The following is a 70,315-nucleotide window of genomic DNA, read 5'->3' on the forward strand; positions in this document are numbered from 1 at the left end:
GTTAGTCTAGAGTATCGGTAAGTCGCGCCCTAAACTCTATTTAGACGCGGGTATCGACGAAATTTGGTGATAGAATCAAAGTTTAGTTAGGTGTGGAATTGTATAATTTTAGGTGGAAATGTTTGGCGGGCCTTAGGAATTAAATTGGGAATTTTGGTGACGTTTTGAGGTTGAAAGCGGGCTGTGGACGGCTGATTTAAGTGCTGTGATGTGCGGTTGGATGTGTGGATAGCGCCATTAGGTCCGGCTCGGAATTTCGTGAAAATGCCGTGAAGGACCGGAATTGATTCACCGCAGTTTGGTTGGGGAAAAATGTCAATTTGTGTATTTAATGAGTGTTTGATCTATGGCTAAATTATGGTGATAAAATTGAGTGCATGATTGTGCCATTGATTGATTGGAATATGCTTGTTGTGTGCACGCTCGGGCCAGATTGAATCGATCGTTAAATTGGCCATGTAGAATGCTTGGTGAGCATGATAAATGTGTGTGAATTGTTGCGTGCACGGACCACGTGTGATTGGCCAACCGATTGGCAAGCGAGTGTTGATCATGTAAATGAGAAAAAGATTGTGTATGACGTGGCATGTGTGATTGTAGAAATCCCCGAGGCGTATCACTACGCTGGGATGTTTCCGTCTGAAGCTCGCGGTACTACTACACGGGACGATACCCGGTATTACTGGGAGAACGGCCAACCCGAGACGGTACCATTACGCGGGTTGTGTCGTAGGTGGTAGGTGTTGAGCCCGAGGCGGTACCACTATGCGGGCGAGATAGACGGCCCGAGGAAGTGTATCATTACGCGGCCTTGGAGTGTTGTGATGAGTTGGTCGCAATGAACCCGAGACGGTACATTACGCGGTCACCAAGGCGAGTGATGTGGGAAAGAATGTGACGAGGCAAGCGGGAATGCGTGAAATGTGATTTGAATATGCATGTGATTGCATATGGTGTGATTATGACTAACGTGCAAAGTTGCACGCAGATAGGCCGTAAGAATGAATGATGTGCTTGCTATGTGATGACCGGGCCGTGTGTGATTGTGCTTTGTGATTAACTGGAGGTACGTGATAGCCTAGGTGGGGTTTAGGGGTGCACTTAAGTGAGATATAATCTCACGGTTGTTTCAACCAAACATTTCAAAACCCCGGCAGAGCAATGAATCCCCGCCACCGCCACCCGAGCGCTTTGGAGTCCCAATGCACACCGAGCATGATGTCGTAGAGTTTCCTATGGATGACCATATGACCTGGATTAGGCACACTACCACGCTTTTGTAGAGGTAGGATTACCCTTGTGAGAGCCCTATACATACACTGCTTGGTTCTTCAGGGATGGGGTAGATGAGTTCGATCCCGTCCGAGGATTTGACGTCCCTTTTAACGGAGTCGGGGATTGGGACCCGTCTGCTATTCCTCCCCCGGATGGCGAATTGACTAGTGTAGAGACCAATTTAGCGCAATCAGTGGCAACACCCCGCGTCCGCAGCACTGTGATCTTGTGGGCCGAGCACGAGCCGAGCTAAGAGTCTCGGCAGTGAGACGACCCTATGGACGTAGATCTTGAACCGATACCAGAGGAAGAACCAGAGGAGGAGGAACCCGAGGCGGAACCCGAGGATGTGCCTGCGGAACCGGAGGACGAGCTCGCAGAAGAACACGAGTATATACTCCCGTTTGAGCAAAGGGATGGACCCCAATTTTATACCCGAGGACGATTTCTTTGAGGAGCCGGGCCGAGGAGGAACAGATCGAGGTTCCAGCAGAGTTTAGGGATATAGACCACCCGATCGAGATAGAGGCAGAGTCGGAGTCCTCGAAAGAACAAGCTGATCAGGGAGGCTCAGATTCGAATGATGAGGAGTCTGATTCAGAATGGACGCCGAGTAAGGGGCATAGGGGCTAGCATAGGGGTTTGGAGATAGGTCTTTGGAGGAATACCATTTTTGAGGATAGGACATCCAGGTCATTGGTCCTTTTTGATATCGATGGTTGTAGTACGGTGTGCTTAAATATATGTAGTGGTTATGTAAATTATGAATATTGTATAAGTTTGGTAATCAGAAATAAAGATGTATATTCTCCCTGATTTTCCCCAGTTTCAATTTGTCCGGGTATTTTGAGGTTTCCGCTGATTATTCAAATCTCTGATAAATATAAGTGAGGTCGGCGATACACTGGGATGTCGCATTAATCGACCAGAGAAGGGAGTCGCGTGCTCGATGGAGTTTGGGGCGTGACATTCGAGGTCCATGGTATTACATAAAAATCATGTAGAGTTTGAAATCAATTAATAATTTAATACCGTGCACCTCAAATCTTGAAGAAAATATAAAAAGCACGGTTTCAAGAGACTATAAATACCTTGATACTATTTGGAATTTAAAATGATTTTTATGAAGCAATTCAAAAATGACCTTTTGGGTTTGGTTTACTCTAGCCATTTAAGGTCATTCCTTTTAGAGGTGCATTTGCTATCAATCCTGAAAGAAATAGATTCGAGATCGAACCCTAGGTAGAAGAAGGTTACACAAGCTGCATACCCACTGTTTATCTTTTCTATTTTAGCCAAATTAATTTTTTTAATTTCTAGTAATAAAATTCAGTTATCTTGTTAGCACTTATATTTATTAGTGCCATTTAATTTCTTTTTTCAACCATTCCTCTCTTTTTTTCTTGATCTTGAAAAAGATTAAACTTTGCAATTTCAAAAAATTTCCTTTTGGGCCATCTAATAATGAAGCCAGCCTTAACCAGTCAAGCCCACCTCAGGCAAAGTGTGTTCAGAAGAACCAAATCCATTTCAATCTCACCTGCAAATTCTACCCCCCATTGACTGACATCTTGAGTCAATTCATGCACAAACCAGTGCAGTACTTCAAAAAAAAAAAAATCCAAACTTTGCCAAAATCCCAGTCTTAATCCACAAAAAAAGAAGAGGAAAAATCCAAACTTTGCCAAAATTCCGCCATAAAATTGCAGTAATTCGCAGTTTCTGGAATCGAATTCCCTGCCCCAGTTCTTGATTCTTGTCACTGCTTTAGGGTTTTGGGTTTCGCTCCCCACGCTCCCAGTTCTTGCCGGTTCTTGAAATCGCGCTGCGCACGGAAGGGAAGGCGGAAGAGGGCGAATTCCTCTGCTGGGTAGGTGTTCGCGAGCTCATTCAACTTCGGGGTCGACATGGGTCGCTCTCGTGGCAACTTCCACTCGAATGATGAGGACCCAACTCAGAGGTTTGAGCTCGTTTGCTTAAATTTTGTTGCTTGAGCTCTTTTCTTGCTTGCGATGGTTCTTGAGGATCAATCTTAGCTACATTGAAGATTTTGGGGAGTGTTTCGTGGCTGGAATTGCTGTTGCTTGTGCTTTTCGGGAGCATTTTATCTGCGCTTGGTCCGGTGAATGGCCTGAAAAATTCTTGCTTAAGACCAGAAAGTTGTCACACTTAGTAATTCTCTCGACATGCCGCGAGATAGTAACTTAGCGCTACTAATGCTTTTGTTTAGTTAGGAACTTACTAGAGGATCAAGGAATGGTCACGGGACAATGGAGCATTGTAGAAAATGTGCACTTGCTTACTGTGCAACTTTTTGAGTTTTTCTTAGCTTTCTTTTGATAGTAAGAGATTAGCCAGAATTGAGGTGTTAAAACGTGGTGGAACTCATGGGAGTTTTTTTATTTCTTGTCTCTACTTTCGATGAATTTGAACTGAAAATAAAAACTAGCTACCCCTCTGCATTTTCATGAGTTTGTTGAGTGTAGTTAGTTCGGTAGTCTTGCTTCTGTAACTGGTTCGACTAAAAATTGATTTTTCATGTTAGATGCGATTCATGAAGGAGGATACTTGTGATCAGCTTTTAGTTTCAACTTTCTTTAAGCTATTGAGTTGTCTAAGTGCATACTTTCTTTGAACTTTCTCAAATAGTTGATTCCATACCATTCGATGTCCTCATTTCTGGTGACGATCAAATAGTTCGGTAGTCTTGCTTCTCTAACTGGTTCGACTAAAAATTGATTTTTCATATTAGATGCGATTCGTGAAGGATACTTGTGATCAGCTTGTAGCTTCAACTTTCTTTAAGCTATTGAGTTGTCTAAGTGCATCCTTTCTTTAAACTTTCTCAAATAGTTGATTCCGTACCATTCAATGTCCTCATTTCTTGTGACGATCAATATTTATGCAAAAACGGCACGTTTTTTTTATGAGCTACTTATGTCTCACCAAAAACGGGTCTTTCATAATTGCCTGTTTTTGGCCTTGCAGATCGAGGAGAAAGAAGAATGCTTCAAGTGGAGAGAACCTGGATTCTTCTTCTGCAGGTACTATAAGTAATAATTTAATTCAGTCTTTTTAAGGTGCTAACTGTTTAAAGTTTTTCGTTGTAACTCATATTTTGTCATTTCACCCGTATTTCATTGCCTTCTGGCCAAATTTTGCCTGCATTAACTTGTCAACTGATAATTCAGGTCAAGGATCAAGTGATGGGAAAAAGGCTTTATATCACTGTAATTATTGCAACAAAGACATTACGGGGAGAATTCGTATCAAGTGTGCTATGTGCCCTGATTTTGACCTGTGTATCGAATGCTTCTCGGTTGGGGCTGAGATGGCGCCTCATAAAAGCAGCCACCCATACAGAGTCATGGTTAGTAATAGCATCGTTAAATTTGATCTTCTTTGGTCCATCTGCTAACATTAAACTTTACATTTTTTAGTATCTATCGACATTAGCCGGAAGAGAGACAGGATGATCTCTAATTCTCATGAGTGTTCATGTGTCAATTTTTGTTTCCAAACATAGGCATGTTTTTCTAGCATCAATGTCAAAAAATCTACTGCAATGTAATTTCTCGTCTGTCACATTTCTTGACATCTGGACATAGTGTGAAACTGATCAAGTCACTATCTAGAAACTAGGATCATCCTTCTTTGAACTACAGTACTTTTTAATGATGCTTCCAGAATGTCTGAAAACCGCTGTTATGTAATGGTGAGTTTGATTTTTTATTCATGTGAGGTAATTTTGTTATGGTCTCTTCTCATGTCAACAGGACAACTTGTCATTTCCTCTGATCTGCCCCGACTGGAATGCAGATGATGAGATATTGCTTCTTGAGGTTGTCTCTGCCTATTTCGATTCCTTGATTTTTTTTTTCTTTTTCCTTGTTTTGGTATGGGAAGTGGGTATTTATTTTGGAATGCTTTTCAGGGAATTGAAATGTATGGGTTAGGGAACTGGGCTGAAGTTGCTGAGCACGTTGGAACAAAGAGCAAAGAACAGTGCATTGATCACTACAATGAAGTGTATATGAACTCTCCAGTCTTTCCTCTTCCTGTAAGAGATCCTAATTGAAATGAATTCCGTTTCCTCGTTTCCTTTTTTGGCACTGACGTGGTTTGAGATCTTAACATTATTTCTTTGATAGGATATGTCTCATGTCGTTGGGAAAAATCGCAAGGAACTTCTTGCAATGGCTAAAGGACATGGCGAGGACAAGAAAGGTGCTTAATGATGTTTTGTTCTTTCCTTGTGAAATTTTGTAAAAGCTTGTGTGACAAAATTTAAAACAGCAATCTATCATGAACCCTGACTAATGACCTCGAAGATTGAAAAATGTTACTACTGAGGGATATGCCTGTACTAGTTACTATTGTATATACCGAAAAAAGAAAACCAAAGTTATTAGTGAGGAGCTCATGCTTTAATGATTTTGTTTGGATAGAACTCTTTATTGTTCTGTTTTATGTATTGGCATTCTTATCATTTGAGTTGAGCAAAAGTTATAAGTGACAAATACTCTTTTGTGATTCTGTTTGAATGGATCACTTTCTTCTCGTTCATTTCAAGTATTGTTCTTCATATTCAGTTGATATGCAACTGTTTGATCATGGTCATCAAATTTGAACTTCTTGGTTTGTGTTGATTGGGTGGGTTTTTTTACAAAGAAGGTATGCTTGTGATTACCGCAGGACCTTCTGTTGGTGATCTATCATTGAAGGAAGAATCTCCTTTTTCTCCTCCAAGAGCTAAGTATGCGCCCGTCTCGTTTATGCCTTCATTCTTAACTGTTATACCTTATACCTTCTTGGTTGGTGATGTGCAATTTTTACTCTCAGAGTCGAAGATCCACACAAAGGTGGTTCTTCTGGCCGTTTGCTCTCTGGTACAAATGCTGGTGAGTTAGTCAGATACTTAATTTTTTGTGAATCATTATGCATATAGTTCCTAACCCTTTGGGGGGGTTGTTATGTTCCCTCAATCTTGTCAATTCAGATATGGATACCGGGTCTTGCTCTAGTAGCAACAATGCAGCATCAGGAGCTGGTATCAAGGCATCCAACAAAACCCAGGCTAAGAACGGAGTTAGCAACATCAAAGTAGAAGGTATGATAAACATTCTTTTGTGGATAGCATAGTACAAATGCATCTGGTGTAAATTTTGTTGTTAACATCCCTTATATGTTCCTGCAGATGCCCAGTTTAATAGCAATTTTAATGGGATGACTCCAAGTACTTTGGGGGATGACGGTCCCTCTCTAATTGAGTCGAGTGGTTATAACCCCAAAAGACAGGAGTTTGATACAGAATATGATAACGATGCTGAGCAGCTACTGGCTGAGATGGAATTCAAGGACACAGACACGGAAGAAGAGCACGAGCTGAAGAAGCGGGTGCTTCGTATCTATTCAAAAAGGTGATGGTCATATCTATTTGCTGTTCTTAGGAGTCGCTAGATAACATTTCTGAAAACTGTGGATTAAGCTTCTCTATTAAGTCCAGGTTATTCCAGTCCCAATGAGTTATGGCGCATAATCCCTCGTATAATTTTTGCTGGCAGGCTGGACGAGAGAAAACGGCGAAAGGAGTTCATACTAGAGAGGAATTTACTGTACCAAAGTCCTTTTGAGAAGAGCTTGACGCCCGAAGAGAGGGCGCTATGTCGGCGTTACGATGTCTTCATGCGGTTTCATTCGAAGGAGGAGCATGAAGACTTGCTCCAGACCATTGTTGCAGAGCATAGAACTTTGAAAAGGATAAAAGAATTGCAGGTATTTTGTGGCATTATTCATTTGAAGATGTCTAAGTTTTGCAACATTAACAATGTCTCTCTCACATGTTTGAGGACATAACTTTGCAGGAGGCCCGTGCGGCTGGTTGCTGTACATCAGCTGAGGCAGATAGATACTTTGAAAACAAGAGGAGAAGAGAAGCTGAAGAGAGCTCTCGCCGAGGTAAAGATAGTTCTCAGCTTGGTGCTGGTGGCCAGGGACCCTCCTCCATGCATGCTTCCTCAGGATTGCCCAACGATCTCGACGTGATGGGATTTAACGGCTCGGAGTTACTTTCCGATAATGTAAGTCCTCCACCTGACTTTGTATCTTATTTCAGCGTACTATATGAGACTTCTTACTATTATAGTTAGCTGTTTTGCAATGGGCAAGATCTTTTTAAATTTTTCCACGTACTATTGCTTGCAGGAGAAACGGCTTTGCTCCGAGCTGAGGTTACCTGCACCAGTTTATCTCAAAATGCAGCAGGTCATGTCGATGGAAATCTTCAGTGGCAATGTCACCAAGAAGTCTGATGCCCATCACTTGTTCCAGATGGAACCGAGCAAAGTCGATAGAGTCTATGACATGCTCGTGAGGAAGGGACTCGCCCCCCCTTGATTCCGTCTCTCTTCTCGAATTTCCAGTTTTGGTATTACCCGTTGCTAACCTGGTTGTACACAATTCAATCTGGAGAAATAGATCAGTGTTGTATAGTCCTATTTATCTCTGGAATGAAATATCCTCTTTTTGTTGTCATAAGCCAAATCCAACACCCCAGAAACTCACATGAGAGACCAAACTCTCTTCCTCCTTGTGTTATGGCCCCAGCAAATATTGTGAGGCTCTTGAACTCATGGGGCAAAGTCATTTCAGATATTATCTTCAAGGACCATTGATTTGCGAGAATTAAGGAATGCGAGCATTCGGTTTCTGCGCATGTATTTGCTCATCTATGATAGTGGGAATCCACTCATTGACTTAATATTTGATGTACATACAGGGGAAGAACAGGTCAAAATCAACAAAAGATGGTGCACCTGAATAATAGGTCGAAAAAGTTTTTACTGAAGAGAATTGTAGAACAGAATTAGTACAACAGAGATGCCGATTATGACGGGAAATGCCGTAACTAAGTAGAGCGCTCCGTAGCCCTGCAAGAGAGAGCATTCTTGGTCACTGCTCAACCCTAAGAATGAGCTAGAGCAGACAAAGAAACTTAGATAATTTTGACAATCGTACTGAACTAAGTAATATCTTATTGCCAACACAATCATAGTAAGGTTCGGAATACTACCATTTCAGAGTGAATCCATTCACTCAGAAGTTGAACAATAATAAGAAACCTCTTAACGAGTATGTGATTAATGAAGTTTATATTGCTACCGCCGTGGTAAATCAATTCTCATGCTCCAGAGGCAGTAACAAAACTTCCCATTAAAACACTAGTTTCACAGCATATAACCACCAAAGACCATCAACACCATCTACTCCAGCCAAAAGAATGTAGAGGTGTTCTTGGGTCGTCTTAGTTCAGTTTAAAGAATCCACTTGCTCTGCTTTGTAGTTGGGCTTTCTCTTTGCCTATTTTGACAAATAGCAATCCGATATTAAGATGTGATTACCATATATTATAGGTACAATGTCATCTCTTTACAGAGGCTACACCTGGAGATGAGGTTAGGATGACATACCTAAAACAGAAGGTATTCAAAAAATTTGCAAGAACAAAGAATCTCAAACAAACCACCATTTAAAGGTATCAAGAATGCCAACTTGTGTCAGCATTTACTTTCTTTGTTTTTAAGTTCTGTTTTGAATAGGAAAACATTGATGTGATTATATATTAAGAGAGCAATAATTTCTCAGCTCAAGAATGACAGTGAATATAATGTACGATCTTCGAGAAAGACGCTCTAAATCACAAGTATCATTAGACACTGATTCAGTTCACAATCATACCAAAACATCACACCTATCTTCTTCGGAAAGTCGCTATATCATCATAATAATGGAGATGGAGCACTAAAAGATACTGTAAGATTGGAGCCACCATGATTATCTGTTTTGTCCTCCAAATTGTTCTAACTGCATTACCGCATAAGTCATTCTTCTCTTTACCTCTTCGTTACTTGTTTTACTAAACCATGAAATTTGAGAGTTCATTTGTATCTAAGGGAAGAACAAGTCACTGAAGGAATTTTATGCGACTTATTTTTTTTATCCTTCCCTCATTAATGTGATGATCAAGAGACAGCTTGGAGAGAGAGATCTGGAGACGTACCACAGCTGGAGGCACTTCTGTCTCATCACTGTCATCAGCCTCTTCAATTTCAGCGGCTGAATCCCAGTCAACATTCAGTCTCTTAGCAGCCACTTCAGGACTGATACCAGTGTCCGTGGCTTTTGCATATAGTGATTTGCCTGGCTTCTTTTTGGGGGCCGCCTCCTATTACACGAGGCACAACATGCATGGATAAAATTTGCGTGGAAAAGGACTTGTCACGTATTAGAGCAAGCTAAGACTCATTGAAGGAAATGAATCATTATTGACATAACTCAGTAGACAGAATGCGCCATCTTAAAGTTAAGCTCTGTCAGCTAGCTCAGATATACTTCACCATTAGCAAAATGGAAAAGGAAAGCTACCTTCACTTAGACAGATGAACAAGCAGAAATACACAGATAACCATCTCAAGAGACAGCTCATGACGAGGGTCCACATTGATTAACCATCTCATGATAAAACCAAAGATGATTGTGGCCTTGTGAGATCAGGTGAATCGGGGTTTCAGGATAACGAAAGTAAATAAATTCAAACTGTACCTCCAAGTTAGGCCACTGCAGCATCTCCTCCGCAAGCATTTTAAGAGCAAGACGATCTTCAGGGATCTTTCCTTCATTGACCTACAATTGGAACTGCACTATAAATAATCCCAGTAATAATAGTATTACACATAACATCAAGGAATTTTTACCCCAATGTGGCAGCATAGGACGCTAAGCCGTCATAAAGAAAATTACGAATTCAGAGATCAGAGAAGAGCAGCTTATTCGTATAGAGACATTTGATGTACTAGCAGAACGGATTCAAGAGTATTAGACAATCACACTAAATGGGGTGTAGCAATACGATTTTCTAATTCCCCTGGTTAGTCTGTCTTTAAGTTCTTTTGGTGTTCTATTCAGGCAAGCAGTGTTCGTGTTCTTGGGTGTTGATTTGGAATTCTTACAAACAGGCCTGCACCCCCTTGGTACTTCTTTGGGTAATACTTCACTCGCGAGAAAAAAAAGAACTATGATTTATCAAGCTGTACTCCTACCTTGAACATGCTCAGGTTCTGGGCAATGAACAAAATAATGGAAAAGAGAGATCCAGAAAAACAGAAGAAGTTTCTCATGTTTAGGAATTTGGTATTAGCTTTTCTTCTTTGTACTCAGTAATATTTTTCTTATTATGGTTGGATCTTCCATGTGAAAATCATAATTATCCCAATCAATTTGCGAGAGAGCGAATGCAATTCTTCAGGTCAAGATTGAAACCTCCCATTATCTTTCTGCAGAAGATTCATGATGCATTCAAAAACAATAACTAAACTCAAGAGTCTATGAAGGCAAACTACTTGAGAAAGAGCTCCAAGCAATATGCAAGATTTGGCTTGCGAGAGGGAAAATTATTTTCCCACCATCATCAATGATTGAAAATTAGAAAGCTAATTGTACCAATTGCTGCACCATGGCCATCTTCAGATTTCAGTCACTGTCGTTTCGGAAAGCTACTAACCAAAGTTAAAAAGAGCAAGGTGTAGGCTGTCTTCATATGTCCACACATCAATCCTAGATATCGTTAACCATTAAGTGAGTAGACAACAGGGTACCTATAGTCCTCATACATTACATCCTTATATTAATCCTAGATAGCTTTGACCATTAAGTGGGGCACAACAGTTTAACTACGGTCTCCTGGAACTTAGCACAACTTTGTAGACGCGTTCTCTGCAAAGTGTCAGCTGCAAGGGCAATTGACAGTGTTAGAAAGTCCAACCCAAAAGCTTAAGCTATTAGGTGGAGAGAGACCACATGAATATAAAGAGCATTTAGAACCCGTTGTCAATCGATGTGGGATAATTCTTCAACACCCCCACTCACGTGCAAGTCGGATTACGAGGAGCACGTGAAATTTTGACATCGCACATTCACATGGAATTTTTACCACGCACATTCGCGAAAGGGATAGCATTGGCTCTGATACCATGTTAGAAAGTCCAACCCAAAAGCTTAAGCTATTAGGTGGAGAGAGACCACATGAATATAAAGAGTATTTAGAACCCGTTGTCAATCGATGTGGGATAATTCTTCAACAGACAGATTGTCCCCACTTTTAAGATACCTATAAAAGCCTACTGCTTCCCGTATGTAATAAACTAAGCTTCATGAACTCCACAGTAGATGCTAAACTAGAACATCCCCTCTTTTATCTCATTCCGCTCTATGAAATTACAAGTGCTTTGGACATTGAATTTTCTATTGGGTTCTCATAATGTCTGGCCAAATTATCACAAGTACTCTGAAAATCAGTGAGTTGAAATCACAAATTTCGAATCTGTGGTAATTTTTAGCTGGTGGTGGTAATATTTCAAATGTGTTAGTACATTCCGTTATTTCCAGGACAACTTTCTAAACACTTCACTCACAAATTTGCAGAATCGCCCCACAGAAACACCATTACTGCCTAAAAGCATTCCTCTAGATAATATAACTCACAGTTAATGTCTCCCATTGAACAGGATTACTCATAAACCACCAGAAAACCCAGTAAAACACCAAATTCAACGAAAGGCCTGAGAGCTACCCACGCAGCATATTCTTAAAATTCTAGGAGCTGACCTCAAACATATGAGCCCAGAAAACAAAATTCAAGGACAGGAAGACATACTTGCACTAGAGCTTCAACCAAATCGTCTCTAGTCGGGGCATCGGGATCTTCGATCCCAAGGAGTCTCCTTCGCTCGACTTCCCTCGGATCCTCGATCATAATCGTCAGCTTGACCTACAAAGAACCATAAAATTGCACAAGTTAGAACAAAATTCTACTCCATTAGGGACCAAAGTGAAGCAGGCCACAAGAAAAGAGCACCAAACCAAGCAAAAACCAGCAGGAAGAAAGGCAATCACCTCACTGAAGATCATGTCTCTATTCTTCTTCAGAAGCTCCAACACCTGCAAGCAGAGACCAGACAAGGCAATTCGATCAGCAGCGCGGGACAAAGGAAAACCGCAGCGATAACCAAAAGCGCAGAGAAACCACGAGAGCGAAGAGCTTACTCTCCGAATCTGCCGCACATACTCGAGATCCTGAGGATCGACATCCTCGTACTCACCCCGCTTCTCCTCCTCCTCCTCTTCCACGACAGAGGAAGTCCGCAGCTCGGCCTCCTCCTTCCCTACGCTCCTCACCCTCGCCGCCTTCCTCCGCAACCCGCGGCTCCCGCACCGGCGGTTCGGCGCCGAACTGCACCCGACCCGCCGGCTCGGACCCGGCCAAGAGAGAGACCGCGCATCACCGGAGCCGGAGAAAGCGATAGGGAGAGAGAAACGGCACCGAGGCGGCTGCAGGCTCAGCATCTGGGACGCTCTCGTTTCCCCCCGCCCCCCCTGCTCGTTGCTGGACCCAGCTAGCTGGAGCTAACGGCGGCAGCTGGTGCGCATAGCTCGGTGATGCTTCTCCGATGATGGGGCTGGCGAAGAAGGTGGGGACGGCGGCGGCGGAGGAGGAGGTGGTGGTGGAAGGAGACGGCGGAGCTGCGGAGGATGGCGGGAAGCAAGTGGCGGTGCTGCTTTATCTTCTGCTGCGACAGAGGGACAAGAAGAAGATGATGAAGATGATTACTTTGGCTTTGCGGTTTACTGGTAACCGTTGAGTTTCCATCGGTTACGGTCACCTGTCTAATTTCTAGATTTGTTAATTTTCTTCTTCTTTTTTTTGGCCTTTTGCGAATTTGTGGTTTTTTTTTTTGTCGGAAACGAATTTGTGGTTACGTATTTTCATTTCAGGTCAGTACCGTTAAAAATTTCAAACTGGCATCCACGACGTGATTATCCCAAATTAATTTTCGTCTCGAGAAAAGAAATTTCTAAAACGGTACTCCTAATCTGAATCTACTTTCAACTAGGGGTGTGCATGGTCCGGGTGGGCGGTTCCCACCCCAGAACCGTGGACCGCCCGCTACAGGACCGGTTCCAAAAATTGGAACTGAGAACCGCCCGTCGGTTCTATAGACCCGCCCAAGAACCGGACCGTCGGTCCGGTCCGGTTCTTGGGCGGGTCCATGGAACCGGTCTCAACAAGTTTTCCTAGACAAATAAAAAAAAAAATCTGTGGACCAACATCTAATCAACAGAACAAAAGGAAAAGAACATAACTTTTCATACAATTCCTACACTATAATCGATTATATTAACCACATCATCCATAAATCAAGTGGATACCCATTAATTATTGGGAAAAATGACCAAGGTATTCCAACTACACAAGAGCTTCAGACATGATAACAAATTTTCTTCTTTTTTTTTTAAATTTTTTTTGGTCAGATTTTTTAATTAAAAATTAAAAAAATAAAATATATTATTATTATATTATCGGTCCGGTCCGGGTGAGCGGGTGGGCGGTTCCACACCGGGAACTGGGAACCGGCCCAAACAATACCGGTTCCAAAAAATTGGAATCGGGCACCGGATCGGTTCCCTTGGGAACCACCGGTTCCGGTCCGATTCCGGGAGGTTCCGAGCGGTCCGGGCAGGTCCCGGTTCTTTTACACACCCCTACTTTCAACTTGTCAAATTCCAGTTTCAATTATTTGTAGATAAATTTGGGTCACGGGTATCATTTCGTGATTTTTTGTGAAAAGAAAATTAATTTTGAGTAAGTATGTTATAACGATGTCGGGTCGGGATTTTTTGTGAGATGAAAACATATTTCGAATTAAATATGTAGTGGCTACCGGTTTAAAATTTTTTAATGGTATTAGCATTTTAAAATTTTTTCTCCCACTCTTTCAACAAAAAAGATGGGGAAAGAAGATAAATAGCAAGAAGATTTTTTCACAGTTACTTTTCGTTTCCATTTTAGAAATTACATTTCCCTAATTTCCAATTTCCTTTAAAAAAATTTAAATGGAAAAAATTATTTTAAATTTTAAGAGAATAATATATGATGATATATAATTAACATTTCGAAGGTTTTGGGAGTGTGCACTGAATAACAGTAAAAAAAAAAGCCAAAATGATAGTCTAATATGTTTTTATATTGACTTTGTGGGGTGGAGGTGATTGGAGCCTTGGAAGAGGTCTAGGCCTTCGAAAGGTGGAGACGGTCATTCAACTGGACACTACACGGTAGGGGTGAGTGGTTCCAGGTTCCGGATAGGTTCCGCCTGGAACCTGAAACCTACCATCGGGTACAGGTTCCTTATTTTTTGGAACCTGGAACCTACCCGTCAAAACGTGGAACCTGGAACCTACCCTGTCACAGGTTCTAAGGTTGGTTCCAAGTTCTAACAGGTTCTTTTTACCTGACCATAACAAGGATAGAGCAGAAAATTAAATTTTAGCCTTCCACTGGACCATAGCAAGTGATTATTTACGCAAGCATAAGAAGCGAAAAAGATCAAATCAGCTAATAAAAATTTGTCATATGAATCTCAATCATTCAAAGTACCACATAATCGGAGAACCAACTACAGAGACCCAGTAAAACCACAAAAGACATAGAAACTGTTTCCACAACTTCAGTCTCATTTGCCTTCCAATGCTTAGCGATATTCTCAGATAGCGGATCATTGGGGTTTGGAGCGCTCAAAAAAGCTTGAATGCTGCAGAACAGTACATCAGAAAACACTTCCATCAGCTATTGTACAAAAAATCCAACATAAACATGCCGAACCTCAATTCCAAATACTGTAAACTTACCATTTTGCATGACAAACTCAAACAAATGCTATTGCATTAGCCTCCATAATAGATAAAGGGAGAGGGATGCCGTGAGCCAGCAAAACTAAGATCTACATCTATAACAATTTAGTAGAACTTTTGTGCTCCTTAGCTATTTAGATTGTTAGAGTGCCAATGCAGCCTATTCAGTCCCTTTCCAGAAGTCTCAAATATGCAAAGGGAAATCACTAATATACCTAAGAAGTACAGTGCAGGACTCCACTTGTCTTTCAAGATGTCGAGGCATATCCTACCAAGCTGATTAAAAGAAAAATCACATTAAGAATCAGATGGATATTCCAGCCAAAAAAAGAAAAAAAAGTTGTAATAGTACCTTTTCAATATTGGGATGGTATATTTTTGTGAGAAACCTAACCTGTGGCACAAGTAATGATTAGAAGCTAAACCCCATGAGTCACCACTATTTTTGGATAAAGCAGTTGAAAACCTTAGGACAAATAAAAACTTCAAAAGTACTTAAGTGAAGACCCAGGAGTCAGCAACGCTAGTAATGTCCAGCTTCATCTGAGAGTTATCTAAGCAACCATATGCATATGTTCGCACAACCAATCAAATCAATCAAAATAGCTAACAGATGAACCGTAAAAAGAGTTACTCGGACAAGCAACATGCAGACTGGAGGGAGCCACTCAGCAGTCAAAATGAAGCGAAATCCAATATGACCTACAGCAGTAAGCCAATCAATTTTTTTGCCTCTTTCTGACAGAAATGCAAAGGCTCTAGAAACAAGAGGAAAGCCATTACCCCACCATGAACCCGAGAAAAAAAGAAAAAGAGAGTTTGAAACAATTACAAAGGGAAAGATGAATCAATGTCCTATTCATCTATTTTTTTTAGGTAAGCAAGTTACTGTCTTTAAACTAGCATGTAACTTTTATTGTCAACACCAAGGCATAAATTGATTATGTATCTTTCACAACCCATTTACAGAGCACTTGCAATCTAGCACCTCTACTTGATTGAGATTCTGTGCTGGAAAGAACCAAGCAGCAGATACCTTGACGATAGAAGTTACTATATATATAAAGAAAAGACCGTGCTTAAGTGAAAATTACCTAAGGAGCAGCCATAGGATATTCTTCAGGCAAAAACAACTCTAGTTTGAAAACTCCTCCTGCAAAAAGATTGCAAAAAGACAAGCAAACAAGTTAACTAAGAGATTAGTTATGACAGAACAAATTTTTTATGAACCGTCGGTTTGAGTGCAAGTTAACTAAGTTAGATTCTCCATCAAATTTTTATTTAAAATTTTCACCCATACTTGCAGAAAACACAATTTAGAAAGAGCTTTCTAGCACCTGCTTCATATTTTCCATTTTTAGTTCATTAATCACGGCTATATATTCGCTTTTACATAAATGGCTACCATGAAGATAGACATGCGCAATAAATTTAGGGGGAACAGAAGAGGTAACTCACAATGAATGGAATGAATGCTATCCAGAAGTATGTATGCCAGCCTGCACAAAGAAAAGTAAAAAGCAGAGGTCACGTGATAACAATCACAACATCCGGCCACACTCAAATACAGAAACTGCGCAAAAGGCACTGGTGAGAAAATAATGTGCATTTACAATAATAAATTGGACCCAGCAAGTCTATGGTTTTCAACATGGTACTTTTATACACTCAAAGCAGATGAACCTCAAAAGCATCACTAAAAGATTAAATATTGGCATGCATATCCATGAAGACAGGCATGGCGATAAATAAACAATTTCATTAATGCAGATTGTTATAAAAGAACACTTCTGGCCATTAAAGCAATAAAATAAAATAAGTATTAGAAAGCCTCGCCACATATATTCATTCTTCAACTGGTAAACTCTATTTACCGACGATAATCTCCTCGTCAAGACAATCCATATCTAAAAAAAAAACGAGACTAAATTAAATATTCACTTATTAGATATATAAAAGGAATTACAATATATAAAGATATAAACATCACTTACCCAACTCAAATTTTTCTGTATTCTCGATGCACTCTTCAACATTAATCGACACACGAATGGCTCTCAACCAATCTTGAGTGCAAATCAAAGCTTCTACTACTTTGGGTGTCAAAGAACTTCGAAAGCCATCAAGCACACGACCCGATGTACTAAAAGTCGACTCTGAAGCAACAGTAGTTACAGGAATAGACAAAATATCTCGTGCCATCAAAGATATGATCTTATATTTTGAGCCGCTAGTCTTCCACCACATCAAAAGGTCAAGATCAATAATATTTTCATTTTTATCCTGAAGATACCGATCAAGTTCAGATTTGTTGTCATCGCACTCTGTTTGATTCGAGTGCATAAAGGATTTCCGAAAAGCTTGGGGGTCATACTTCTTCTTACCTTTGTTACCACCGACATCGGTATTGGAACCACTACTACTTGCACTCAAATTTTGGACACCAAAATTTCGATCACTTGCAGCAAGAGAAGATTGCTCATAAAATTCATACAAACGCTCCAATGCATCCTTCACCTTATAATGCATCTCATTAACTTTTGATTCATCATCATAAATTTGTCCATACAAGAAATTCACATAATTCAACTTGGCTCTAGGATCCAACACAACCGCAATCAACACCATCATATTCACTTTATCCAAACTCCCATAATATTTGTCAAATTTTTCTTTCATTTTCCTACCCATAGTTTGAAGTTTAGGATCCGAAGCATCCGCCGCCACATCTTTTAGATATTTATACAAAAAAGCTATCCCATCAAAGTAATCATTTGAAGTAACATATGAACTCCCCGACATCCGATTGGTGGGATCATAGAATAGTTTTAGAAATTCCGAAAGAACAATGGCATTTTTCCAATCATCATCTTTAGGAAGATCATCATTAAGCTCACTCACAAAAGATGGATCGTCTTCTTCCATCCTTTCAAAAGCTTTTCTGAATTTTATGGCGGTGTCTAACATGTGGTAAGTGGAGTTCCATCTAGTGGCAACGTCAAGAATAATCGAACCCCTGTAGGTGATCCTTTCACCCTCAATGCAAGATTGAAATGTGTTGGTCCTCATAGGAGAACTCCTCACATACCTAACCACATTTCGGATACGTGCAATAGATTCACGTACCGTAGTCAAGCCATCTTTAACAATCAAATTTAATATATGAGCGGTACACCTCATGTGTAAAACACTACCATCTAAGATCAACAACCTTTCTCTTGAAAGTCTTTCCTTCAAATAAGCAATTGCAACATCATTCGAACTAGCATTATCAACGGTGATTGTGGACACCTTTTTTTCTATTCCCCACTCGAAGATGCATTTCTCCACCATTTTCCCAATTTCCCTACCCTTGTGACTATGCATCACCACAAAATTGATGATTCTTTTATGCAACCTCCAATTTTCATCAATAAAATGTGCAGTGAGACACAAATAATTCAGATTTTGAATGGAAGTCCATGTATCAGTCGTGAGTGCGATCCTAGAATTAATCTTACCAAAGTAAGTCTTCAAACAAGTTCTTTCACAGAAATACAGCTTCATGCAATCTCTAGCCACTGTAAAGCGTGATAAATGTTTGAAGAGAGGTTGTAACTCAGTGACAAACTCACGAAATCCAACACGCTCAACCAAGGAAAAAGGTTGTTCATCAATTATGATGAATAGAGCAAGCATTTCCCTAGAACGTTCTTGATTAAACGACCATGTCGACAAGACACTACCAGTACTCGAATCTCCCACTGCCTTACCAGCCACGTCTACATTACGTGGTGCAAAGAATTTCTGCCTTTTATCTACATTGCGAGGAAATTTCTTGCACGTTGTCAAGTGCTTCCTCTTTGCGGAAGTACCGTTAGCAACACGGTACTTTAACACAGACTTACAATGAAAGCACTTCACTTGATATGTTTTTCCATCATTATCTTTGATTCTCTCATAATGATTCCAACAATCGGATTATACTTCTTATCACAAGGAGGAAGACCAAGTACCTTGTTTCTCGCACTCATGGTATTAGATGCCTCTTCTTCATTTTCATCACCCGACAATTCCAATTCTGTGATCGGAGTCATCTCCTCACATCCCTCCACCTCCATTGACATGTTATCTTGATAAGTCAAGCAAACAACACTAGCCAAGCAAACAACACGAGAACAAATTACCATCCGCAACATCAAAGAGATCAGCACACATAATGAAAATCGCAACTATACACTAAAACTAAGATAGGAAGTTGAAGGAAGAAAAGGGTAACGCTGACGGACCTAATTCACCGAATTCAATCTTAATTTTCAACCCACTCAGAATAGCCGAAAGGGGTAGTAGCTCAACCAGAACAGAAATCTGCAATAAAAGATGTCAGATAGACATGAGAGAGAGAGAGAGAGAGAGAGAGAGGGAGGGAGGGGGTGCGGAAGGGAGCTCTACCTCGGGGTTTTATAGATCTACAACTGAATCTGATATAGCATCCTTAACTGCTGCAGCTACGACTTTACATGTCCTTTCAAAAGCAGTTGACTGTTTGACTGTTCTCTCTGTGACTCGTCAAAAGCAGCACATATTTCCTTTACAGCTTGGGCAAAGTACTTGACTGTTTTACCTTGACATCGGGCTGCCAACCTAGTCTTTGTCTCACTAGTGAATATTTGGATATCCACAGGAGCAACAAAAGCTCTCTGACGCCAATATCTGAAAAGATGACCAAATTACAAAATGGTATATGAAGCCATACAACAAGTCGAGGGTAATTTATCAGACTAAAAATGAATTATAAAACATTGGAAAGAATTACATTAACTTCACCCGTACTATTTTTTTTTTTGAAAACCATAAAAGTCTAATACAGGTATTTTAAGAGCAATTTAGCTTGATAAAAAGATATACTAAAAGATTGAAATACCACATAAACCAACAAGATGCAAAAAAAAAAGGCCGTTTAGGGAGGGGGGTTTTATTTTGCTGGGTGACCCAAATGCAACTCCCAAAGCCTGCTTTTCCAGCCAACATGAAATAAAATCACAATTGTTGCACTACATACCAAGTAAATGGCAAACACAATGTGAGCACGGGAACTTTAAGAGTGATTGACCAACTTACAAGGACAAGTGCTTTCATAGAAACTTCACTAGGACAACAATGACATAATAAATACTAATACAAAGTATGACGCATTTGTTATAGACACCGCTTAGTTTCAGTCCTATTATGCTCAAACCACTACGTTCAAAGAAGTAACCACCTTGTGCTAGCGTTTTCACAGAGTATTTGCCCATCCATTGATCCTGTATGTGTGTCCACACCACAAAACAATTGGACTAAATTACAAAATCCAACTTCATTGCCAAAATATGAGTGAATCACAGATACTAAAACATGAAGCCAATGTGGGCTTTAAAAAATCTGACGGTTTGCATTTATTCAAAGACCCACTAAAGATTTTCCCCAAAGTGGGGTTGGGATCCAAAATCATAAATAACAAAAATGAAAAGCAAATGGCAAAGCGATCAAAGAGACTTGGTGAGAAAAGAAAAACAACTCAAGAGAAAGACGCAACAATTTAAGCAGGTAAAAGGAAGATCAACAATCTGACCAAAAAAAAAAAAAGGGAAGATCAACAAGAAAAAGTGGAAATCACCTTAAAAAGACTGACAGAGAAATCTTACCACCGATTCCTAAAAAGTTAACCTTGATTAAACATACTATTTCCAAAAAATTTAAATTTTACAACTTGCAGTTTCTAAATATCAAATCCACGGTGTGTTATTAGATATGATCACCACTAATACAAGTGATTGCAAATGTAACAGCCTAGCAAGCTCAATCTGTAACATTTACTTTACATGTCCTTTCATCTTTATACAGTATTCCTTTACCAACAGACTGTAGCCTGTAGAGGAATTGCATGGAAAAGAAGACAGCTCTTCATTTGTATCTAAAGTGCAAAGATGAATTTTGACTCACACTTTGATATAATGGGTGACTTCATTCCACAAGTCGAAAGCTCATAATAATGACTAAGGCTAGAGTACAACCTACTTTTTCTATGGTTCATAAAAAAATACTTCCTATGGAACAACAGAGATATACTTTAAAAAGAAAAAATCAAAAGCATGGCATAAGGCAAAATGCTAGAAGGAGATTCTAATTAACAAATTGTCCTCTCATTCTTCTGTCTGTGCTAGTGTCTGCTTCTTTAGAGAAGAGGGGCATGAGGGACCAGGAGTAGATGAACTGGGCCAGCCTCTATATCAAATAACCTTAAGGTTTACCAGAGAGAGAGAGAGAGAGAGAGAGAGAGATAGCTGCTCATGAACACAACACTTAGTTACTGCAAGAAAGGTAGGAACGAATACATAAACCTAAATAAAGCCATTAAGCTAAATACTAAGACATAAATAAACAAGTACCGCCACCAGCTCGTAGAGCTTACGTTTTTTGTATTTCAAAAAGATGCACAAAGTGCTTCTTTGGGTCAGGAGTCTGTTGCCAATCCTCTGGCTTGCTAATCTGAAGACACAAAAGCAATTATCATTCACAGAGCAACCATCATACAAAAGATGCGCACCGCATCCCACTGAGATGATCAATATAATCAATGTATCTATGCAGTATCAGACTTCAAACAGAAACCATGAAGACAACAAGCTACTTTGGATCTAACTGAATAGCCCAGAGGCAAACCTAAATCACTAGTGAGCCACGAGGTAAAGCACGAAAAACAGTGCTTAAACATGCCAATTCAGTTTTGAAAACCCAAAAAAGCAAAATTAAACCTCATTCGCCTCTATTTCCAACTAATCCAAAGAATCACATACATTCAAAAAGGTTCACTTCCGAAGTGCCGGGTAGAAACAGTACACAATGCGAGCAAGTAAGAAAATCGAAAAAAACCAGCCTCCCCAAACACAACGGCCGACCACCTATTCACTTCATAACATAAGCCGAATTAAATCGAACTAAACCATTTTCCAATCGCGAGAAGGCAACCAAAAAAAAAGACAGAAAGTAAAAACTTGCGCTTGAACACCCAAACAGAAATGAGAAAACACGAAACAATCAAAGGGAAGATAGAGCAAAAAGCGCGAACCTTGGCAGGCCAAGCAGGGTGGTCCTTGACTTTGGCAAGAACGAGATCCCCCTAACTCAACTGACGCTTACTCTTGTCCTTGCTCGCTCCCTTCTTGCGCCCTCTAGCCAGAATCGGAAACCCTAGAAAAAGCAGAGACCGCGAACGAGCCAAACCGCGGTTGATGAAGACAGAGGAAGAGCCGAGGCGGACGCCGAATGGAGCGAGGAGAGGCGAGACGATCTCGTCGAGTCGTGGGTGTTGGGAGTGGGAGAGAGAGCGCAATGGAGGAGTGACCGAGCATGGGGAAATTTGGGAATAAACTAAGGAAGTTAGGGTTTTTACTTTTTAGTAAGGGAGAGAGCCGGTTCCGATTCCGGTTCTGGGTTCGGTTCCGATTCCTATAGGAACCGGGAACCGGAACCGGAACCGACGATTCCTAAAAAATTGGAACCGGGAACCGGAACCTCTCACCCTAGAACCGGGAACCGAACTGGATCCGCCGGTTCGGTTCTTCGATTCCCGGTTCTACCCTGGAACCGTGCTCACCCCTACTACACGGTCTGATATGGTTGATTTCTACAACTTCCTCAAATGGGTTGCTTCCATGGTGAGTGTAATAATGGGCTCAAAGACCAGCCCAATTACCCCTTAAATTCTTGCGGGATAATGACATAAATAGTTATTGAACTCTGGTCTAATGTGCAATGCGGTGCCTGAACTTTTAATTTTTTTCAACGTGGTCTCTGAAATTTACCCTAATGTGCAATGTGGCCCCAAACTTTTAATTTGTTCAATGTGATCTCTGGACTTTTGGCAAATATTTGATTTAGTCCATGAACTATATGAAAATATTCAATACTGCCCTTTCATTAATTTAAGTTTAGAGACAACATCGAATATTTTCATAAACTGCAGGAAATAAATTGAACATATACCGAAAGTCTAGAGACCACGTTGAACAAATTAAAAATTAGGGACCACATTGTACATTAGGCCAAACTTCATGGATCATATGTGCCATTTTCTCAATTCTAGCCACAAAGCTCCACCGCCTGAGTTTAAAAAAAAAAAAAAGGAAAGGGAAGAGGAATGTGAGTTTGTCGATGAAGAGGAAAAGGGAATCGCGGACAGAAGAGAGAAATTTTCGCCTACCCATTTTGGAAGTCGATGAGCCAAATCAACTCCGACTTACATCGCCTTATAAGTATTTAAGCCCATTATTCATATAATCGGAGTAATTTTTCAAACTTAGATTGTAAATATGAAGTTATGTCAATTTTGAACCGCGATGTTCAATTGAGGAGTTATTAAATTGTAGATTTATATGGAAATAATAGTTTAGGGCATTGTGGAGCAGTAGGATTTGATGAAAATCGATTCCGATGTACGGTTTGATCGGAATGAATTTTTGAAGTTTCGCGTTGGAGTTACGCGTAATGAACAATACTGGCAATGGACAAAGATGAACGTTTGGTATAACAAGTTTCTTAGTTAGTGTGGAGAAGTCGTTTTATCGACGAAAACGTAGTTTAGTTGAGTCGTTCGTTAGAGCAATGTATGATTCAGATTTTGATTTTTAGCTTTCTCAAGTGAATGGTTCTATCTCTTTTTTTAGAATTTGTAAACTCATATTTGAAAAATATATGGCTTAGTCATATTGTGCGTTAAAAAATGACATTTTTGGCTGCATAAACTGCATTGAGCATTTACTACCGTTTTGTAATTTTGAAGTGGCAAGATATCTTTGGATTACAGTGATTGCCTGTAAATGGTTTGCAAAATATTTTATAAAAGAATCACAAAAAGTTCATGATTTATGAAAGGTACTTTGATATATATTGAATCGTGAAAAGTTATATGATTTGGTAAGTAAATCCGAGTTTTGATATGGTTTTTGGTTTTGGTTATGGGTTATTGGAGATTGAGGTTGGTAGATTGTGCTCATGTCGCTCCCTTGTCACGGGCGTTAAGTGTGACCATAGTCATATATTGAACATTAGATTAGCTGATGGAATGGACTATTGATATTTGATTTAATTGAGATTGATTAATGGAATAGACAATTGGTGATTGATTTGTTATTATGAGTTGATATTGTTGATTGATCTTATAAGTACAAAGTTTTCGCTTTTAATATTTTACGTATATCGTACATTGTATTTGGGATTAATGAGTAATGATATCGTTTTATAAAGATGCATAGTGAATGTTTGATTTGCTTAAAAAAATATACTACTTAATGGGTTGTGGTTGCTCATTTCATTCATCTTATTTGCTTTTCAGGTTCTTCGGTTAGCCGTAAATAAGACGAGTGCATTTATATTATGAGGAGGACATTGCAGATAGGTATAAGTTGTTTATGTTAGAGATGAACTTGTGAGTTCAGGTGTTAGATGGAGATGTATATACTCTTTTGATGGATTATAGAAACTCTTATCCTATAGCAAGATTTCCTTTTTTATCATATATATATATATATATTTCGATAACAGGTTGATAATGGTTATGTTTGAGACTGCCATTGCCTCTGATCTTGTAAACTTGGGGGTGTGACAGTGAGACAGCTTGGAATGCGGTAGGAATGGAGGTGCGGCAGCCTCTTAGCATAAGCTTATCTGGTTCTTCCCCAACTTGCCTTAATCTTGCTTTATATCTTGGTTGCCGATACTGAATAGACTCCTTACATTTGATAGGATTGACAAGCGGTCTGTTATTGCTAATTCTCGGCGTTCGTTATGTAATATGTGTCTTGAATCAAAGCCTTATTTGTTTTCTGAGTGCCGGTTTTCTTCTCAGATCTGGTCAGAGGCGCTAAAGCTTTGCCTCGTGAGAATTTCTATTGGAAATTGGCAGGTTGAATTGGACAGGGTGAACTGACCAAAAAAAATAAAAATGGACAGGGTGATGACAGTTAGGCGAAAAGAAAGATTTGCAGATCCTTCTGTTCTCATTAAGATTGTGTGGAATACTTATGGAGAGCCAGAAACGAGAACTTACATTCTCAAAGGTCTTCATCCATTAACAGTATCATTTCTGCCATTCGAATTGTAGCAAAGAACGGATCCGAAGGTCTAGAATGAATTAGGAACAAGGTGACTACTCCAAACATATGCAGCTGTGTATAAAGTGGGACATATCTTTTTGATTGGGGGTTTCGGTTGACTAGAGTTCTGTTCTTTGTATTGTCCTACTTTGATAAGATGTCACTTATGCAGCATGAACATTATAATATCCTGTAAAGATCAGATGTTTCTTCGTGAACAAACTACTTCAATGCTACTTTTTTTTGTAGTTGAAGTTCTTTAACGAAAGCAGTCCAGCAGTTGTTCACCTGCTGAAGAAGCAAACTGCACGCACACAGCTTCCCTTTTAAATCCCATCTCGCAATTGAATTCCTCTCAAGAGCCACAGCCAACTTGAAGAGAAAAAGAGTCGAAAAGTGAGCATCGAAGAAAATGGCTGTGTATCATTTGGTCGTCCTCGTGTCTCTCTTTATGGTTCCTAGATCGGAATCGGCCGCATATGCTTTCAACCGCACCGATTTACATGTGGCGGTCAATGACATGAGATCGAGATCCTTCTTTGGTTTTGCCATCCTACTTCAAATGCTGAACGGCACATCAGAGCCGAACCGGGACTTGACTTTCCTGATACCCACGGATCCTGAATTGTCAGCGTCATCGATCTCAGTCAACCGTCTTGAAGAGTTTCTTCTCAGCCATTCCATCAGAGTGCCTCTGTCCTTCGGTGACCTGTCTCATTTTCCTACAGGAACACTTATCCCGTCGGGGTATAGGGACCGGCTGGTCAGGATCCACAACCATGGGAGACTGAGCTTCTTTGTCAATAATGCTCGGGTTACCAGGCCAAACGTGTGCTCCAACTCTATGATCAAGTGTCACGGGATCGACGCAGTGATCGAGTTCGACCAGCATTTTCCGAGAAATGGAAAGCTTAAGGACAGTCCACCAAATTCAAGTGCACCTCCACCGATGGAAGCCCCGAGTCCTGTTTGAATGGCTTCGCCTTTGGTTTCTGTTCCTAAAACTGACAAATCTGCTTCATACATGGATGACCTTGTTTGTGTGGAAGTGTGATTCCGTTAGCTCTCAAACAAAATTAGGTGGCCAGCTTCTTGATTTGTACATCTATGTTCCCGGACTAAAATTGCAAAATAACAGCCTATTGAAGCATGAATTAATTACTTATCCATGAATTCCACTGGTACATTTAACATTCCCTATCGCGAGCAAATCACGAGGAAGACGAATCACTGAATATCGTTACTCACGGACTATGATGACTTCAAGAGTAAGATCGACGAATGGCGCGCCATACCGAGGGATTTACCAGATGAGATGTGGTCCCTGACTGCCACAAGCACATGTTATATGTTAAAGATGTCACTTCCTATGATTACATGTAGAACTGATCTTTAATATTAAGCAGTCTTACAATATGATAACAAAATATCAAGATATACCAACTAGAGGGTACATATATAAGAGTCTGATTACAGATGAAGAGAAGTGTCCACATCGTCACTGTCATAAGCTTGAGTACATTTATCAGAGACATCGTGATTCGAGTTTGGTTCGGAAGACATTAAGTTCACTAGGAGAGGGATCTCTGTGCGCCGATAATTGGAGTAATGATCCGCCGTGCTCGGACAAAGGGAGAAAGGAGCTCGTGGAGGTGAATGCCGAGGAAGACTCGGTTCGCCGCGGACGAACGATGGATTCGCATGTTGCTGATAACCCCGGGTCTGGTCGGGCGCCTCACACGGCTGTTTGGCCGATTTCGAAAACTCTCTCTCCTCTCTCATCTCCTTCACCCTCTGCAACTGCTTGAATCTCTCTTGCAACAAGGCAATGGAGGAATGATTCACAACATGGTCATTGCTCTCTCTCCCCATTTGCTTCATGACAGGCCCGCGCGTAAGGATGATCTGTCTTTAACCTTAAGCGGCCTCCACCAAAGCCTTTAGATGTATATATAGGATGATGGTGTGGCACCTAGCTATTGTCCCTTTTATTAAGTTAAGCATATGTAGGCTGCTAGCCTCCCAATGTCATTATAATTCAACTTTCTTTAAAAAGAAAAAAGAAAAAGGACAGTGACTAGTGAGAATCAGCTGGAAAGAGAGCATAGGTCCAAGAAGAAAGTGTTTGAGTGGTCAATCTAAGGAGTTACTTCATAGGGTGTACATGAAAGTAGAGGCAAGAGCATTGCAAAAGAAGAAAAGGGTCCCTAGAGAAGTCCAAAAGAGAGTTTGAAATTAGCTCATGGAAGTGCATGATTGTGAGAATATGGTTGGGTATAACTTGTCCCTAGGAAAGAGTCCACTTTATAAAGCTTTGGAGATGATGGAGATGATGATGAGGATGGAGCCTTTCATTTTGGTTTCCAAAGTTCTGTTTGGCCTTTGTTTCATCTTATGCGTGGTCAAATATTCGACTCGGTTAATCTCTATGAACTCACACAAATCACGCCTTTCATGTGCATTAACCCATAAGGCTCCATCCATTGACAGGGTGGATGGAGTGCCCTTTGAGGTTACTCTAATTGAAAGACGGTGCCTTAGGCACGAGATTTGTCGCAGACAAATCGAGCGCTTAATCACTCAGTCGATTCTCGACTGCTACAACCAAATGATGGAGCCTCTCAAATTTTTTTTCCCCTAAAACTTTGCTTGGTCTTTGCTTCCTTTTATGGGTAGTCCAACATTCAACTCGATCAATCTCCACAAATGCACGCAAGTCCGCTCCTTCCATGTGCATGAGGCCATAAGGCTCCTCTACGGAAATGGTGGATGGAGCGCCCTTCAGGGGTTGCTCTGATAGGGAGACGGTGACTCAGGCACGAGACTTATAACATCCGAATCAAGCCCTCAATCACACACTCGATTCTTGGCTGCTACAATAGTGATTAATAATTGCCTCACTCGTATTCTACGGCAAAATGATTTCCTAGGAGAAATGGAGGAGAAATAATGGTTGGGATGGGGGGGCGGTCTTCAGGGGAAAAGGACAAAGAGTTAGATGTGAGAATTGACGTTGATTCTTCGGAGTTCGATCATACGCCGATTGAAAAAGAAAGAAAGAAGAAAAACTAATGCAATGGGACAATGGAGAACGTACATATCAACATTCACAGTCACTCATATTCTCTATTGTCTTGAAGCTGTTGTAGTGGAATGGCATGCCCCAGCTGAAAAAAAAAAGCCTGCGTGTAGGAGCTTGTGATTGCTGGGCATTGGATGCTTTGCTTCTTCATGCCCATCCCCCTCTTGTGAATGGCATGGCTTGGACAGCTCCATTGTGAGTTTGGATGATTTTAGTTCAATCGATTAGCTTGTTGAAGCTATTCTAGAGTCGCTACCGATCGAGTTTTCTTAGATTTCAAGATCTTTTTAGGGGCTCTCAGCCATCTCTCTCGATGTTCGTTTGTCCTTTATATTATTCTTTTGAGAGAAAGTTTCGAATAAGGGCTTAAAGTAGGGTGATTTTCTTAAAAGATGACTCAGAGTGGAGCTTGTCTCAAATAAAGGAAGTTGAGTTTTTTCAAAAAAGGGCCCAAAGTGGACATTATCCCAAATAAGAATCTAAAGTAATCAAATTAATATTAAACAAAGGCCTATAATGGTCATTTCCTAAAATAAGAACCTAAAGTAACCAACTAATTCTCAAATGAGAGCCCAAACTCCCCATCTGATTAAATCTTCACCGACCAGCTCGCACATGCATTTCACTTGCTTATTCCCACGGTAACATCGGGGGCAATTTTGTCCGAAATTTTTACTTTGACCCAAATTGAAGTTAGGGTTCTTCTATGGGCAATTTTCCTCTTAATACCACTGACATAGCTTCTCCTTTTCGATCATGTTGGTTGTTATTGGCTCTTTGATGTTGCCGTTGAAATAAGAAAGTGAGCAACACGTGCAAGCCGACCGGTGAGCTCAGGCTTTTATTTGAGACTAATTTGGCAACTTCTAATCCTGATTTGATACAAGATCCATTCTGAGCTTTTTTTTAGAAAACGGCCTCTCTTTAAGCTCTTATTTAGGACTTACTTCAAGCATTTATTTGAAACAAGCTTTACTCCCAACCCTTGTTTTTAGGAAAACGATCCCACTTTATGTTACTTATTTGAGACTAAGGGCGCGTTTGGTAACTTTTCTACTTCTCTATTTTCTGTTCTTCTATTTCTGAAACAAAAAAGAACAAAATCTGTTTGAGTAGCATTTTATTTTTATTTCTGGAATAGAAAAATGGCCAAGAAATAGATTTAGAACAAAAATTTTCTACTTCTTTGTTCCCAAAACAAAAAAGAAATAGAAAAACCCGGTCCTCAAGCGCGGCCTCGGCTCCTCCTCCATCCTCCGTTGTACGTAACCGTCTCAAAGCAGGTTCTGTCCATTCCGTAAGGAATAATAAAAAAAAATTCATAAAATAAAATTAAAAAATTCCAAAAATTCCAAAACTTCATAAAAATCAGAAAAATTCTCAGAAAATCCATAAAAATCAGGAAAACTCAGAACACCCATAAAAATTTGTAAAATTCTGAAATTGAAAAAATTAAAAAAAATTCATAAAAAGTTTACGGAAAATAAAAAGAAAGATTTTGGGAAAGTAAAAAATTTTAATAAACTTTTCCCCAAAAAATCAAAAATAAAAAATTCACAAAATGGCTTAGAATAAATTAAAAAATTCCGAAAATTCACATTAGCTATTGTAGGTTTTTATTTAAAATAAGTTCCACTTTGAACCCTCTTTTGAAAAAATGACTTCACTTAAGACTCTCATTTGATTTGCCCTTCTTTTGGATCATGAGTCCAACAACTTTTGCCAATTTTGATTAAGCTTCTTAATAGATTGGCAAGTTGGTGCAAGCTATGACTTTAGAAGTTACAAAATGTGACAGTTTGAAAGAACAAATTTATAGCCATGCCTAAATTAGATTAAGTGTTCTATTTTTTTCAAAAATTTTAAAAAGTAAATAAATATATATGAAAAAAATTAGAAAAATATATATATTTATCGGTCCGGTCACAAATTTTTTGGCAATTTACGGACTTCGGTCTTGTCATTTCTTAAATATTTTGAAAAAAATTCTTTCATCTAACAGTATAAACTCTTAGAATAATTGGTAGTGGTCTCCCTAAATTTTACATAATACCAAAGCAGGAGGTCTTAATTTCAAATTCCCACACTTAGTATTTTAGTCGTTTCAAAGTTCACATTACGCATTAGTTTGCAATGATCCCACAAAATTTTACACGTTCCCAGCACATAAGAATACATTAAGTGACCGATCTCTACGGAACAAGAACAAGCAAATCTAGACTAACTACGCGCTGTACATGATTGACTCAAATCGTGATCACGAAAATTCACGAAGATGCACACTATTTCGAACCACAAAAAGAAATTAAGCAACATGTCCAAAAGAATCACGAATTATTGCGTCCGGATAATTTTGGACTCAATTTTTAAGCGTTTCAGAAAAGGCACGAACTTTTACCTCGGACCCATGAAGGCTACAATTGAATTCGTTGTTTAAGGTTCTGCATGGGGATTAACGTGGACAATAAGTAGTAACTGCTAACGTGATTGCCCCTTCGTTGCACAGCGCTGCACTCCTCATGTGGCCGTTCGATCGACAATTAATGAAATATCGACCGTCGGATTTGGGATTATTAAACTTAAAAATATGAGATGGAGGTTCGGTTTTCCGTTTTTTACCCAGCGCGAGATCACTGGTCATCCAATCACTGAGACGACAGGTGTGTGTCCGATAATGGTCGAATTCACCAGAAATGGAGAGACCGTTGACTTTGAACCGCTTCGTGGACTGACTGGTGCTTCTTCAGCTGAGCTCGCTTGTTGGTGCTGGTTTCAAATTCATGTCTGCACTTCTGTTTTTCTCGAGGTGTCTGCTACGTAATGATAAGCTCGGTTAGTGATTGAGTTCGATCGAAGATAAGCTCGAAACAGAGGTATTTTGATCGCCTTCCGTCGAAGTTCGTTTGCTGCAGGTTTGCCAAACTGTTCCTTCTGCTGGGTTCTGTTCAAGATCTGCATTTGATTTTGCGAGCGTGTTTGAGAGTGGATGCTTATTTGGAATGGTGAAGAATGATTGCGTGAATCAAAGATAGGAAGAAGAAGGAGAAGGAAGGAGACTGTGAGTACAGAACTGACGTGAATTGAATGTCAATGGTTAATCGTCTTGCTCTGTGCACATTATTGTTCGTGACAGTCGATCAGATGGAATTTGTAATGTTCATCCACTAAAAGCTTTCAGGGTCCTTGTCGAGCATCATTACTTGGGTTAGTTCGCGATTTTCCTTGATGATTGTTGGCAATTAGGTAACGAGGCAAGCTGCGAATTTGTTCGAGCCTCATGTAGAACAGCATTGTCGATGAATGTTTCCAGTGGAAAATGCATTGAGCCATTGACACCGAAGATTTGTGTTAAGGAGCCGTCAAGAACTCACAGGACAGAGAATCGAATAGCGAGGGAGTTCGGAACCAATTGCTGTCTCACTCTCAGCTAAGCTCAGTTGCAGGTGCTCCTCTTATCTTAATGACTTCACCTACTTGCAAGCATCAATTCACGCTCCAAAGTCATGTCTCGGTAGTCTATTCAACTAGTTTCTATATTAGATACACAGCACATGATGGAAGATTCCTGAATAAAAACTTATGATCATCTTCCGTTCTCTGATTCTTAAAATTGTGGCTATTTTACTTGCTTATTTGCGTATGAAACTGCACATTCTGATGATCTCTTACGTAGGTTTTCAGATACCTTGTAAGATATTTCCAGAAACGAACTGTTACAACCCTGAAAGAAGTGCTAAGTAGAGCCAATTTGCAGCAAATTTAAATGGTATCAAAATGAAAGAGGGGCCGCTAAGTGGATTAATGTGAGAAAAAATGAAGTACAGAGAAGAACTGAAAGGAAAAGGAATTGATTAGGAGACATAGATGGCGTTCATTATGGCGTATAATATTATGTACAAGGCAATCTGAATGAGCAATTCTTGGCAACTAGTCAGTGAAAGTCACAAAACTAGGTTAATGAACTGACTCATTCTGTCTGACACGCTTCTATCATGCATCCTCCTAATCCACCTTATTTACAATGCCACGCACCATCATTCAGTTTTTCCATCACTATTGCGGAGAACATTTTGGGCCTTCAACTTCCAGCATGAGTGGAAGCTCAAGATTAGGACAGCTGAGTTTATAACCCACTTTTTAATCATCTGGAGTGTGCACTTTCCAGCTAAGTCTATGCACCATGATATTATCCCAAGAAGCAGACACATTCCCCATTCTGCGTATGTCAATCTTGAATCACCTGCAATGATATGTGCTATCTCAAGAAATCCGACCTGCAACAACAAAGCGGCAACTATACCCACCCAAAACCATTGACTGCGATGGACACCTCTGAAGATGTTCTTCTTTTCAGGCTCTCGTGCATTGAATATGTTGAATACTTGGCATAGAAAAAAGCTATTGAATATCACAGTCTCAATCACCTTCTTGTTAAGCCTGAGAATTGTAGGCCCTTTAGACTGTATGGTTGCCAAAAGAGACACCTGGTAAGCTATTTGTATGAAAATATTCACCCACATGGCCTTGGTAATGAGTTGTCCATCTTGTTCCAGTGTGAATTTCTTCGTGAGCATCTCACTGGGTGGTTCCATCAGTAGAGCCAAACCACCTAGAAGAGTCAAAACTGATATTGCCCAGTGCAATTGAATCGTTGTTATAGGTGAACTTCCATGAGAGGCATCTGTGATCAAGGGTATCAACAACCCGGCTAAGGTCATAGTTAGCTGAAATTGAAGGTACTTTTGCATACTACTGAATATGCATCTTCCACACTTCATTATGGCCAGGATGGATGTGAATTTTCCTTCCATGATGATAATGTCAGTGCTCTTTCTTGCAATGATAGTGCTCCAAGTAGCAAATGTCAGTCCTACATCGGCAGCTTTTAGCATGGGAATGTCATTTGTTCTGTTTCCGACCACTGCAACCGTGTGTCCTCGATCTTTCAAGCAACTCAGCAGAAGGAGCCTATCAGATGGAAGGGAGCTCCCCATCACAGAAATTCTAGCTGCCATATCCATCCTCTCTTCATCAGACCTATTCCGAAATTCTGCACCTGAGATGACCGGTTCATCTGAATCAGGCTGTATCACTCCAAATGCTGTGGCAATGTTCTGAAGCATCGAAACCTCCTCACTCGATACTAATAGTACTTTAACTCCGGCTTCTCTGCATTCTTTGATCACTTCTGTTGTATCTTTCAAGCTATTCTTCTTTAGCCCCAACAGTCCCAGCATTGTTAGATTGCCTTCATCATACCTGGAGTCATCAACTTGCTTACGAGCAAGCGCAATTGATTCATTATCTTTTGACAGCATTTGGTTAATACGGCCTTCAAAAATTATCTTTTCATTTCTATCCATGGTCCTTATATTGCCTTCAATGTCATAAAAGTGTGAACACATGTCTAGTATTGCTGTTGCAGGTCCCCTGCAGTGCCAGTACCTAGGCCCTTTACCTCCATCCTTTCCGATCACTGCTTCAACTATGTCCTTTTGGGTTGGCCATTTAATGATACTGTGACTTTGCTTCCAGATATCCGTTTTCAATCCCCATTTCTCTGCAGCCCAAGAAAGGATTGAGTTATCCACTGAGGTTCGGCTGTTCTCTGGTAATAAAGATAATATGCCAATCCCATCGCAAAATGCTTCGGATATCTTGAAATCTTCACTGATAACTTCTTCACCAATCCAGCACCTTTCAACTTCATGTGGGGTCAATGTTAGTCCCCCTGTTTCGTCAGTGCAGATAATGGTGACTGATGCCATGGTGACAGTAATGGATGGTTCTTGAGCAAAGATCTTGTCACCGAGCATCCTCTTGTTCCAGCAAGTGATGGCAATAGTGATTGCTAATGCTAGTCCTTCGGCTACTCCAACAAGTAGCAAAGTACATGAAGAAGTCAATGTATTTATCATCCCTTGTGTTGAGAAAACTCTCTTTATAGCTTCATATAATCCCTTCAGAGGATGTGGCTTCCCTGAGAATTCTGGCAGGTCCGACTTATCATATTCCTTCTCGAGCTTGAACTGCAAAAAAAGCACCACAAGTATGATTATTGAGATGACAATACTGGTTATCTGTGTCGAAGTGCTCAGCTTGTTGAGTTGCTTCTCCACTGGTGTCTTTTTCAATGGTGGAGCTCTGCTCAAAATATTGCCCAACTTCGTCTCGGCACCAACCGAGGTCACAAGCATTTTGCCAGTACCATCAGCTACTCTGGAACCATAAAACAAGAATGGATTCTGATCGTTGATGATGGGATCAGCTTTGTCATTCACTTCCAAGGATTCAGTGGGTATGAGCAAACCATCGGCAGGAACTCGGTCTCCCTTCTCTAATAGCACAATGTCTCCCACAAGGACGTCGGATATGCAAATAATTTGACGGTGTCCCCCTCTTAAAACATGAACTTTCTGTTCTCCATTTTGCCGAAGGTCGTTTCTTGAAAGCTGACGTGAACTTTTTCGAAATTCACAAATCGAATGGACTATCACGATCAGAATGACGGCACCTAGTGTAAGAGCCCCTTCATACCAACCCGTTCTCAGTCCTTTCTCCTGGATCCTAAAGGCGAATGACAGAATGGAGAAAATTAGGAGGAGGAAGATGGTGCTACTGTTGCAAGATTTCCTGAGGAAGTGGATGAAGTTACTGTTATGAGCCTCCGACTTGGGTTTAAGGATTGCAGTGCGTCGCCAAGGGAGGTCCTCTTCGTGACCTGGAATTCCATTCACCATATCACTGTTGAGAGCCTCTGCTATCCCTTGGACACCTCCAAAGTGTTGTAAGGTAGTCGAATCCTTTTCCATTACCATCTTAGCGATATTTTCAGTTTGGAGCACCACAACAGTAGCTTCATGATCCTTACCAAAAAAAACAGTAGCTTCATGATTGATGAACCCACGATTGATGCCCAATTCCCTGATTGGCTCTGGTTCCCCAGTATCCAGCAATTCTGTGCTCTGTAACAAATGAATATGCTACCTCAGTTTTAGAAGCTTCTTCCCAATGTTTTGTTGTTAGCTATACTATTTTACAGCTAATACTAGATCTTTAACTGAAATCAGTTGCAGCAGACCTAGACATTATATGTCGGTACTAATGAGTAAGGCCATGAAAGTAACTTTCAAGTCCTTAATCAACCGATTCATGAACCGAGAGACGCATCTTTCAGTGATTTTTTGTCCCCAGTAGCTAAAAGAGATGAAAGATCATTTGGAGACTGACGAACTTATAAGCAAGATCACTTATCAAATGTTTTGGTGGTGAGTTGTTATGAAAGTGTTGTGTGGTCTTGCGATGGAAAAGCGATGATTTGAGACTACTCACTGCAAGTTGTGTATCCATCTCGGTGTTATTTGCCGCCGAAACGAGTTTCTGGTGAGCCTTTTGGACCAAGTAGACCAAATGCCACCATCTCCTCTGGGTATTGCCGGCATTGAGGAGACTCGGTTGCTGCGACTCAACATCTTGATCATCAACCGCACATACCTCAATCGCAGCGTTATTTATTGTCGAAATGAGAAACGAATTTTTCTTCAGGAGGGTCTTCCCAGCATTGACGAGGAGGATCTCTTGCTGAGACCCAACTTCCTGGTCATCCGCAGAGCTCTTCCGTGACATCGCTGAATGGAATTTCACGTTGATCAACTGGAAAAATGAAAACTAGTCACGGTTCCAGGTAATTAGTGAAGAATCATGACTGCGGAATTGCAGCATAGTCTCTCTCTCTCTCTCTCTCCCTCCACTGAACTTTCGAGCAATGACAGGGAGGAAAACTTCACCTGTTTAATGAATCCAAAAGAAGTAGATGCGGATGAACAACACCAGCAAAAGAAGAGAACGTGGAAGTTTGGAGATGAGAATATGAGCAAAGACTTGGTATGCAGCAATGGAGCTCGCTGTGACCCCCTTCTTATACAGAATCTGAAGCCGCGTATCAACTACATTTCCTCTACATGTCCAAACTAACTCCGCGTCGCTCGTCACGACACTGAGACCTGCTTCGTCGTAAGTTCGAGCCAAAGACTTCCTGGACTTGTCTTTCCAACCCTTTTTGTCATCAACAAAGAAACGCAAAAATCCACCTTGCGTGCATCCACGTTTTCCTGAGTCTCACAGTAATTTTCCAAGCAACTACCCGATATTAAGGCTTCATATGACAACCATTCTGTGTCCGAGAACAGATTCTGCTTAGAAATGATTCTTTTTTATTCCGTGCCCGGGAACAATTTCTAAACATTTAAACGCGTTTGTAACTGCCCAAAATTTCTATTCTTAGAATAGAAAAAGAACAGAAATGCGTTTGGTAACTATACAAAATTTCTTTTTATTAATAATATTTTAATAACATTTTGAAATTTTTAATATTTGTTTTTTTTTCCTTTTTTTCTTTTTTTCTTTTTTCTCCTTTCCTTCCTTGGCCATGGCTTGTCGCCGGGGCCAGGGCCGACTAGGGCGTCGCCGCCCTCGCTGCCACCCTCGTCGACGACCTCGCCAGTCGCGACGGCGAGGTCGGCCTCGCCTTGGCTAGGCGAGGCTCAACCCCGCCCAGATCTAGCGAGGCCGACCTCGCCATCGCCAGATCTGGGCGAGGTCGAGCCTCGCCGTCGCAGTCGTGAGCTGCCCTCGCCGGCTCTAGCCTTTGGCCGGTGGCCGGTGGCGGCGGTCGGCTAGCGGCGGCAGGCCGGGAAGAAGAAGAACAACAAACCAAGAAAAAAGAAAAAAAACCAAGAAGAATGAGAAATTGAAAATTTGTTTCATAATCAAGAAGCTACTTTTTTTTGCTTCTTAATTATATTCCAAAACTTATTCTGAGAATAATTTTTTGTAAAATTGTGCCAGGGTACAAAAAATTTAATAAATAGATTTGTGATCCCAAACTAATTTTGGAAATAAAAGAACAAAAATTTTCACTGTTTGGCAACTGCCCTAAGCCATGCCCAACATCAAAGAACAATCATACATTCCCACATGCGCCATCCTCAAAGAAGAACCGGGTGAACACCGAGCCATTCGGACCTTTCTTCTTATGATATTACGGCATGTTTTCCTCGATTGGAAGCTTATTCAACGTATGTGAACGGGGTGATTTGCGTGACATAAATAAAAATTAGCCAAATCGAAAGATCTAGATAAATCGCGACGTTGGAAACAAAAACCGAGTAAAGCTACGCGGTGGAGGCCATGGACTAGCAGTGTCCCTCAATACCTTCTAGGGTTGGTGGGCCCATTGAAAAAGGAAAATTTCATCGCTGACCCGTTTATTCTCATTTGGCCCCTCTTCAAAACCTTGTCTCGACTCTGACTCTATTAGGACATTTCAATATTAAATTGCGCCTTCATCTAACATCTTAAATTTTCAGAGCAGTTAACAGTAAGACGAAGATGTGATAAAATAATTAAATATTCTAATAATCTCAAATTTAATCCAAATCGCCATTTTTACATTTTGGATAGAATGGGCATCATTTTTGTTAAGGCGGTGCTAGCATAACGGCACCGGTAAATAGAATTTCTATACGTGCCCTTGACACCACATAATGGGCATCAAAAGTGTCTTATCCGCTTAGCATGATTAGCATATAATGCAGCCTTAAAGGCCTTGAAATCCAAGCATGCTTCGCAGATGTCTGTACTAGAGGATCCAAACAAAAGTACTCGGTTCAAGTGTCGTTAGAGGTCATTCATTTGGCTCACAAGTACATGTCTATGTAAAGGTTATGTTAAAGCGACATAATCATTCTTATCTTGTACGTGTATTATATATTTGATTTGAGACAAGTGAGTTTTGACGTTATTTTTGGAAATGTGCATAGTGAATGTTCGGTCCCTTAGAAGAAATGCATTACTTACTGGGCTGTGGTTGCTCACATCTCTCTTTCCCAAATTTTTTCAGGTCCTTCAGTTAGTGATCAACAGAGCGAGAGCGATATCGACGGAGATTTTTTGGAATTTGATTCTTTGGTCGTGTCCCTCCCTCGTTCTGTAAGGATTTGGGGCGTGGGAAAAACTATGGGAAAAACTAAGAAGCGCGTTCTAAGCTTAAGGGACATGCCTGACTAAATTTTGTCTGAATCTCCACGCTATCTCGGCATCCTTCCTTCGTCGTCATTTCCGTGTAAAGATTTGCAGCATGTCTTTTCAACCTTCTTCTTACTTTCCCATCGCTGCGGTACTTTTATTTCAATTTTTTTTGGATTTCTAAATGAAGTATGGATGTCTTTCAATTCTTTTCCTGTATTTATAACTTACTTATAACTCTCCCTTCAAAATTTAAAAGTATAACATATGATTGAGTTTCACTGAATTATGAAAAAAATGAGGTAACATGTCAATGTATATATATCATTTGAAAGTCTCAAGCGTTTCGGGTTAAATAGAAGTCATTGCAAATACATCTAATTATGAGTTTGTCATATAAAACTTATGAAAGATTCATGTAGAACAGATGCAATTAACACCATAAGAGTTTATAGGTTGTGAAAATACATATATAGAAAAATACGTATATATACGCACATATACATATACATGTACTTTGTGAAAGAAAATATGCGTGAGAGAGAGTTAGAGACATTTTATAGTGATTCTTAGCGTGTGTTTGTTTATGGGGAAATTTCATAATAAAGAAAAACACTTTGCGGGAAATCATTTTCCAGCAAAATGTTTTCCCATTTTCAGGTTAGGGAATTCGTTTCCTAACTTTAACAATGCATATTTTCTTTGACCATGAATTGTATTCTATTGACCGATCATTTTCAGCAAACCAAGTGCGTGAAAGTTCAGAAAATTAATTCACGGAAAATTTTTATACTCAAACAAACACACCCTTAATAAAAGTCGCACGGCATTCATATGAAGGAATAAGATTTCGATACTTTAGCATAGGTCTAAAGCGTGGAAAAATGCAATTGGAGAGGCAAATAGAGGTATAGAAAATTTAAACTCGGGACATCTTACTCTAACAATGTGTTAGATTTAGTGAGATCAGTGCCAACTATTCTAAAAATTCAAGCCGTTAGATGAATGTGTACTTCAAATATTTTAAATATTCTAGTAAAGAAAAAATTAAGAGGGTGTCCCATGATAGGTCCAAGAGGCAACAGCATATTGTATTCGTGACCGCTCGGGGCTTGCAAAATCGACCTTGCGTGTATGCGCGTTTCGCTCAGTCTCGCGGTGATTTTCCAAGCAACTGCATGACGGTAACCCAATGCTCAACCTCGAGAAATAAACCATATATCATTGCATTCCCACATCGGTCGTCCTCCGAGAAGAACCAGGCGAACGCAAAGCCAATTTTGACCTTTCTTTCACGGAATAATGTGCTTTCCTCTCGCTGGATTGGAGGCTGTAGACGGGTCGAATTTGCGCGTGTTTACGAAAATCGAGAAAAGCTAGATATTGCAGATCGAGGACGAGCACGAGCACGAGGACGAGTAGTCTCCCTCATACTTTCTAATATTGGCTTTATCTCAAAGTTTACTTTTTGGATGGAATAGACATCGTTTTTTTTTTTTTATAACTGAGGTATCCCACGTGCAATGGACTATTCCTCGGGGTGGTGGAGTACAAGACCAATGCCACCGGGTAAGCCCCCAAGATGTGATCGACGGGACTTGAACCTGGACCTCATCAGTTTAACTGTCTGAAGTCAGGAACTCTCGACCACTCGACCAATCACCATTTTTTGTTTTGTTATCACACTCATCAACTCATTGTCGGGCATCTCGCCCGAGCGACGCCCGGTGAGGCTAGCCCTAGCCCAAGCGACGCCTATCCTCACCCTCACCCGGGTGAGGGCCACCATCACTTGTGCAAGGGCTGGCAGTCATGGTCATGGAAAATGGAGGAAAAAAAACAAGAGGAAAAAAAAGAAAGAAAAAATTTAAAAAAAATTTGAAAATTATTAAAATATTATTTTAAAAAATGTCCACATCAGTATCAGCAAACATCCACATCAGTAATATCCGGCCAAAATTAGCATAGAGGACTGAATTGACACTAGATCAAAAGGTTTATAATTAAATTGACACCAATACAATAGATTTAAGACTTTTCTAACACTTTTCCCGGAGGAGAACAAGTGTACTAGCATAAGACTTACATATTCTCATGTTTACACCAAAAAATTACCAATATCGACATATGATAAACTTAGTTGATGAGAGCAGAGTTTGGTCATTTATAAACAGAATTATCGACAACTCGATGGATCGACAGCTTGAAGGAATCAACAAAAAGTGGAGTTGATAATCTCAGATCAACCGTCAAAGGAGTAATAGGCAATGTAGTGGAATAAAGCAATCGTTAAGAGAGTGGAGTTGAAGAAACTGCCACAATAGTGGAGTTAATCGTCAAAGGAGTAACAGGCAATGTAGTAGAATAAAGCAACCGTCAAGATAGTGGAGTCGAAGAAACTATCACGGTAGTCGAGTTAATGTAACCATCAATGTAACCGATTGATTGTAGCATTTGTTTGTTTGTAACCTCCATTGATAACCGTCGATTGTAGGCTTTAAATAGTCACATCGTACTCTTCGGAGGCCCCCCACGCACAAACAAACAAACATGTTATATTTCAATTCATGCACTATAATTATAGTTTCCATACTTGAGTCGTCGATTAAATTTTGGCATGTTTCTTAGCTGTAATTTTTCAAATTCACATTGTTGGTTAAATTTTGGCATGTATCTTTGCTGTATATCATGAGTGCATCGTCGTCGATAAAATTCTATCGTTGCATCTTTAAATTCTTAGATTTTGCCATCGATGATGTTTGGTTCCGTTCAAAGTGATTACGTTGTCGGGTTTTGTTGTCAATTAAATTACGGCACAGTTTGTATACGTTCAGTTCCGCTTCAAGTAAAGTTATCGATTATCTTGTTTACCCGTGATATTTCCTGTCCGGAGTCGCCACAGAACCTGTTTCTTTTTACAAAACCAAATAACGACTTTCGGTGAAAAATGTTTTGTCGCGGAGTCTATTTCCAATCAAACATCGCCGACATGGCGCCATCCGTCATACGTGGCACGACCATCATGACCGTTATTTCCAACCAAAATTAGTCAAAAGGACTACATTGGCAAATCGTCAAGAAGGTTTATGATTAAATTGTTAAAATTGAAAAGTTTATAACTGAATTGATCGCCGTATAATAGATTTAGGACTTTTGGGACGATTATCCCCTGCAAATTTATAGGAGACAAAATCGAATCTCAAAGCTTGAAACTTAGAATTTTATTCCTTTGAAAGATTTTCTTGTGGGGATGCTTCTGATTTGTGGTATCAGCTCTTTCCCGCCCTTTTTTTATGGCGATTTTAATGCTTTTCGCTATTGTTTGAATACTCATTTATAATCTAGCTATCATATAATCATTTTCTCGTATCAATTTTGTAAATCAATTGTGATTACTATTACCTGGCAATATTCTTGTCCAAGAACATTCTATTGAATCGAGTCGATTGCATTAAAAAAAAAATTTGTTTGTGGAACAATGCTAAATCTCGTAACGAAAAGATTAACAATATGATCACTTTAATTTTTAATTATTTGTCGTAGACCTTGGTGGGTGATTCCATGTAAAGAAAGTTTCTAGACTCAAGGATTTTCTTTGTACTTTCCTTCTTTCTTGCTCAACTCCATGCGGAAAAATACATGATTTAACGCGTAGATTGAAACCAAACAAATTGCCACTCTGTGAAACCAAGTTTTTTTTTTTTCTAATTTGTTGACCGTTCTTATGCTAACAGTGACATGATTCAACTTTATCTTTTTGAGTATGTTACAGAAATTCACGCATTTCAGCGGATCATGCGATAGACCAATGAATGCCCGTCTAAGACCATTTATAGAAAAGTAGAAAGAAAATAGAGAGGACATACCAAGATTTACATAGTGTTTTTCGAATCAGTACTTATATTTACGGGAAGAGCAGCCACAAAAGTTTCACGGTAAATCCAGAGAATTACAAGTACGATTGCACAAGATCTCAAGTGTTTCCCAGCCGTCGAACCAAGCAATCTCATAAGTGTTTTCACACAATTACAAGTCAGATCTAGGCTCATGACCTCAGATACAGCAGACAGAGAGAGAGAGCAAAAGCAGTTTGGGGGCTCAATGGCGGAATCGCGGGAGGCTTAGACGGAAGCGAGACTGGGTTAGGTGAGTTGGCCGGGGCAAATGAGAGCAAGTAACAACTTTTTATTTCGTTAATTTACTTTTTTAAAATTTGATATTATATTCTATTCAAGTAACAAATTAATGTAAAGAGCTTAAAGTGAGTTAAATGGGTATGTACAAATTTTCATAGGTTGGGTATAATATGAATGTATTTTAATAATACGAATTGACTCGAGTATTGGTTGGATCCATGTCTGGTTGAGTATGGGTTGTTAATTTTATATTGCATTAAAATAGGCCAAGATGAATTAAATGGTCAATTTGGGTTGGACGGTTTTTTACTCAACCTGCCCATTTGACGGGATTAGTGGTAAGCTAGACAAACCAATTATGCAAACAAAAAGAAATTAAGCCACTTGTCCAAAGATCTCACAAAGGCCTGTTTCCCTTTAAAAAAACCCTCCAACATTCCAAATCATGCCACAAACTTTTTTTGTCTAAGACTAAACCTCAAGCTTTAGATCTAATCCCAAATATGCACCGAACTTTTTTTGTCTAAAAAAAATGCTACACATTAAGTTTTGTCCCAAATCTGCCTTAAATTTCGTTTTGTCTAAAAAAAAATCATCAACTTTCAATTCCTTCTCAAATATGATCCAGTCCCAACTTGACATGACGTTTCCACGTCGAAAACAAATGCACATCAGCAAAGTGACAAGGAAAATTATCTCCAAAATGTAACCGTTCTACGATATGAAAATTATGGACGACTAATGGCGATTTTTGGAAAGAGGGCTAATTGGGCAGATTTGGGATTAGAGTAAAAATTGATGGATTTTCTCTTAAACAAAAGAAAGTTTAGGTAAATTTGGGGCTGGACCTAAAGTTGGGGTTTTTTTTTTTTTTAGATAAAGAATAGTTCGGGGCAGATTTGGATTGAACCTAAAGTTTGAGGTTTATTTTTATACAAAAAAAAGTTCGGAGCAGAATTAGGATTAAACATAAAATTTCGGGTTTTTTGAGGGAATTAGGCTTAATTGCGAATTGTTGCATGTGGATAATTTTTTACTCAATCCAAGAAAATGTTTGAACTTTTACCTCCGGCCCATGAAAGGGTAAAAGGCAACAAAAACTCTAAACTATGCCCACCATGACACATTTATCCTAAACTAAAAATTTGTACCTGTGTGACACATTTATCCTCTATCAAAGTTCTGTTAATGAGAATTGTTAAAAATTTATCTACATGGAAGCCAAAAAACAAATAATGTTGACATGGTGCGCCATGTGGCTTAAGTGAAATAAAAATGAGGTTATTTTTGTTGAAAAATCATCTAACGGAACATTGACGGAGGATCAATGTGTCACATAGGTACAAATTTGGGGTTTTTTATGTCACAAGAAAAAGTTTGGGATAAATGTGTCACAGTAAATATAGTTTGAGATTTTTTGTGACTTTTTCCTCATGAAATGAAAGCTACATTTGAATTCGTTGTTTAAGATTTTGCATGGCCATTACAGTGGACAACAACTGTTAACATGATTGCCACTTCAAAGCACAACTTTGCATTATTAAACTAATAAATGGAATAGAGTTTTGTTTTTCGTTTCTACAAAGCAAGACACTCATCTTTCCATCACTGAAACGACAAACGTGTGTCCGATAATGGTCAAACTCACCAGAAATGGAGAGGCCGTTGACTTTGACCAGCTTCGTGGACCGACTGGTGCGTCAACTGCGCTCGCTTGCAGGTGGTAGTTTCAAATTCATGTCTGCAATTTTGTTTTCTCGAGATTTCGGCTGTATAATGATAAGCTCAGTTAGTGATTGAGTTCAATCGAAGCTAAGCTCGAAACGAGGACGTTGGTCGCCTTCCATTGAAGTTCTTTTGCTGCTGGTTTGCCAAACCGTTCCTTCTACTGGGTTTTGTTCAAGATCTGTTATCTGATATTGCACGCGTTGAGAGTTAATGCTTCTTTGAAATGAAGAAGAATGATTGCGTGAATCAAAGATAGGAAGAAGAAGGAGAAGGAAGGAGAATGTGAGTATAGAACTGTCAATGGTTAATCGTCTTATTTTGTCCACACCGTTATTCATAACTGTTGAATAGATGAATTAGTGATGTTCATTAACTAAAAGTTTCAAGGGTCCTTGTCGAGCATCATATACTGAATGATAGCAGATACTTTTTTGGGGGTTAATTCGCTAGTTTCCTCGATGCTGTTGTTGGTGATTAGGTGACGAGGCAAGCTGTGAATTTGCTTAAGTCTTGTACAAAACAGCATTCCTTAATGAAGGTTGCCAATGGAAAATGTGTTGAGCCATTGACACCAAACATGGGCGTTAAGGAGCCGTCAACTGCTCACAGGACAGAGAATCGAATAGCGATGGAGTTTCAAACCAGTTTCTGTCTCCCTCTCGGCTAAGCTCAGTTGCAGATGCTCCTCTTATCGTAATGACTTCACCTACTTGTAAGCATCTATTCACAGTCCGAACTCATGTTTCATTTGTGATGGAAGATTCCTGTATAAAAACTTATGATCGTCTTTTGTTACTATTTGCTTCCTCTCTATATATTGAATAATCTCTGATTCTTACAATTGCAGCTATTTTACTTGCTCACATGCGTATGAAACTGTACATTCTGAAGATCTCTTACGTAGGTTTTCAGCTACTTTGTAAGACTTTTCCAGAAATTAACTGTCACCACACTGAAAGAAGTGCTAATAAGAGGCAATTTGCAGAAAATATATATGCTGTCAAAATGAAAGAGGGGCGATTTCATAGTTTAATGTAAGAAAAAATGAAGCAAAGAGAAAAATTGGAAGAAAAAAGGATTGATTGGGAGATATAGATGGCTATCATTATGGTTCTTTAAATATTTTACATTGCCATGTGAATGAGCAATTCTAGACAACTAATCAGTACAGCTGCTAAACCATGTCAATGAACTGAATCATTCCGTCTGACTCACTTCTATCGTGCATCCTCCTAATCCACCTTATTTACACTGTCATGTACCCTTTTTCAGTTCCTCCATCTCTTGCAGACAAAATATTAACTCTGGTATGTTGGGCCTTCAACTTGCTGCATGAGTGGAAGCTCGAGATTGCCAGCAGGTTCTGGGACAGCTGAGGTTAGGTTTCTGTTATCTCTGACAACTGAACCTGGTGGCTTTGTCACCCACTTTTTTACCATCAGGAGTGTGCACTTTCCAGCTAAGTCGATGCACCATGAGGTTATCCCAAGAAGCAGACACATTCCCCATTCTGCGTATGTCAATCTTGAATCACCTGCAACGATGTGTGCTATCTCAAGAAATGCAACCTGTAACAACAAAGCTGCAACCATACCCACCCAAAACCATTTACTGCGATGGACCCCTCTGAAGATGTTGTTCTTTTCAGGCTCTCGTGCATTGAACTTGTTGAATACCTGACATAGAAAAAAGCTGTTGAATATCACAGTCTCAATTGACTTCTCATTTAGCCTGAGCATTGGGGGCCCTTTAGACTGTATGGCTGCCAAAAGAGATGCCTGGTAAGCTGTTTGTATGAAAATATTCACCCACATGGCCTTGGTAATGAGTTGTCCATCTCGTCCTGGTGTGCATTTCTTCATGAGCATCTCACCCGGCGGCTCCATCAAGAGAGCCAAACCACCTAGAGTCGTCAAAACTGAGATTGCCCAGTGGAACTGAATCGTCGTTATAGGTGAATTTCCGTGAGAAGCATTTGTGATTAAGGGTATCAAAGACCCGGCTAAGGTCATAGTTAGCTGAAACTGAATGTACTTTCGCATGTTACTGTATATGCATCTTCCACACTTAATTATGGCTAAGATGGATGTGAAATTCCCTTCTGTAATGACAATGTCAGTACTCTTTCTCGCAATGTCAGTGCTCCAAGTAGCAAATGTGAGTCCCACATCAGCAGCTTTTAGCGTGGGAATGTCATTTGTTCTGTTTCCGACCACTGCAACTGTGTGTCCTAGATCTTTCAAGCAACTGAGCAGAAGGAGCCGATCGGATGGGAGGGAGTTCCCCATCACAGAAATTCTAGTTGCCATATCCATCCTCTCTTCATCAGAGCTAGTCCGAAATCCTTCGCCTGTTATGACCAGTGCATCTGAATCAGGCCGTATCACTCCAAACTCTGTAGCAATGTTCTGGAGCATCGAAACCTCCTCACTCGATACCAATAAAACTTTAATTCCGGCTTCTCTGCATTCTTCTATCACCTCTCTTGTATCGTCCCTGCTAGTCTTCTTCAGCCCCAACAGTCCCAGCATTGTTAGATTGCCTTCATCAAGCCTAGAGTCATCGACTTGCTGACAAGCAAATGCGATGGAGTCAAAACCTTTTGACCTCATTTGCTCAATAATGCCTTCAAAATCCATCTTTTCACTTATATCCAACGGCCTTGTTTTCCCTTCAATGTCATAAAATTGTGAACACCTGTCTAATATTGTTGTTGCAGGTCCCTTGCAGTGCAAGAACCAAGGCCCGTTACCTCCATCCTTTCCGATCAATGCTGCAACTATGTTCTCGTTTTCGGTTGGCTGTATGAACTTAACGTCCCTGTGGCATTGCTTCCAGACTTCCGTTTTCAATCCCCAGTTCTCTGCAGCCCAAGAAAGGATTGAGTCATCCACTGGGGTTCGACTGTTCTCTGGTAACAAAGATGATATGCCAATCCCATCGCAAAATGCTTTCAGAACATGAATGGATATTTTGGAATCTTCACTGATAAATTCTTCACCGATCCAGCACCTTTCAACTTCTTGTGGGGTCAATGTTAGTCCCCCCAGTTTGTCGGTGCAAATAATGGTGACTGATGCCATGGTGACAGCAATCGATGGTTCTTGAGCAAAGGTCTTGTCACCCAGCATCCTCTTGTTCCAGCAAGTGATGGCAATAGTGATTGCTAATGGTAGTCCTTCGGCTATTCCAACTAGTAGCAAAGTAAATGAAGAGGTCAACGTATTTAACATCCCTCGTGGTCTCAGGAAAATTCTCTTTATAGCTTCATTTAATCCCTTCAGAGGATGTGACTTCCCTGGGAAATCTGGCGGCCCCGAGTTATCATACTTCTTCTTGAGCTTGAACCGCAAAAACAACACCGCAATGATGATTATTGAGATGACAATACTGATTATTTGTATCGAAGTGCTGAGCTTGTTGAGTTGCTCCTCTACTGTTGTCTTTTTTGATGGTGGAGCTTTGCTCAACATATTGACCAACTTTGTCTCGGCACCAACTGAGGTCACCAGCATTTTTCCAGTACCATCAGTTACTTTGGAACCATAAAACAAGAATGGATTCTGATCATTGATGATGGGATCAGCTTTGTCATTCACTTCCAAGGATACAGTGTGTATGAGCAAACCATCGGCAGGAACTTGGTCTCCCTTCTCTAATAGCACAATGTCTCCCAAGAGGACATCGGAGATGCAAATGGTTTGACGGCATCCCCCTCTTAAAACATGAACTTTCAGTTCCCCATTTTGCCAAAGCTGGTTTCTTGACAGCTGACGTGAACTTTCATTCCGAAATTCACAAATTGAATAGACTATCACGATCAGAATCACAGCACCTAGTGTAAGAGCCCCTTCATACCAGCCTGTTCTCAGCCCTTTCTCCTTGATCCCAAAGGCAAATGACAGAATGGCCAAAATCAGGAGGAGGAAAATGGTGCTGCTATTGCAAGATTTCCTGAGGAAGTGGATGAAGTTTCTGTTATGAGCCTCCGATTTGGGTTTAAGGATTGCGGTGCGTCGGTGATGGAGGTCCTCCTCATGACCTGGAATTCCATTGACCATATCACTGTTGAGAGCCCCTGCTACCCCTTGGACACCTCCAAATTCTTGTAAGCTAGTCAAATCCTTTTCCATTATCATCCTAGCAATATTTTCATGATTGTTGTGCCCAGAATTGATGAACAATTCATGTGTTGGCTCTGGTTCCCCAGTATTCGGTAATTCTGTGCTCTGTAATAAAAGAATAAGTTACTTCAGGTTTAGAAATTTCTTCCCAATGTTATCCTGAAAGCTATGTTATTTCACAGCTTAAAAAGTATCACAAACATAGAAATTCTAATTTTTTATCTGAAATCATTTCAGCACATTTCAAGTTATACTTCTAACGCTCAAAATTATATGTGCTCATCTGATAAGTGCAAAGAGTGATAGGTTATGTGTGAAGCCCATCAATGCACGAAGTAGACAAGTTCTATCAGCAACAGATACATATATATGGACTAAATAATGCATATGGCAAGCCTTAGATCTAGAGTAGCATAATAAGAAAAAGAGAAGATGTTCGATCGTCGTAAATAGATAGATAGATAGATAGATAGATAGATAGATATATATATATATATATATATATATATATATATATATATAGAGAGAGAGAGAGAGAGAGAGAGAGAGAGAGAGAGAGAGAGAGAGATTTATTTAAGGTGTATTAAAAGTCATTATCAGACTTTGGCAAACCTTGTCATTGTAAATTGAAGCAGCAATTCTAAAGTGCTTCCAGTATGCTTGCTTTTAAGAGCAGCACGCTCCAGGAAGTGTAGATTCGATGGTGGAAACTTAATATGTGGCTTCAAAACACTTCATGGAAATCAGTTGCAGCAGACCTTGAGATTCTATTTTTGGTACTAATGAGTAAGAGCACAAAAGTAGCTTTCAAGTTCTCGACTAACTGATTCATTCATTAACTGAGAGACTTATCTTTTAGTGCTATTTTTTTAACTGAGTAGCCATGGAATGCAACCAAGACCAGCTCTTCTTCCAAATAGAAAGTGCTTCCACCATGTTGCCGCTGAGAAGCCTAAGGGACAGTTCTACCAATTTCATTTAGTTACTTACCCATCAATGCATCATGTTCATTAGCACACAATTGCTGTAAATGGAGAAGATGGTATTCATGTGAACGAATATGGATTATTTACGCTGGAACTTTTATGACTCAATAGGACGTGGAGGAAGAACCAGTCTGGGTTTGAAATGGTAATGCCGCCGTCACATGAAAGATCGTTCGGAGATTGGCAAACTTCTAAGCAAGACAAATAAATGAAAAGATCACTTATTGAATGTTTTGGGGGGGAGTTGTTATGAAAGTGTTTTGTGGTCTTGTGATGGAAAAGCAATGATTTGAGACTACTCACTTCAAGTTGTGTCTCCGCCACAGCATTATTTGCTGTCGAAACGATGACCCGGAGAGTCTTGACAACCAAGTAGACCAAATGCCACCGTCTCCTCAGGGTTTTGCCAGTATTGAGGAGAGTCGGTTGCTGCGACTCGACATCTTGATCGTTAACCGCACATGCCTTAATCGCAGTGTTTTTTGTTGTCGAAATGAGAATTGAACTTGTCTTCAGGACCAAGAAGACCCGTTGCCACCGTCTCCTCGGGGCTCCACCAGTATTGACGAGGAGGTTCTCTTGCTGAGACTCGATATCCGGCTCATCTGCAAAGCTCTTCTGTGACATCTCTGGATGGCGTTTCACGTTGATCCACTGGCAAAAAGAAACCTAGTCACTTCCAGGTAATCTCTACCCCCTCCCAACACGCACACACTGAACGTTGAGCAATGATAGGGGTAAAACTTTACCTGTTTTATGAATCGAAAAGAAGTAGATGCGCATGAACAACACTAGCAAAAGAAGAAACGGTGGGAAGTAGCAGATGAGAATATGAGACTAGTTATACAGCAATGGAGCTCGCTGTGCGCCCCTTCTTATAAAGATGATGGATCACGGGTCGTCGGCAAAGCTCTTCTGTGACATCTCTGAACGGAGTTTCACGTTACTCTACTGGCAAAAAGAAAACTAGTCACGCTTCTAGGTAATTAGTAGAGAATCGTGACTGCAGAACTATAGCACATAGTTTCTCTCTATCGAACTTTTGAGCAATGATAGGGAAGAAAACTTTACCTGCTTGATGAATGCAAAAGAAGTAAATGTGTATGAACAACACTAGCAAAAGAAGAAACGGTGGGAAGTAGCAGATGAGAATATGAGCAAAGAACTCGTAATGCAGCAATGGAGCTCACCGTGCGCCCCTTCTTATAGAGAGATGAATGAGGGTTGCAGACTGGGAAGCGCGTTTAAGTTGAGGGGAAACGCTTGTAACTTTTCTCGGAATGTTCTTACTAACACGGCATCGCTCGGTTCACTAAAACCGAACCGCTTCATCCTCGGTCCAATTTTGCATGTCTTTTCAACCATCTGCTTACTTTCCCATCGGAATTCTCATATCAAATTTATGGATTTCTGAATGAAGTGTGAATGTCTTTTTATTCTTTCTTGCATTTATAATATAGGACCTGACCAAGTCCTTATATTGCTTCGTCTAAGGTCCCATGCGAATCTCGGCATCCCTCGAACGTAAAATATCAAAAGGGAAGAAAAACATAAAGGGGGAAAATAGGGGAGATAAGCGTGCAAGCACCGACACGTGAAATTAAGAAACGCAGACGTGTCAGCCCACCAGTTATATATACCTGGACAGGCAAGGTAGCCCCGGTCGGAGTTTCGGCTCTTACTATGTGATGAGATACCTCTTAACCAATCAATGATCCACGGAGTACCCTTGGCTAAGGGATACCTCTTAATATAAACTTACAATACCGTCCAAAATTTAAAAGTAAGGGATACTATTTGGGGTTTTCATTGATTAAGAAAGAGGCAAAACGTCAAGGTAAAGATGATTCGAGAATTTTCAATGTTTCGGATTACGTAAAAGTTGAAGTGGGGATTCCGTAACGAGTACACATTTGCAAATCTCAGTATACGCGTTTTGCGGAGTGTCTCAGTGATTTTTCCAAGCAACTACGTGCCATTGACCCCATGGTCGACGGCCAAAAACTAAAGAAACATTCACTCCCACATGAGCCATCCTCAAAGAGAACCAGGTTAACACAAAACCATCTTGACCTTTCTTCACAGAACGACAAGCTTTTTGCTTTTGCTGCAGTGGAGGCTGACTCGGTGCATGCTAAGGGTAAGCGGTCCGAGGGCCAATCTTGGTTCCACCTATAATCTACCCGTCGGAATTGATTCCCAAAATTTTGAATCATAAAACCTACCCTATATTTTTTGAAACCTAAAATCTATCATATCACATGTTTCAGGGTCGGTTTCATAGTTTATTTAAGTTCCATCTGTATTCTTAATAGAACCTTTTTGTCATAATTGATTTCTCAATTTTTAGAATCTGAATCTTACCATACATATGATAGGACTTGGAACCGTGCCACTAATAGGACACTTTGCCTGCATCGACGTCATAAGTCAAACACAAGTCGTGCGAAACCGAGAAAAGTCGGGAAATTGGAGGTAGTGGTGGGTTAGTAGTGCGCCACCACGTGTGACAAGTCCCATCCTCATTTTCTCCCTCTCCCAAACCGCGTTGCTGTACGTTTTCGTCTCGGATTCAGCCCAAATCGCTAGATTTACGTTCTGGATGGAATAGGCATCATTACCATCGCGCTCAATTTGTCTTATTGCATGGTTGCGAAGATGTTTCTGCATGACTTGCATGAGAAAATGATAGTAAGGTGCGTCAACCGAGAGAGTGGATAGGAGGAGAAATGACAGACATAGTCAAAAGTGTCATCATCCGGCTCACAATATTAGCATAATGCAGCCATAATGGCCTTGAATTGTCGCAGGGGTGTACCTGATTTTTTTGTTATCGGCTCTTTCCCTTCCTTATTAACGGAGATTTTGATGGTTTTTGCTATAAAGCAGCTTGATTCCTCAACTCAACCTCGTTGCGTTAATATAGGAAATGTTAGTAGTATGTTTTGTTATGGGATAAATGCACGGACGGGAAAAGTAGCATAAAAGCCCTAAACTCATTGATTCGGTACCAATTCAGTCATAAACCTTTTAATTGAATCAATTTAGTCATAACCATTTTCTCATTGATACCAATTCAGTCCATCCGGACAATTTAAGCCGGAAATTACTAACGTGGACGCCGGGCATCCTATATGGCCTAGTTGGCAGACGACCAATACTAACGTGGACATTTTTAACAATATTTTAATAATTTTTTGAATTTTTATTAATATTTTAAATTTTTTCCTTTTTTTCTTTTTTCTTTTTCCTTTATTTTTTTTCCTTCTCTTTCCTTTTGCCTATGGCCGATACTCGACCATGGCCGGCAACAGGCAACAGGCCACAGGCAAGGGCGTCGCAGCCCTCCCCAGATCTAGAGAAGGCTCACCCTCGCAACCTGAGCCAAGGTCACCCTCACAGCCTTTGACGAGGGTTGCCTACACTGGCTCTAGCGAGGGCTAGACCCTCCAGCCTGGGTGAGGGCCACCCTCGCCGACTATGGCAAGGGTGACCCTCGCCTGTGGCTAGTACTTGGCCATGGCCGGTGACTGGCTACAGGACAATGGAAAAAGAAGGGAAAAAAACAGAAAGGGAAAAAAGGAAAAAAATTCAAAAATTCAAAAAATTATTAAAATATTATTTAAAATACGTTAGCGCCGGCCATCTGCCAGCTATGCCACGTAGGACGGCCAACGTCCACATCAGCGCTTTCCGGCTTAAATTAGTCGGATGAACTAAATTGGTACCAATATAAAAAGATTTATGACTAAATTTGTTCAATTCAAAGGTTTATGACTAAATTGGTATAAATATAATGGGTTTGGCACTTTTTGATACTTTTCCCATACATAAACACATGACTTAAGTGTGAATCAAATCTAAGGTTGAGCGATGAGGCTTGTGATGGCAAGTAATGACAACGGAACTACGTCGGTGACGATGGTGGTGGGATGGCCGGTAATGTTGGTTGAGAGGAAGGAGGAAGAAGAAGAAGAAAAATAAAAGATGGGGAAAATAAGTAATTTTATGGGAAAAAAAATCATTTTAGTTGAGCTGGCTTTACACATCATCTCTCTGGACCCACACTGCTAACTTGGCGATCCACTTCGGCAAAATACACATCGCATGGCATTGCACTTTACGGAAGGCTTATATTGAGTGCGGTCCTAAAAGTTCGAGAACTAAATTGAACCCAAAAAAAAAAATCATGGGTTACACCAAAAGTCGAACCAAAATCCAGAGATTATGCATACTATCCCTTTTTTTTTATATGAAATATATAGGGAGTAAAAGGAGGCAAAGTCAAAATCATTCTTCTTCTAGTCATTACCGTGTGCGTGTTATTTCCAATTTGCCTCTTCGCTTTTTATTAATTGAGGGAAGAAGGTCTTCTTGTGAAAAAGAAAGTCATTTTAATTGAGCTGACTAGGACCCACATTGCTGACTCGGCGATCTAAATTGGCAAAACTTTACGAAAGAATCCTATTTAGTGTAATTCTAAAAGTTCGGAGACTAAATTAAACAAGAAAAGTTTCGTGAATTGCATTAAAAAAATCGGACACATATTTAGAGATTGCCCATCCGGTCATCCCCATTTCTCATGAAATCTAGAGAGTTAAATGAGGCAAAGTCAAAATCATTCTTCTTCGAGTCAGTCATCGTGAAGTTTCCAAGTTACTTCTTTCCCATTTCTTTCAATTTGCTAAAGGAGAAAAACTTTAATGGCAAAACTTTCAACTGATTGTTTGTCTTTTTTCACTAACAAAGATATCTAAAGTACCACTAGCGTACAACAACATTAATAATATTAAAAAGGGATTCCGAAAGCATACGAAAAAGCAGGGAAAATTATCTTAAAAAGTCATAAATTTATTGCACGCTCATCAATGCAAGCTCAAACTTTTCAATTTTACCAATTGAGTTTTAAATCTTTTCACGTTTTGCCAATCGATTCAATCAGCTAATTTTGGCCGAAAATCGTTAATGTGGACACCGGGCCTCCTACATGGCACGGCAGTCCAGCCCAAGCCCAGGCATCCCTTGCCCAAGCCAATGAAAAATTTTAAAAAAAAATCGTTTAAAATTGTCCTCGTCATCACTTGTCGTGCCACGTAGGACGGCCGGCCGGCATCCACGTCAGATTGATTCAATTGGCAAAACATTAAAAAGTTTAGAACTCAATTGCAAAATTAAAAGATTTAAGATTTAATTGACAAAAGTACAATAGGTTTTGGACTTTTTGGACAATTTTCCAGGAAAAAGCATATCTCATCATGAAAACGGCACTCAAACAAGCATATCAAAGCACATTCCAGGAAACAACACTAACTAAAGAAAACAGAAGAACAACGTAGTGATGTTGATGTTACGAAAATTCAAATCGGCATTAGCATAAATATTACAAACAATACAGAATTGTAAAGAAACGAAATTGCAATAACAAAGTTGGAATCGATACAAATGAATACCGAGGCCCGTGTTTGACACAGTTTCCTTAAAACAGATTCATTCCCTCCAGTACGCGACCGAGGTTTCGTGAACGTCTGTCTCCCAGGATACAACGGTTGACAGCGAAGAAGAGAGCACGGCACTTTCAAGCTTCCGGCGAACTTGAACAAACTCGAAATGAACACTACCGTAAAACAGTGCAAATGCAGAGAGAGCGTAAAACTAGAGGAAGAATGATTTCGATAAAAAGGAACAAAGGGGAGAGCAATTCGGGAATAATAACGGCCGATTAAATCTGTCGTTACAAAATCAATACGAATAACGGACGATTAATTCTGCCGTTATAAAATCAATACGGACGATTAAATCTGCCGTTATAAAATCAATACGAATAACGGACGATTAAATCTGCCGTTATAAAATCAATACGCATGGGAATAACGGTTGATTAAATCTGCCGCACGTTACGAAATTCGTAACAGTTTGAGTTGAAAAAAATAAATCAGAAGGCAAAATTGGGCTCGTCGCGAGGCCCACTTTTCGGTCCTGCAATCGTGTACGCGGGATGTGCGCTCGCGCCCAAGTTTCAACTTGTCGGGCGTCGGATTTGCACCCCCCCTGCGCCTGCGCGCGAGGCAGAGAGTTTGTACTATGATAATTACCACTTCAAATAAGTGTAACTGTATATAAAGCACTCCATAGCCTTCTTTCTTTTCCGATGTGGGAATAGTGTTTTTCCACTTCCCACTTCCAACTCAAGGGTGTTCTTTGAGCATCAATTTCTCATTCATTCACCCATCAATTTATCCCATATTTCCAACAATCCCCCACATGAATGAAAATTGTTTTAGTTTTGACTCTGTGATAGTGTTCAACAATTGAAACCTGCATAGGATAGGTAGGTATTACCCTTTGAACCTTCCCTTGTGAAAGTATATTTACTTTACTAGTTGTCCAGTAGACATGATGTCCTTGAACTGTCCAGCTTTCTTATGTAAATGAACCATACACTTCACACATGAATCATCTAAACGTTTGTTCAGTTCTCATAGTTATGTTCGTTTTGGCCATGAACATCAACCTGGTTCTGCAAGAGTTTCTAAAGAATTTAGCCCTTAAATAATTCTCCTTTGAAGCGGCCCCGCTTCTCTCTCACATAGGTGATTACTTAGTTTTGAGTAATTTGTTTACTCCACTTAAGAATCATTAAAGCAAAATGCTATCCTTTCCATTACAATATTACTGTTATTTTATATAGGAATGGTTTTAGGGATAACCCCCACAGTGACATCACTAAGTTTATATAATTAGGTTATCCCTTTGAACCTAGATCTTGGGATCTCCAGTCAACTAGGTTGGGTTTCCTTTTTACCAACTTATTCTTTCATGGGCTTCAGTCCCATTCCTCTTGTCGATTTCTCAACTAACTCTCTGTTTAACCCTTTGGTTAGCGGATCCGCAATATTATCCCTTGACTTTACGTAGTCAATAGAGATAATTCCTGTTGAGAGTAGTTGTCTAATGGTATTATGTCTACGACGTATATGTCTAGACTTACCATTATACATATTACTATGTGCTCTTCCAATCGCAGATTGACTATCACAATGTATACTTATTGGTGGCACAGATTTTTGCCATTTTGGAATATCCTCTAAGAAATGGCGTAGCCATTCAGCCTCTTCACCACATTTATCTAATGCTATAAATTCATATTCCATTGTGGATCTGGCTATAACAGTTTGTTTACAGGATTTTCAAGATACGGCTGCTCCTGCTAGTGTGAATACATATCCACTAGTAGATTTTGAGTCTTTTATATCAGATATCCAGTTCGCATCACTATATCCTTCCAGAACAGCTGGGTATCTGGTATAATGCAGGCCATAATTCCGAGTATATCGTAAGTACCTGAATACTCTCACTATTGCTTTCCAATGGTCAGCACTTGGATTGCTTGTATATCTACTTAATTTACCAACCGTATAGGCAATGTCTGGTCTAGTACAACTCATTAAGTACATTAAACTTCCAACAACTCTAGAGTACTCTACTTGAGAAATACCCTCTCCTCTATTCTTGGAAAGATGAAGGCTATTGTCTAATGGTGTTCTAGTAATACCAGAATCATTCATGTTGAATTTTTCAAGAATCTTGTCCACATAGTGTGACTGGTTTAAAATAAGACCTTCTGATGTTCTTGTGATTTTAATTCCTAAAATCATATCAGTAGGTCCCATATCTTTCATGTCAAATCTTGAATTCAACATATACTTGGTAGATTTGATTATTTTATCATCACTACCAACAATTAGTATGTCATCTACGTAAAGACACAAAATGACATAGCCATTTGTCGTCTCTTTAATGTAGACACATTTATCACATTCATTGATCTTAAAACCATTGGTAATCATTGCATTATCAAACTTTTCATGCCACTGCTTTGGTGCTTGTTTTAGGCCATACAATGATTTCACCAATTTACAGACTTTCCTTTCTTGTCCTGGAACTATAAAACCCTCAGGTTGTTCCATGTAGATTTCTTCATCCAAATCACCATTTAGAAAAGCTGTTTTTACATCCATTTGATGTACTTCCAGATTTCGCAATGCTGCAATTGCAATTATCATCCTAATGGAGGTTATTCTCGTCACAGGAGAATAAGTATCAAAGTAATCTAAGCCTTCTCGTTGTTTGTATCCTTTGATCACAAGTCTGGCTTTGTACTTATCAATGGAGCCATCTGCTTTCATTTTCCTTTTAAAAATCCATTTGGACTTTAAAGGCTTACAACCAGGAGGAAGATTCACTAGCTCCCAAGTATGATTCTGCAAAATAGAATCAACTTCACTTTTTATTGCTTCTTTCCAAAGAGGTCCCTCAGAAGAATTTACAGCTTCTGCATAATTTAATGGTTCCTTTTCTAACAAATAAGTTAGAAAATCATTTCCAAAAGATTTTTCCACTCTTGCTCTTTTGCTACGTCTCGGTTCTAGTTCATGATCTGAGTCATGAATTTCATGAGCCGAATCGTGACTTTCTTCATTCATAGTTTCATTCTTTCGTTTAGATGAACTTGATCCATTGTTGGATTTACAAGGAAATACATTTTCAAAGAATGATGCATTCCTAGATTCCATGATCGTATTCTTGTGTATATCTGGAATTTTAGATTCATGTATAAGAAATCGATATGCATTACTGTTATGTGCATAGCTTATAAAGATACAGTCCACTGTTTTAGGACCTATCTTTGTCTTCTTTGGTGTTGGAACCGCCACTTTTGCAAGACACCCCCACACTCGTAAGTGTTTGTAGGATGGTCTCCTACCTTTCCATAACTCATAAGGGGTTTTATCCTCTTTCTTTCGAGGTACCTTATTTAAAAGGTAATTGCTTGACAATATAGCTTCTCCCCACATATTTTGAGGCAAACCTGAATTTTGTAATATCGCGTTCATCATTTCTTTCAATGTGCGATTTTTACGTTCAGCAACACCATTTGATTGAGGAGAGTAAGGCGCAGTTATTTCATGTATAATTCCGTGTTGTGCACAGAATTCACCAATTGGTACTTCGTACTCGCCACCTCTATCACTTCTCAATCTTTTAATTCTCTTATTAAGTTGATTTTCAACTTCATTCTTATAGAGAATAAATTTCTCTAAGGCTTCATCTTTGCTTTTAAGCAAATACACATAACAGTATTTAGTGTTATCATCGATAAAGGTAATAAAATATTTATTACCACCTCTCGTTTGTACGAATTTCAAATCGCAAACATCACTATGAATTAATTCAAGGGGTTCGGTGTTTCTTTCAATTGTTTGAAATGATGATCTCGTTAATTTTGCCTCAACACAAATTTCACATTTATGTTTTGAATCAATTTGAAATGAAGGTATATGTTCCAAGTTAATTAATCTACGCAATGTATCATAATTAACGTGTCCTAGTCTACCATGCCATAAATTGGAAGACTCAAGCAAATAAACGGAAGACTTATTATCTTTATTGATAATTGTCATTACATTGAGCTTAAAAAGCCCATCAGTTACATATCCCTTCCCCACATGCATCCCGGATTTAGACAAAATAACTTTATCTGACTCAAATACCATACGAAATCCATGCTTGTTCAACAGAGACCCAGAAACCAGGTTCTTTCGGATTTCTGGCACATAAAGAACATTGTTTAGAGTCAGCTCTTTTCCTGAGGTCATCTTCAGCAACACCTTCCCTTGGCCTTCGACAGCAGAAGAGGTAGAGTTTCCCATAAAAACCTTTTCCCCATTAATTGGTTCAAGATTTGTGAACAGGTCCTTATTGGAGCATATGTGCCTAGTAGCACCAGTGTCAATCCACCATTCCTTCGGATTGGACCCAACTAAGTTTACTTCAAAAACCATTGCAGAAAGGTTTATGTTTGACACGTCTTGAGCGATGCCACTCACAATATTTGTCTCATAATTCTTCTTCTTCAGAAGTCTGCATTCCATAGATCTATGGCCCATTTTACCACAGTTGAAGCATTTTCCTTGAAACTTGTTCTTGGAAACTCCTCCTTTTGGTCCCAACTTTGGCTTGGCAATCTTCTTGTTCTTGTGGCCTTGCCTAAGCTCCACAACATTTGCCTTAGCTGTAGTAGGATTGAACCCTTTGCGTTCAAATCCTCTATTGTCTTCTTCAATTCGAAGTCTAACAATCAGCTCTTCCAGGTTCATTTCCTTTCGCTTATGCTTGAGATAGTTCTTGAAATCCTTCCACCCAGGAGGTAGCTTTTCAATAATAGCAGCCACTTGGAAGGTTTCACTCAAGATCATTCCCTCAGCCAGAATTTCATGCAAGATCACTTGAATTTCTTGCACTTGACTGATCACAGTTTTAAAGTCCACCATCTTATAATCAAGGAATCGACCGACAACAAATTTCTTTGCTCCGGCATCCTCTGTTTTATATTTCCAATCCAAGGCTTCCCATAACTCCTTTGCCGTCGTTTTTGCACAATAGACATTGTACAATGAGTCATGTAAGCCATTCATGACATAGTTCCGACACAGGAAGTCAGAGTGCTTCCATGCTTCAACAGCATTGAAGACTTGCTTATCCGTTTCTCCATTGGATAACTTAGGAGCTTCCTCAGTCAAGAATCTCGCAAGATTCAAAGTTGTCAAATAAAACAACATCTTTTGCTGCCACCTTTTGAAGTTCGATCCGTCGAACTTTTCAGGTTTCTCACCATGGTGGACAGAAACCGCAGAAGGAATAGAGGATGAGCCAGTCAGTTGGACAGCTGAGGCATAGGCAGAGTTTTTGGTGATGTCGTTAGCAACCACATCGACACCATCGTTTCCAGCAGCCACATCCACGACTTCTTTACCAGTAGCCATTTGAATTTGTAAAAGCACGACTCTGTTTTAAGATTGTTACGAAAATTCAAATCGGCATTAGCATAAATATTACAAACAATACATAATTGTAAAGAAACGAAATTGCAATAACAAAGTTGGAATCGATACAAATGAATACCGAGGCCCGTGTTTGACACAGATTCCTTAAAACAGATTCGTTCCCTCCAAGACGCGACCGAGGTTTTCGTGGAACGTCTGTCTCCCAGATACAACGGCTGACAGCGAAGAAGAGAGCACGGCACTTTCAAGCTTCCCGCGAACTTGAACAAACTCGAAATGAACACTACCGTAAAACAGTGCAAATGCAGAGAGAGTGTAAAACTAGAGGAAGAATGATTTCGATAAAAAGGAACAGAGGGGAGAGCAATTCGGGAATAATAACAGCCGATTAAATCTGTCGAAATTCGTAACAGTTTGAATTGAAAAAAAATAAATCAGAAGGCAAAATTGGGCTCGTCGCGAGGCCCATTTTTCGGTCCTGCAATCGTGTACGCGGGATGTGCGCTCGCGCCCAAGTTTCAACTTGTCGGGCGTCGGATTTGCACCCCCCCTGCGCCTGCGCGCGAGGCAGAGAGTTTGTGCTATGATAATTACCACTTCAAATAAGTGTAACTGTATATAAAGCACTCCATAGCCTTCTTTCTTTTTCGATGTGGGAATAGTGTTTTTCCACTTCCCACTTCCAACTCAAGGGTGTTCTTTGAGCATCAATTTATCATTCATTCACCCATCAATTTATCCCATATTTCCAACAGTTGATACTCAGACGAACTATTCACAACAGTTGAAACTTCTTTTCATTCATTTTCGAATCTTTGCACTCGTTCCGATTCAAAAACGAATGAAAACATTATTTTGTTTTGCTTGTTTGTTCAAGAAGAATCATCTTTGATCGATCGACAAACTGCGGTACAAAATGCATCCTAGACTACCTTTTCTGCATTACAATTCACTTTTTTACTTATTAATCCCGGTAGTTTAAGCTTTCGTATGTAGTTGGACATGCCCACATAGAAAGAGGAAACCCAGCATGCTCTTCACCTTAATTTTCTCTTCAATGTGATCTTTCCTATGGCGTCGCCTCTCGTGGAACTCTTTTCGTGGTTTCACTCAAACAGGCATGCGAGCAGTCTGAACTCTGAACTATAAAGACTAGCCCCCGAGTTCTTTCTCGTCTGAGGACTCAAGATTTCATCGTGTTCGTCGGAAAATCCCGTTTCTTGTTGCTACGGTAGTAGTTTTCCTTTTGTGCAATGTCGCAGGAATTGATTGAAAACATGGCAAATATCTTGATGGAGCTATCCGGTGACATCAGAGAGTTTCGCCGGCAAAAATGATGGTAGGCCAAAGATCAAGTTCAAGACTCGCAATAGTTTGATGATGTTATGTGCATGAGCAACCATTCCAGAGCCCGAATAGGCCTACGCAAGGCTGTCGTACCTACGTCAAACGAACGAGAAACGATATGGGGGTACCGGTAGAAGCCAAATTTGCAAAGAATGGCCGGAAACATAGACTAAAAAGTGGCTTTCCGGCCGAAAATGGCCTCAAACGCCTTTGTCAACTTTGCAGTGTTGGACTTCGAACAAGCTTTTCTTTATTATATACTAAGCTGTGTACAAAATTGCAGACAAACCATGCTACCCTGCTCCTTTTGTCGTGTGGACATTTACGAAGTTCGCAATCCCAGAGAGCGAGGAACAAAGAAAATGGCAAAAACAAGAAACGCAAATCGATGTTGTGCACTAGTGCCCTATGAATTGTGAGCACTCAATCAAAGTATATATCTAGACAACATTCCTCCTCATATGGGTTGGAGCAACTACAGTGTTAACAGCAAAATTTACAAAGCCACCAACTAGCACAAAATGTCAAGATTCACCTCCAAGCCGATGAAGTCGACATAGCTTTACGGATCCAGCCGAGATATAGAGCCCCCTCTCTCTCCTCGATTCTATAATTCCCATGATACTGCTTCAGCATGTCGAGTACAGCACGAGTAACCGATGCGTTCAGCGGTAACTGATTGAAGCCGGCCATTTGAAACCTCGACCTCCATTTGCCAAAAGACTCCTGCCTTTCCATCCTCTCTGGCCCCTCGCAGGCTATCATGTTCACAATGTCCCGGGCCACACAGTTCTGCTCTGCGCTGATCCGCTGCTTGTCGTCCCTCGACCGAGCCACGTCGATGGACTCAAACATGGCCTTGTAATAGTCGAATGTCTCAACGAACCTCGGAAGGAATGAGGATGTGTTGGTGTTGGATTCTTGCTCCACGACAGTCACCACTCTCGGCGACAAGCTCTTGATCAGTCTCAACACCCGGTCTCGGTGATTCTGAGTGCTCACGCTCTCATCGGGTATGTGATGTAATATGTAAGGAAAGTTCACTGCCAAGGCTTCCCCGGGCTGAATCATAAGGTTCTGTAGCTCAACCTCAGATGAAGAAACGGCTGCGTCGTGGAACTCGAACGGCACGTTACATGACTCTGCAATAGACAAAAGCTTCTGGCCTACAATCTCCAGCCCCGCGCCACGAGCATGAGCTGAATCAGAATCGTCAATGCCGGTGATGCGGAGGAGCGGGGGTCCACCAGGCCTCTGCGCAAGGGCCTGGATGAAAGGAATCCACTGGCTGCCCTGCGCGATCAGGAAATCGACGATGTGAATTCTCTGTTCGTTTTCCATGGCTTTGGTGATGACGGCATTAGCGGACACATATGCAAACTTCCAGTAGGAGCAGATCTCATAGAGAAAATGCATGGAAGTCATCAATTCCAAGCTCGTAGGTTCTTTGCGCCTGAGCCTTCGGTAAATTCTGCTCCCGGAAAATTCCAATTTCGCCCTAAGCCCTTCCAAGAGGTAAGCACCAAGGCGCTGAACTGGATCGCCCAAAACCGACACCATTTGCTCCAGCATATCCATTAGACCTGCTGCATTAGAAGCATCAGCATCAGAGATTGCTCTTGCACAGGCAATTACCACTTGTTTCAGGTCAGGTTTAGGCGCCATATCTCTAACTCGGTTCGAATGCCACATTGATGTGGGAAAAATATTGTGGGAGTCGTTGTTAAAGCAACAACTCTGGTAATCGCTGATATCTGATTCCGGTCCCAACAATGACATCTTCAATTCCCTCAATTTGTCTTGGAAATCATTGCCATAGTCAGCAATGGAAGAGACGCTTAATGGCGACCCGGACAAATTTTCAACATAAAGACGTTGATCCGAGAGAAAGGACTTCACAAAGGTAGTCCCAGGCGAGGTGCTGACATTGGAAGCAGAATCATAGGAAACAAAGCCAGAAGCTGATGTGGAAGAATCGAGGGTGAAAATTTGTTCGCCGTAGGTCTGGAACGACGCGTCAGATCCATGGCTGACCAAACCTTTGTTCATGCTGCTGTCCATGAGCTAGTAGTTGGACAAATAACACGGTTCGATCATTTGCACAGGCTGCTGATAAAAACTGATGACATTCGCTGAATCATGGTGCTTCTGAAAACTTGGCATCTGGATATAACACCAGTGGACACTCAGCCCGAGCTGAGAGTTGTGTTCCGCAGACTGGGATGAATCACTGATTGGAAAATGACTAACGTGCAATGACCCCTGCGATTCTACGAGAGCAATCAGGAGACCCACTAAGCTTTCGATGCAACACGATGATTAGCAGAGACCACAAGACCAATCGCTTACAGATCCAATAATATCTGTACAAGAAAGAGAGGGAAAATGAAAAGCGTCAGCGACCCAGTTCTTTATGGAGAGAAATGAACAGAGAAAAGTCATGCTCAACAGTTATGCGAGATAAAAAGAATTCAATAGAGCGACAGGAAACTAAAAAATTCATGATAAAATGTCGATTCTATGTACATTTGGTATCTTTGGCGGTAGCCAACATATACGTAAGCTCATCACAGTTTGGGTTTCTTATGGCTTCTTTCCGACATCACTGTGGCTATCAATTGTGCCTTAAGCCCTTCTTTCTCTACTGGAATCACTCAGAGTCTGGTCTATATTCGACAGCAAAACCCCGTACCTTTCATCATACCCAAGGCCAAGCCCATTTGGAAAGTATAACATCAGTAGGGACAATCAACAAGCTAAAGAATTACATGGCATGGAGCATCTAGGTCAAGACGCGAAATTAGAAAAAAAGGGACCGACAAAAGAAGGAAGGGAAAGAAGATAGGGAAAAAATCAAGCGGAGGTGCCGAAGGAACAGCCACTAGTGAAACGAAAGGGGAAAAGAAGAAACTAGTTGACCACCATAAGAAAGATACCAAACAACAGGACAGCCAATAGTTTGAAGCAAAGATCAGGTCTTTCAACATGTACTATCTCTCAGACAACAGTTAGATTCAAAGCAACAACACTTTCTGCAAAAACTCCATCCTTTATTCCGGCGAGTTCGCCACCGACTTTCGAGACAAAGCTAGATTCCGACAATCCTCAACACCATCGATTGCAGACTGTTATGGTTCTTGCGAAATATATCAGATTCAATCAATCAGACCAACAGAAAGAAAGATTGCTATCTTTAGAAACTGCAAGAATTCTAACGAGTGCCCACCTCCATAAATCAAGAATCAAGGCAGGACTCAAATCGAGACATCAAGAAAGCAATCCAACGACCAAACGGCGAATACCAGAGCGAACTAGCAAGCACCCACCAACGGAAATCACCAGAAACTCCGACCCACATCCACAACAACCCTCCAGACGAACTCAAACTCCCAAAAAAAAAAACCGCAAAAGCTCACACATTTCGCACGAATTGAAAAAGAAAACAACGAAAAGGGAATCAACAGTAGCTCGTTCTCGAGCACTCAACGCACCTTTAGCTGAAGGAGAACTTCTAAGCAGTCTTCCTGGAGAGCACCTGTCCAACGAAGACTGTCTTGGTTCCTTGATGTCGGAGAGGAAGCATGGCGATGGCAGTTTTATAGTTGGGGCGCGGTAGTTAGTGCCACTGGAGTAGCTAATAATTACGGCGGTTGCCATTCCGACGGACAGAATAAATCGGGAGCGCGTAGACATGTACGGTTTTGTTTCGACAAAAAACAGCATTTTAACTGACAGCGCGTGGACCGTGTGGGGGGAGCGTTGACAACTCCGTCCAAAACCTAAAAAAAAAATAATAATAATTAACAATAGAAACAACGAGGCAAATGAACACGAACAGTCCTGAATTTTGACTCAATATGCAATGTGATCTTTAAATTTTTAATTTATTAAGTATCGTCCTTGAATTTTTTGTTCATATTCAATTTAGTCCCTGAACTATAATTCAATATAGTCCTTCCATTAATTCAAGTTCGGGAATTACATTGAATATTTTCATATAATTTAAGGACTACGTTGAACATGTACCAAAATTTCAAGGGCCACATGAATAAATTAAAAGTTGAGGGACCATATTGAATATTAGTCTAAAGTTCAAAAACCACATTGCACGTTGGACCAAAGTTCACGAACTGTTTGTGTCATTATCTTTAATAATAATAATGAAAAAATTATCAAAAAAGTCTTAAACCTACTGTGCTTGTAACCTTTTAATTTGGCCAATTTAATCTTAAATATTTTCACCATTTGCCAATTAAGTCCTTCCAGTCAATTTTAGCCAGACATTACTAATATAAATGTCAATCATCCTATGTAGCACGGCCGACGATGACATAAACAATTTTTATAATTTTTTCTATAAAAAATCTCAAATTAGCATACTCATGTCATATTTACCCCAAACTAATTTTCGTCTCACAAAAAATTTCAAACGATTCGCATCACAAAAAAATCTCAAACAGATGCACAAGTGCCACATTTACTCCTAAATAATTTTTGTATCACAAAAAGGTTCAAATCGGTACAATTATAACAAATGTAACAAATATTTTGAGCAAAATTAGTGCAAGAATTAGAAATTTTAGCGGCTTTTTGAAATGTGAGGAAGCTTTTAGGGCAAGATTAGCAGGTTTTAGCATATTCCCCAGCCTCAATTCATTTTCCATCAGGTATATTTCTACATAACAGCGTTGTTTAGAAGACCCATTTGTGTTGAATTTCCATTCCGCAACCAACATTTTTGAGTTGTTTGTTACGTGTGTTTCCACGCGAGCTATATAAAAGAGATATTGGACGCAAGCTAATGAAGTAACACATGACACAAGAATCAGTTCAGAGTCATATGGCACGAGACCACCAATTTGGAATTTTTTTTTTTTGTTATACGAAAACGAGTTCGGAGTACACGCGGCACATCCTCACCAATTTAGAATTTCTGGTGGTATCCACGTAATTCTCTTCTTTAAGGGCAATAAAAAAAATGTAATCACCGTGATTTGCATAGGTGGAAGCCAATAATGAATTTCTTTTCCATTAATTAAGAGTAAGCGGCGAAGAACACGTGCTACGCAGAATCAAAAGTCGCGGGGCACGTGTGGGGGATCGGTCAAATGGCAATCTCGTGATTTCGGCCGAACCGCGGGGGCATTTCTCGGGGACCGCGTTTTACCCGGCACGTCAAGCACGCCCTCCGAAGCCGCCTGCGCTGTTCTCGGAGGCACACATCCTTTCTTTAGTAAATTTTTTATTATTTATTTGATTAATAATTATATGTATATTAATTAATTAATTAATTTAAAAAAGATTTTGATGACGTGGGAAATAGCATCTTCCTTGTCATTTCCGAATTCAAAAACTTCGGTCCACTAATTAGGGGTCGGACGATGCAACAAGCCACGTCCCCAGTTGGACTATTCTCTTGGCTTGTATGGTTTGCCAATATTGGCAAGTAATTAGATAGTCTCAAGTCAAATATGGGTTTCGACCAAAAAAACCAAAAAGTCAAATATATGCAAAAACAAAAAAAAGATAGCATAATTATAATTTTTTGCTTGCGTTTATTTGGCGGAAAATGAATTATTTGGAAAACATTTTTTTTAAAAGACTGCCTGTATCACTTGCGAAAATGAACGAACGAAAAATATTTTCCCTGTTAACGAAAATATTCAGAAATTAATTATCATTGAAAATTGGATTAATACCACGAAAAACCCTAAACTGGTACACTTGTGACACATTTACCCCAAACTATTTTTTTGACCATAAAAAACCCCAAACTGGTACACTTGTGACAATTTTACCCCAAACATACCACAAAAAACCCTAAACTGGTACACATGTGACAATTTTACCCAAAACTAATTTTTAATATTATTTTTTTGAATTTTTTCTTTTTGCTTTTCTTTTCTTTTCTTTTCTTTTCCTTCACTTTCAACCTCTGGCCGGTCGCCGGTCCGGCGACCGGCCAGAGGGGGAAGCCGGCGAGGGCCGCCCTCGCCCTCGCCGGCGTCGGGCGACCCTCATCGGTATCGGGCGAGGGCTGCCCTCGCCGGATCTGGCGAGGGTCGCCCTCGCCGAATCGGGCAAGGGCGACCCTCGCCTGCTGTCGGGCGAGGGCCGTCCTCGCTCGCCCAGTGGCAAGGGCGACCTCGCCCGACTCAAGCGAGGGCGGCCCTCGCCCGACGCAGCAAGGGTCGCCTCGCCCGACGCAGGCAAGGGTCGCCCTCGCCGTATCCGGCCGGCGAGGGCGGCCGCTCGCCGGATCCGGCGAGGCGCCCTCGCCGATACCGGCGACCGGCCAGGGTTTGAAGATGAAAAAAAGAAAAGAAAAGAATAAAAAATAAATAAAAATTCAAAAAAATAATATTAAAATTTTAATTCATGGTAAAATTGTCACATACGTACCAGTTTGGGGTTTTTTGTGGTAAGTTCAGGGTAAAATTGTCACAGATGTATCAGTTTGGGGTTTTTGGTGGTCAAAAAATTAGTTCAGGGTAAAATTATCACAGGTGTACCAGTTTTGGGTTTTTTATGATCAAAAAAATAGTTTGGGGTAAATGTGTCACAAGTGTACCAGTTTAGGGTTTTTCGTGGTATTAACCCTTGAAAATTAATGAATTTTTTCATTGGCTGATGATTTCGACCGGTACGAATAATCATTTTTAGGAAAGTATTTTATGAATCGTTCATTTTTCGCGAAATAAATGGAGCCTATATAGAATGGTCTCGGCTTTTTGGTGAGAGTCGCTCTGCAACCAGTATTCTCTAACTTGGCCTCGGAATCGCCAACTTTCACTTTTCCAACTCGCCTTGCTCTTGGTCTTGATCCCATGCGACGTTAGTGGCAAAGTAGAAAGCATTGAAACGACGTTAAGCTCTTTTCTTATCTTCTCTTTGTTATAACTCTGTATGTGAATCTTCACAGTTATTGATCGTCGCCTACCATTACTAGATCATATGTATCCGGGCAAATTGATATTTCGATCGATCGATTTACAACGTAGTGATGAGCAAAGGGCGCATCTAAATTAATCTATCTTGTATTCATGAATGATGTCTCAAGCAAACATTACTTTCATCCTTTTTGTACTTCTAGAAATCTCATACATGACAAGATTTGAAGACTTCAATAAAACCTTTAAAGGCAAACATTTCGTGCGAGTGTGACCGACCCAGTTGCATCTTTCCCTTAACAAATCGAAGCATGTCTCAAAGTCAACTTGACTTGAGATGTTGCCCTAGAATCCAAAGGAAATGGACCCTCAATGGAAGGCTTCTTCAAAATATTCTTTTGGGGGAATTTAACTTTTTTTGTTGCTCTTGCAAAATGACACTCGATGAAACCCCAGAACGCCTCCATAAATTTAAAAAAAAATGAATGCAAATTAAGAAATTCCGAATTGGAATCCCGTGAAACACTTACCTCGGAATAATTTTCATCTCGCGAGGAAATCCAAACCGGTATTGATGAATCAAATCTACCGTCTGCTAGCATTCCATTCAATATACCATTAAAATGCACATGCGATAGATGAATGCAAGACGAATCCAGCATGAAAAATGACAGATCAGACGTGAAAAATCCACTTATGTTGGCAAGTATACATTTCAGCAAAGGGTACATCTGGGTTGGGCTATGAGTTTGGAATTCTCTTGTGAAACGAAAATCGAGTGTGAGGAATAATATGCCGCTCAGTACTAATTCGAAATTTTTTTCTAAGATGAAAACTAATTCGGGGCCCATAGGCTTACCGATTTGATATTTTTAATTGTGTTAACCTAGTTTTTAATCATGACAAAGATAAATAAATTCTCCATTTAAAAAAGTTTGTCGTGATTATCATTATCATAGTCCCAAATAGCTGCGCGATACTTTTCATGGAACCTCTCGAATCAATCAGGATAATGTTTCGAAGAAATTGACTTTCAAAGTACCAAAACAAGAAAAAGTAAAAGCTAAAAAAACAGAGAGCAGTCGGACAGACACAAACTCAAGTGCCGCCATTATTAGGAATGTACAAAAGAATCGGGAACTATCCGGACCGCCTAGAATCGAACCGGAACCGGTGGTTCCCAAGAAAACCGGTCCGATTCCCGGTTCTAATTTTTGGAAACCGGTGGGTACCGGTCCGGTTCCCAATTCTAGATGTGAAATCGCCCGCCCGCCCACCCGGACTGCACAGGTAATATAATAATAAATATAATATTTTTTTTAAAAAGAAAAATCATAAATCTCTAATCTAAATTTAACTCGCTCGATTCTCACAGCCTCACATTGAGCCGAGAAATACCTTCTTTCGCTTTCGCCTCACGCTCACTTTCTCACTCTTCTCGATCGATGATCACTTCACCGTCTCCGACTCTCCATCTCCGTCTTTATCTCCATCTTTCCGTCTCCATTCTTGGCTAGTGGGATCGGTTCCATGGATCCATCCGGAAACCGGACCGGATCGGCAGTCCGATTTCTGGTTGGATCCATGGAACCAACGTGCGGTTCTCAGTTTCAATTTTTCGAAACCGGTCCTTAATGGGCGGTTTCCGATTTTAGGGTAAGAATTGCTCATTCAGACCATGCTCACCCCTAGCTGCGATAGTCGGTCTTTCGTTTGGAATTCCATAATTGCATGACACGTGTTGACTTGGCATCATGTAGCTATATGACTTGGACTCACAAAAAACAACGCATGTGCACAACTTTATTTGTTTTGCAAAAAATAAAATGAAAAACGTAAAAAAATATTTTCTGCCGAACCACTTTATTAATGGAGATTTAAACAATGCCGAAAAGCTATGTGCACAACTTTATTTTTATCGGCTCTTTCCCTTCCTTATTAATGGAGATTTAGATGGTTTTTGCTATAAAGCAGCTTGATTCCTCAACTCAACCTCGTTGCGTTAACATAGGGAAT

At 40.2% G+C, this 70,315-nt stretch overlaps 6 protein-coding genes, 2 long non-coding RNA genes and 1 pseudogene across 9 annotated transcripts; 3 read left to right on the forward strand and 6 right to left on the reverse strand.

The window, feature by feature from the left end:
* Positions 1-2,849: 2,849 nt before the first annotated feature.
* Positions 2,850-7,812, forward strand: LOC115689303 (transcriptional adapter ADA2b). Its single transcript, XM_030615305.2, has 13 exons — positions 2,850-3,235; positions 4,264-4,319; positions 4,467-4,645; positions 5,052-5,117; positions 5,210-5,335; positions 5,427-5,502; positions 5,971-6,031; positions 6,118-6,176; positions 6,275-6,385; positions 6,473-6,695; positions 6,840-7,050; positions 7,140-7,355; positions 7,480-7,812. Exons 1-13 carry the CDS (start codon positions 3,183-3,185, stop codon positions 7,669-7,671), a joined length of 1,629 nt encoding a protein of 542 aa, XP_030471165.1. The 5' UTR covers positions 2,850-3,182; the 3' UTR covers positions 7,672-7,812.
* Positions 7,813-7,994: 182 nt separating this feature from the next.
* Positions 7,995-12,966, reverse strand: LOC115689304 (ycf3-interacting protein 1, chloroplastic). 2 transcript variants are annotated; one of them, XM_030615307.2, is made up of 6 exons: positions 12,376-12,964; positions 12,226-12,270; positions 11,987-12,100; positions 9,877-9,957; positions 9,335-9,499; positions 7,995-8,204 (listed from the first exon to the last, which is right to left on the reverse strand). In XM_030615307.2, the coding sequence occupies exons 1-6, from the start codon at positions 12,673-12,675 to the stop codon at positions 8,115-8,117; spliced, it is 795 nt and encodes a 264-aa protein (XP_030471167.2). In that variant the 5' UTR covers positions 12,676-12,964; the 3' UTR covers positions 7,995-8,114. The 2 variants fall into 2 exon arrangements, with proteins under 2 accessions (XP_030471167.2, XP_030471168.2); XM_030615308.2 differs by lacking the exon at positions 7,995-8,204 and adding an exon at positions 8,293-8,634 and having other exon boundaries at positions 12,376-12,966.
* A 2,281-nt stretch (positions 12,967-15,247) lies between these two features.
* LOC115689305 (uncharacterized) lies at positions 15,248-16,515 on the reverse strand. Its single transcript, XR_004006677.2, has 4 exons — positions 16,359-16,515; positions 16,116-16,174; positions 15,374-15,415; positions 15,248-15,297 (listed from the first exon to the last, which is right to left on the reverse strand). It is a non-coding gene; the product is annotated as an uncharacterized LOC115689305 (long non-coding RNA).
* Positions 16,516-19,547: 3,032 nt separating this feature from the next.
* Positions 19,548-22,491, reverse strand: LOC130139207 (uncharacterized). The gene is made up of 3 exons (XR_008817399.1): positions 22,112-22,491; positions 21,455-21,531; positions 19,548-19,698 (listed from the first exon to the last, which is right to left on the reverse strand). It is a non-coding gene; the product is annotated as an uncharacterized LOC130139207 (long non-coding RNA).
* A 3,057-nt stretch (positions 22,492-25,548) lies between these two features.
* On the forward strand, positions 25,549-26,109 carry LOC115689330 (uncharacterized). The gene has a single exon (XM_030615342.1). The coding sequence runs from the start codon at positions 25,549-25,551 to the stop codon at positions 26,107-26,109; it is 561 nt and encodes a 186-aa protein (XP_030471202.1).
* Positions 26,110-32,252: 6,143 nt separating this feature from the next.
* On the reverse strand, positions 32,253-36,266 carry LOC115689329 (calcium-transporting ATPase 12, plasma membrane-type-like). Its single transcript, XM_056316139.1, has 2 exons — positions 35,551-36,266; positions 32,253-35,183 (listed from the first exon to the last, which is right to left on the reverse strand). Exons 1-2 carry the CDS (start codon positions 35,842-35,844, stop codon positions 32,253-32,255), a joined length of 3,225 nt encoding a protein of 1,074 aa, XP_056172114.1. The 5' UTR covers positions 35,845-36,266.
* A 7,749-nt stretch (positions 36,267-44,015) lies between these two features.
* On the forward strand, positions 44,016-47,532 carry LOC130139390 (uncharacterized; annotated as a pseudogene).
* LOC130139341 (calcium-transporting ATPase 12, plasma membrane-type-like) lies at positions 46,995-50,600 on the reverse strand. Its single transcript, XM_056316140.1, has 5 exons — positions 50,290-50,600; positions 49,968-50,166; positions 49,522-49,872; positions 47,121-48,337; positions 46,995-47,019 (listed from the first exon to the last, which is right to left on the reverse strand). Exons 3-5 carry the CDS (start codon positions 49,843-49,845, stop codon positions 46,995-46,997), a joined length of 1,566 nt encoding a protein of 521 aa, XP_056172115.1. The 5' UTR covers positions 49,846-49,872; positions 49,968-50,166; positions 50,290-50,600.
* An 11,036-nt stretch (positions 50,601-61,636) lies between these two features.
* On the reverse strand, positions 61,637-65,007 carry LOC130134483 (scarecrow-like protein 13). The gene is made up of 2 exons (XM_056315800.1): positions 64,901-65,007; positions 61,637-63,772 (listed from the first exon to the last, which is right to left on the reverse strand). Exon 2 carries the CDS (start codon positions 63,468-63,470, stop codon positions 61,941-61,943), a length of 1,530 nt encoding a protein of 509 aa, XP_056171775.1. The 5' UTR covers positions 63,471-63,772; positions 64,901-65,007; the 3' UTR covers positions 61,637-61,940.
* Positions 65,008-70,315: the final 5,308 nt, after the last annotated feature.

Source organism: Syzygium oleosum, unplaced genomic scaffold (genome assembly GCF_021117445.2).
Source record: "Syzygium oleosum isolate NSW1041296 unplaced genomic scaffold, Sole_v2.1 Sole_v2.11, whole genome shotgun sequence".
NCBI classification, from domain to species: domain Eukaryota; kingdom Viridiplantae; phylum Streptophyta; class Magnoliopsida; order Myrtales; family Myrtaceae; genus Syzygium; species Syzygium oleosum.

Excerpts from the sequence above, each read along its gene's own strand:
- LOC115689303 (XM_030615305.2), top strand. The coding sequence starts at position 3,183 with ATGGGTCGCTCTCGTGGCAACTTCCACTCGAATGATGAGGACCCAACT. Across the intron at positions 3,236-4,263 it reads GATGAGGACCCAACTCAGAG|ATCGAGGAGAAAGAAGAATG; the intron begins GTTTGAGCTCGT and ends TTGGCCTTGCAG. Across the intron at positions 6,696-6,839 it reads CTTCGTATCTATTCAAAAAG|GCTGGACGAGAGAAAACGGC; the intron begins GTGATGGTCATA and ends TTTTGCTGGCAG.
- LOC130139341 (XM_056316140.1), bottom strand. The coding sequence starts at position 49,845 with ATGTCACAGAAGAGCTTTGCAGATGAGCCGGATATCGAGTCTCAGCAA. Across the intron at positions 48,338-49,521 it reads TGGCGGAGACACAACTTGAA|AGCACAGAATTACCGAATAC; the intron begins GTGAGTAGTCTC and ends CTTTTATTACAG. Across the intron at positions 47,020-47,120 it reads ACCCCACAAGAAGTTGAAAG|AGAACAGTCGAACCCCAGTG; the intron begins GTGCTGGATCGG and ends CTTTGTTACCAG.
- LOC130134483 (XM_056315800.1), bottom strand. The coding sequence starts at position 63,470 with ATGGACAGCAGCATGAACAAAGGTTTGGTCAGCCATGGATCTGACGCG.
- LOC115689329 (XM_056316139.1), bottom strand. The coding sequence starts at position 35,844 with ATGTCACGGAAGAGCTCTGCGGATGACCAGGAAGTTGGGTCTCAGCAA. Across the intron at positions 35,184-35,550 it reads AGATGGATACACAACTTGCA|AGCACAGAATTGCTGGATAC; the intron begins GTGAGTAGTCTC and ends CATTTGTTACAG.
- LOC115689330 (XM_030615342.1), top strand. The coding sequence starts at position 25,549 with ATGGCTGTGTATCATTTGGTCGTCCTCGTGTCTCTCTTTATGGTTCCT.
- LOC115689304 (XM_030615307.2), bottom strand. The coding sequence starts at position 12,675 with ATGCTGAGCCTGCAGCCGCCTCGGTGCCGTTTCTCTCTCCCTATCGCT. Across the intron at positions 12,101-12,225 it reads GAGACATGATCTTCAGTGAG|GTCAAGCTGACGATTATGAT; the intron begins GTGATTGCCTTT and ends GGTTCTTTGTAG. Across the intron at positions 9,958-11,986 it reads TGGTTGAAGCTCTAGTGCAA|GTCAATGAAGGAAAGATCCC; the intron begins GTATGTCTTCCT and ends TTCCAATTGTAG.